Source organism: Ambystoma mexicanum, chromosome 2q (genome assembly GCF_040938575.1).
Source record: "Ambystoma mexicanum isolate Mex_15411 chromosome 2q, UKY_AmexF1_1, whole genome shotgun sequence".
Lineage (NCBI taxonomy): Eukaryota > Metazoa > Chordata > Amphibia > Caudata > Ambystomatidae > Ambystoma > Ambystoma mexicanum.
The window spans coordinates 146,688,141-146,760,229 of NC_090924.1; the positions used below are offsets into that span (position 1 = coordinate 146,688,141).

The 72,089-nt window shown below is 43.6% G+C and overlaps 1 long non-coding RNA gene across 1 annotated transcript; it reads right to left on the reverse strand.

The window, feature by feature from the left end:
- Window positions 1-16,571: 16,571 nt before the first annotated feature.
- Window positions 16,572-44,638, reverse strand: LOC138568924 (uncharacterized). The gene is made up of 2 exons (XR_011303002.1): window positions 44,505-44,638; window positions 16,572-19,540 (listed from the first exon to the last, which is right to left on the reverse strand). It is a non-coding gene; the product is annotated as an uncharacterized lncRNA (long non-coding RNA).
- Window positions 44,639-72,089: the final 27,451 nt, after the last annotated feature.

The window sequence follows — 72,089 nt, forward strand, 5'->3', positions numbered from 1 at the left end:
GCAAAATAAACACTGTTTTCTGCCTAGTTCCACTCATTTGCCTGAAGAGAAAATATTCCAACTTGGTACAGCTGAAGCACAAAAACTGCTTGGCGGATTTGGACCAATAAGAAACAACTTGGGCATGAAGCCTTGACTCAATTTCGGGACAGGTTTGGGGTTGAGGAGTTTTAAAAATATTCGATAGGGAAGGGGTGCCCCTGCTCCCAAAAATAGAGCTATATCTCCCATGGTGCTTTGGAGCATAGAGGCTTTTCAGAAATAAAAAAACCTGCCACTTTTTTTTGTTCGATGCAAGTGATTATCAGGGTAACACCAGGGTAATGCGAAAACAAAAAGCGCTCACAAAGCTATTTGGAGGAGGACAAAGGAGGACATTGCACCTGACTAGAGTTGGGGAAGGAGAAAGAGGATACCATGTGAAATTGGAGAGTTGGGGTTTTCTGGGGAGCGTTTTCGCATTACCGTGGGAATCTCATGAGATTGCCTTCCCTACAGACAAAAGATGTTCTCGGAAAAGAAGATGTGTCACACAAACTAAAGAGTGAAAGGGGGTAATGGGAGAGGGCCAGGGAGGGAAAAAGCATCTCAGGGGATTGGGAAGCCATGGAAAGAGGAGGAGAACACTTGGAGAGTGCCTGTGAAGGCAGCTGAATTTTTGATTTTCGAGATTTATCTCAATATCGGGGGAATAACGCAGGCATGGTAGTTAATTGCTGCTGTGTGTGTAGTTAATTGCCATTAGTGGGGGAATTTCAGGGAATCCCACAGGAAATGGAAGAGAGTGGAACAAAAAAGAAATGTTACACCTATAGGTCCAGAAGGAATCTATTGGTGCAATATGTACAGTCACCAAGGCCAAAGGCCATGGCTAGTGGGTCCCAAAGAAGCCTTTTGGTGCAACATGTGCCAAAGGCCATGGCTAGTGTGTCCCAAAGAAAAATTGGTGCAACATGTACAGTGGCCACGTCATGGCTAGTGGGCCTGAAAGAAACCTATTGCTGCAATATATTCTGCTTACGTGCTTCTTTCATGTAGTGCCTAGCCCTCAGTGCAGATATTTATGACTAGTATTAGGCGTTTTTTCATTTCCGAAATTGTTTGTGATGCCGTGTGTGACACAGCGTCCATCTGTAATTGGATGTAACCATCACACATCCAGGATTGCCAACCCTTCTTTGGTAATCTCTGCTCTTTCATTGTATGATTATGCAATTTTGACGTTTCAATTTTGGTAGTCCTGTGCAGGTTGATTTATTTGCAGCTTGTGTGCTTCTTTTATGTAGTGTTTGACTTTTGCTGCAGGTGTCTATGCCTAGTAGAAGGCATGTTGTCACTTCCATAATTGTTATGACACTGCGTGTGTTCTCGCTCGACTCGAACCTCGATTGACCCAGCTGCATGCACAAGCCGTTTGGCTGAGTGCCTGGTCACATGATTTATGATTTGAGTTTTCTTTCTGTGCAACGCTGGTGGCCGCTTCAGGTACCCATCTGTGTTTCAATTCCACACTGCAATTTCTTTTCCACTTCTCAGGTGTTTTCCCTAATTTGAGATCACTGGCTAGGTGCGGAAAGTAGGCTTGTGCTACTGTTGTGGTGGTTTGATTCCACTTATTGTGCTGTCTAACTACTTTTAATTGTGCTGGGTGTTAGATGATTTTATATTCAATGTCACTGGGTATGGTTGTGGCTATTTTGGTTGGTTCACTTCCCTCTCTCATTCATTTGGGTCAGCGGATGTCCCAGTTTACAGTATGCTGTTGGTTTATGGCCCCTTTTATAGTTCAGGTCCCCTAAATCATGTTTGGTTTGTTGACCATTTCCAGGCCTCCTTGAACTCTACAGCTCGAATTTAATTGTAAGTACAGTTTTAATTAGTTTTGTAGTACTGTGATGCATATCTGTCTGTAATTTGTGGATTTATGCATTCCCAATATGTTCATTCAGGATTATCTTTTCCTCCAGTGATGAAGACGTTGTGACTAAACTTTTCATGTCGAAACTGGTCAGTGTTTTGGAAGTAGCCGAAAGACACTTACAGCAATGTGTTCAATTTGGTCTGCCCCTGGCTACATGCATTTATAATTTTGTGTTAGTTGATTTAGTTAGGGAATTGTGGTTGTGACTTTCCACACATTGCCCTGCTTGTTTCAGTTAGTCTATATTTAAGGGGATTTATTGTGTTAGGTTCTCACCTTAGCGTCCCCGCAATTAACCTTTTTTTCCATGAATTTCAAAGGTTTTGTTAAAATGTATTGCTCACCTTAACGTCCCTGCAACTAACATTTTTTCTTTGAATTTCAAGGGTTTTGTTATTCCATAGATGTTTTCCACACATGGCCAGTGGCCACAGTCAATGGCCATGCACACTGTATATTTTAGAACACTACTAGACCACTAGGTATGGCCTTCGGCCATGCCCACTGTCCATTTCAAAATACTAACAGTCCACTAACCATGGCCTTTGGCCCTGGTGGTGGGCACGGCCTTTGGCTGTGCTCAGTGTCCATTTTAGAAAATTGCCAGACCACTAGTTAAGACCTATGGCTCACCTTTTAAACCAAGCACTCTGTCGGAAAGTATTCCCTGGAAAACAAAATCCCAATACAAAACAAGTGCTTGTTGTCTGCTGGGTAAGCATCTGCACTGGGAACATGACAACCTGAGTAAAATCCTGGTAGCCAAATACTTCATCAAGCTTGCCAACCTTAAAGAACTCCAAGGGGTTGCTTCCACCCTCGGAAAAAAAACTCTCTTGCAAATCATGGGCAAATACTCATGACTTACTTGCCCTCTCATCATTTCCCCTCTTCACCCCCATGTCTGGCTTTCAACAATACTCTGCTTTATAAAGACAACTTGAAAAGTACACTTAACCATAGTGTCACTTAAATATATAAATTCTTATAGAACTGTTAGGCAAAAAAGTTCACAATTCTGGGATTATTCCCCTCATCCTAACTGGGAGACTACACATTTCTGAATGCAATTCAGCAAAAGGCAAATAAATGGTCTTTGAGTGGAAATATTTCCACGACTGACAGTAGCATGGTTTTAAAAAAATTATGCAGATGTTGTGTGTTTTCTTAGTGTGTTATGAGATATTTAAAACTCAGAAAACACACAGCATCTTGGACTGTGGGCTGTCGCCCATCCATGCAGTAACCACGACCAACTGTGCTTACCTTCAAAACGAGAAATGGGTCAGCCCCCTCAGGCCATGTTGCTCTAAGTGGTCTTGTAATTTGGACTCATTTGTTAGGCAACATGGCCTGAAGAGTCTGGCCTCTTCCTCACTTTGAAACTAATCAGGGTTGGTCGCAGTTACTGCATGGATGTGAGATCTGGATGGATACCTGGATGGTTATTGTGTCACTGGCCATTGTCAGTGATTTTTCACCCCCCGATGTTACTATAGATGTAAGAAATATCTATTTAAAAAAAAAAATCTATAGTCGTGGGTACAAAACTACAGATACCCACATCTATCTGTAGTCATATTATTGCTGCATATATTTCAGGAAAATGGCAGAAAAACAAAAAATGCTTTCCTGTCCCCCGAGCCCTCAGCAAGTGCCCCTCTCCCCTGTGCCTGCTCCACACACACCCAAGATGGCTTCCCAACCTCCCATGCCTCTTCCATTCCCCCCACAACACACCTTGTTTCTGTGACGCAGTGTCAGGACTAGCAGACTGTCCTACTGGATTGACCGCGGGGTCTGTAATGTCCTTCCCTTCACTTGAATAACAGAGCTCCCCAAGATACCTTCCTCCTCCTCACCTGATGAAGTGGAGTAGTTCAGCTTCTTCCTTCGGGGGTGTCACGCTTGAGACTTCTTTTTTGTGAGCAGGTAGAGTCTGCCTCGAAAGGAAGCCACCGTGACTCTTATGTAGAGAAATTCACGATGACTCCTCTCCGCGACAGCCAGATAAGTTTCAGGGGAAAAAGCCACAAGGGCACAAAAAAAACCTCGATGTATAGATGAGGACTGTCGATTGGCTGGTCCGCAATGGTGAAAACTTGCAGATATGGAATGTAGATTCACCGGAGGAGAACTTCAAAAGTCAGACGAGTATAGCGGGAAACAACCGCAAAGTAAATAATCGTTGCTGGAGGAGGAGTGATAAGGAAACAGGAAGCAAAAACTAACCGGGAGGAAGGACCAGAATAGGAAAAAAAAAACAAGGAACACGGGAATAACCAGGGAAGAAAAAAGCAAGGGAGGAAGGGTTACGGGAAGGAAATGGGGCGGCAACATGACCGCAGAACGGAACACAGTAACGAGCGCTAGCAACACGGAGAAACACAGTTGCAACGCGATGAGCCGCCGCGATTGGAATGATGAAATACTCGACTAGCGGCCATGTTGGAAGAAATACTAGACCGCGAAATGCGTTTCCAAAGAAACGTGGCGGAACAGTCTAATGGCGTCTGAGTTTCCACCTCCGCCAGACTCGCCAGTTGCCTGTGGCCGTGACACGCAGTTCTTTCACATGTCGGCTATTCACGGCTATTCCGCCTATAGCCGAGGCTACAGAAAACCTACCTTTGTGTTGCAAACTCAGTCCCTAGACTCCCTCCACTTGGTGTCCGCTCACCTACCCCCACCTCTAGACTGATGCCATTTTCATTTTTTTTTCACTCCTGCAAATGGCGTTTTTCCTGCATTTCATTTTCCGATAGCCTCGGCAATATCCATGCCTATCTCTTGCATCAAGCAAAAACAAAGATGGCAGCTGTTTCTTTTCTAAATAAAAACACTTTGAACAATTTACCCGAGCTATAGCAATGTATTTTTGAAAAGGGGGCTCCCCCTTCTACGGCAAATATTCAAAAAACAACTGCAAGGAATAACCCCAAACCACAAAAAGGCATCCAGTAAGCGCTTCGTGCCCAAGTTGTTTCGGATCTGGTCCAAATCCGTCCAGTGGTTTGGGATGTTCAGTCTAGCAAAAAATGACCTTTTTTGTCCATGGGAAAATTAATAGGAAGAAGATCGCAATTTTTTATTGTTTTATTTTTTTTATTTCTTAATAACTTTGTTGTCTAGGGGTTGGGGGTGCTCACCCCTAATTGACTTCAAAACCTTAGCCAAATCCGTCACACGAGTCAAACATTATTAGCAATTTGTTTTTTGAGGTTCCTATTGGAGTTGAACTCACCTTAAATATAGGGCGGCAACCTAAATCTTACTCTTTGTAATAGATTATTGGGCTACAAATAAGATCACTGATTTGCAGAGCACCAATTTCTTGAAAGATGGCAATGGCTGAAGTAGTTCTGCAGAAATGTAGGTACGGTTTTATGAAATGCTCTGTGAACCATGCAGAGTGATTTGAACACACCTCTACTAGAAGGCAGGGGACCTTTGCCAGACGCAGGGATATGTTGTATCCTTTTGGGATCTTCAGAATTATTCGATATATTGTATTTTGAATACTTTGCAACTTTACAATGTGTTTCTCGGGTAGTATCAGGTAGAATGAAATTCAATAGTGTTACCTGGCTAAGACAAATGTGTTAATGACACGCACCTGAGGATTGAAGAAAAAAAGGGTAGGATATTGTGAAGTCTTTGATTTTGAGCAAAGAACGACGGATAGCCTTTTGTGTCTGAGGTGGCATAGACTCAGTTGTAGATCCAGATGCCTAGGTTATGGTCTATGAAGACAAGTTTAGGTAGAGACATGAGTGCTCATGGAGTACAAAAGTTGTCCCAGATGGGAATGGGATGGACTCAGTTCATTGCTTTGCTTTTTGAATGCACTCAATTTCAATTGGATTATGTAAATCTAGTCATTAACTAATGTCAAGTGGAGAGCAAATCTGGCAGCGTTCTCATGGCTGGCCTTGTCTAATCTCTGTTAACACATCATGAGCAGAATCAATTATGTAAAAAATAAAATATTTAAACCTATCGCTTCAGTCCCTACAGTTAATTACAAGTCCCTATAAAGAGAATCTCTCTGTCTCTTGGAGTGCTTGTCCCTAGTAGGGCGCTGGTGCATCGCCTGTCTAGGTGAGGGGACAGTCTAATCTAATCTCTGCAAGGTCTGTGTGTCATCATCATACATATAAAAGTGCATGTCCTAGGAGTTCAAATGTTTGGCTTCAGGCTAAAGATGACCATGAGAAAACAGCTGAGAAAGGTCTATGTCCTAGGGGACCCTCCAATCTGGCAGATATCTTTTAGGATTCTTAGGTTTCTAAGGCCACAAGATGCAAAGGAGAGGATAAAAACAAGGGCAAGCAATCCAGGAGAGCATGTGTGAAACATAGCCATGAAGATGGCCCAGGAAGAGAGCATGGCTGACAGAGTTGAAAGGACTGGAGGGATCCCTGAAACCAGGTCACCAACCCTGTAGTCATCTATCACCATCCTGATTTGATCAAGCATTGAAGTAACCACTGATTCCCTGTCCATACTTGGGAGGAGAGTGGCCACACAGGCATCCAGGATATAATCAGTCTCCACATGTTCTTGGAATGGTCTGACAACAATTGTCTCCAGTATCTTGCACAGGATGGGGAGCCAAGAAATAGGCTGCAAGTTTGCTGGTTCTGGATAATCCTAAATAGTTGGTTTTAGTACTGTGTGTTTAAAATCATTGGGGGTGGTGCCTAATAAAAAGGGAGCTATTTAAAAGGTAGAACACCATATCTAGTAGAGGCCTACGGGTGAGTAATTATTTTGTAATGCTAGTTGGGCATATCTCCCAACGCCAACCAGACTATTTACATTTAGTTATGTGGTTTTCTGAAGAGGAAAACCTAAAAATGGAGAATTAGGAACGCATATCTGTTTGTCCCATGATTTAGTCATGTGGCCATGCTACGCTTAGGTGACTATTTGGACATACGAGGACATTTTCTGGCAGAACTGAGAAGGTGGTATCTCACAGTTCACTGCTGAAGGAATATTTACGGTAGTCATCACCGTAAACAGTTCCTTGAAACTTTTTATACAAATAAGGGTTTTATATGTAAACGATTTGTTTTTTATCTGAATATGATATTTTCATAGCCTTGCGTGGTTGCCAGCAGGTTTTGTTTATGTGAATGGGAGTTAGAGCACATCCTTTTTTTTGCTATAATTACGGAATCACAGGTTTGGTTATCTAATAAGTCTTTTAATACCAAGACGTTTAGTTATATTTTTCTTAGAATGTCTATTAGATAATATAGAAGATGTTACTAGATCTCATTTACGTCTATTTATTTTGTTTCAGGTTAACAGATGGTTAACAGATGGAAGATGATTCTTACGGGCACACTGAAATGATCACTTCAACTCAACTGTTTGGGGATTACAGTTGAAATGTTATTATTAAATGAAAACACCCCATCTACTACATGACCATAGGAATCTTTGGTTGAGATTCTGAGAAATAATTGAATCCAATGTTCTTCAGCCTTCAGCTCATTTAGGAATGCAAGATAAACATTCAAATATCCAGCTTTGGGCACCTGCTAGTTGCCTAAGATGATGGGGTACAATTTTGACTGCGCATTGAAACGAGTTTGATCAAAGATAATTGCCAATCAGGTTTTCAATTCCTTCTGGGAACAGAATTGCCCATTGTTAATGCCTTTGCTTGGGAGGTTGTGCTTAAAATAGCTTGTGATGGCTCACTCGCCATGACCATTGGCCTTGACCTCTCCACCAGTTTTCACATGCTAGAGCTCAGCACCCTGACCAATCTTTATATTCAGTGGTTATTTTCGCAGACCATGATCTGGAAAGGGTTCCCTCTGTCCTTACCAAATGCCTACAATCTGTCAGACTTGACAACTTTATACGGCTTCCTGGAGCCAAACGCTCTATTGTTCTTCTGGGCTCCCCCTCTTTCTCTGTTGAGGTTCAACATCTACATGAAATCCATGATGGGCTTTCAATGGTCATACAACCTCTGTTTTCATTAACAGCTGGAAGAACAGCTCAGGGGCAACTCACCTTGGGAAAAAGACAATGGGCCTCATTCCGAGTACGGCGCTAACCAATGGCGCTATTAACGCCTTGGTTGACGCCGCACCCGGACCGGCAGCTTCTTGGTGGATGGCGGAATTACCGCCCCATTCCAAGGTTGGCGGGGCGGTAATTCCCCAATCCCCATTTACCCTTCCCCATTCCCATTCTTGCCCCATAGGGCATAATGGGAGTGGGGAAGGCGTCAATTACGCCACCGTAAATTACGGTGGCGTAATTAACATCAAGGTCCCTTAGCGCCATGGTTTTTAACACCTGCTAAAAGCAGGTGTTAAAACCACCATGGCGCAAAGGGAACTCGGAGTATGGCGGTAAGGGATTACCGCCACCGCTCTCGTTAGCGGTGGCCGCTATCCCTTACCGCCATGCTCGGAATGAGGCCCAATGTCGTGTAACAATGGCTTAATTCATGGTCCTGTGCTTAGAAGCTGGAGAAGTCCGGCATTAACCACATTGTAAATCACCAATAAAAACAAAATCATATGCATATGAGCAGAAAATCTATCTTTGTATCACTGTGGCTGTTCATGGCAGTATCTAAAGAACTGAAAGCAATTGCAATCTGTATGTGCAATAATGTTTCCAAAATGAATATGTCTAGTGTGGAAATACTAGTTCTGGTCCTTAAACACCTTTAAAAAACCTGCCACTCTCGACCCTTTTATAACATTCTTCGGGGCCATTATCCAAATAAAACAGACACGCAAATTTAGGTCACATGAATTCAATGCCATCATTGTCCCACACTCAACTGGGAAAGCAGAGGCAACAAAACGTTTTCAGTTCTCACCCCAAGCCATTGGAATTTTCTCTCTAACTCTCTTAGAGCTAACATGAAAGCTCACGTGTGCTACTGCCAATCCTTCAACACCTCCCTAGTTCCCCACTTATTCCCACCCTGTCGCACATCATTCAGCAACGAGAGGAAACTTAGTTTGTGGTGTCCACTATACAAATCAATAAACATGATTACATATCTGGAAGGCTATCAGTAAAATCGTGATTGATTTCTGTGTATTACTACAAAATATTGCAGACCATCACTGCAAATCCATAGATGTTTAATTATTAAAGCCCCATTACGACCAATATATATGTGAGCGGATGGGATAAGTTGATAATAAATGTGCGGGAGTATGGGTGGGCTGTGGGGGGAATCCCCCTGCGTATATATGCGGTGAAGTGGGGTAAAAGAAAGGAATTTCGGATTCAAGTTTGCAGTGTTGTTTTCACATACATCCGTTTTTGTCTGGAGAGTAGACAATAATAATGTCTATCATATCTGTAGGTAACGCTATTGATTCGATATCAAATACACCCACATCCTTGTAGGACTGCAGAGATCATTTGCTTACTTTATAGTCATTTTGGGGGAAACACACCATGCCTCCTCAAGATCACATGGGTCTATGTTTCAACATTGCTTTCAAGATGACTGTAAGACAGTCCTTTAAGGTGCCATTGCTTTGGTATATAAGCCATGTCTGAAGTGACACACATACAATGATGTTTATTGGTTGCAAAGAAATCCTGCACCTCAAATCTGTGTTTAGGCTCTTCACCTTTGGAACTTTGAGTGATAACTAAAAGAAGGAGACCTGGACATCTTTGGTATACCATGAGTGGGAAGTACAAGAAACAGAAACATAATTAAAATAAAATAAACAGACTCAAGGCAAATACTGCGCGTGAACCCTAAAGTGTATGAAATCTAAGAAGAAGGAAACAAAATGTCATTATACTACAAAGCTAAAAGTAAGCATTAAGATAAATCACTAATTCTCATTAAAACCCAAGCAGCCTATAACACCCTATAACACCTTACTCTCTCAACTGACCTTGACTGCGGTCCCCAAGGGCGTTCAACCTACCAGCGATTTGAGGTCATACCAATGATTTATAGAGCGCTATACAAATGCCAAATAACATAACATAACATAAAACCGATAAAGGTGCAGAGCACGAGTTTGCTAGACCCCAGCAGAGGCAGTGTATGGCAGCCCTCATTATGAAAAGATGGGAGTAACTACCATACAGACTGAGGTCGGTCACCTGCTGCGGGTGGGCAGGGACTTTAGGTTCTGCTGGTTTGAATATTATTGGCTATCTTGGAGTGATGACTAGTAACTAAAAGAACAAGGAGACATAGCAAAAGCAAACTCTAGTGTCCGGTATGCCAGCACTACTAGACATAGAATAAGAAGTCAATTAAAAGAAATGAAGGTCCCTGGTATCTAAATGCAAGTATCAGGAGGCAAGGAAAAAGGAAACCAGATTTGGTTAGACTAGTTTGTGGATGTTTTGGTTTAGGTGCTAGTGGTGTTAGTAATACCAAGAATGTGTGGGCTCTACCAGGTGGTAGTGGCCCCTGGTGACCGGAATTACTATATTCCACTCCTTGAAATGTTGTTCCGCTCCATTTCACTTTGCTTAGTGTCAGACAGAATAGTAGTGTGGTGTGGATTGAAATGGATGAGAGAAGCCCACAACTGAGGTGAGTGAAATATTTCAGACTGCGCATGCACAGAAAGTTGCAAATGCACAATGATGACACACCATGCCTCTCCAAAAGTGAACAGGCGCAGTGAAGTGTGTGCTCCTCGTGTATTGTGCATGTGCTTTTCACCATGCTTTACATTGCCCAATCACCTCAGGCAAAACGATATGCATGCCACCAGAGCCGGCCCTAAGATTTGCGGGGCCATGGGTGGCATAAGATGTGTGGGTCCCTCTTATTTGCATAACTGGTGACCAGTGATCTTACAGAAAATGATTTCACCACATGAGTTTTTAATTCACAAAATATCATGGGAAGTTACATTAGAAACCCGTTGAGTTAGGCAGGAGACAAATACAATGTGACGTCTTGTACATAATTTGTCACTGTTAACATTTACCTATGTGGCAATATCAGGAGTGAGGCTTTATTTTGAAGTAGCAAACAAATTGAGAAGGGAGCCTCATACACGTACCCCCTGAGCCTTCATCGGAGGGGGTGAGCAGGCCAATACTGCTTGGTGGGGTGCAGGAATTCAAAGGGGAAGAAGGGAATCCCATAACAGAATGTTTCAAAGGCAACTGAGCAGGTTAGGTGACTGTTGCTGAGATGTTATGTTTATATCTTTCTCTAAATCATATGGCTTTTTCCCAATTCTGTTGCAAAATGTGCTGCAAAATGTGGTGTTTCGACTATGGGATAGGTATAGCTCCTATGCATCACTAGGTGTGGGAACGTCTGGCCCTATAGCAAAAATCAAAAGCTGACACCTATAAATATACGCACAGTATGTGTACATATTTCAAAGTGAAATATACAAGTTTGATTCAGTTGACCTTTCACCTTAGAAGAAAGTGCACCAGACAAAATAGCATTGGCATTTAAAAACATTAATCAGCAATGGAAAAATTACCTGAGTGGGGAGATTTTCCAATAAATATGCTGGCAAAATGTAAAAGGTTCCCACCTTTTAATCCCAATAATCTATAGTGAAATATTCCCAGGAAAACTAAACCCCAGTAAGAGACATGTGTTTTGATTACATTTTTATGTGGTCTTCTGGGTAAGTATCTTCCCTTGGAATATGCCAAACTCTGTGAAATCCTTGGAGCGAAATACTTGAGCAAGTTTGACAGCCTCAAAAACACCCAAGCGGGGTAGTGTCCACCCTCTGAAAAAAAGGCGTGCCCACCCACACATATTCTCTACTTATGCCCCAAAAAAATCACATGGCCACAAAGAGGGAAAATAACCTCTCCAGGACTGCAACCTCTTACTACATCCTGGGCACATATAAATGACTTGCTTGCCCGCTCATCAGTTACCTTCACCCCCATGTTTTTCCTAGAACGATACTCTGTTTTTATAAATATGACTTAAAAAGCACACAGACCATTGTAAGGTATTCACACAAATTTATAAATCCTTATAGAAACAGCTTAGGCAAAAATTGTTCAGTTATGATACGATGTGGCATTTAAACTCCCCTGCACACAAGTGTTTCTAGGTGCAAGACAGGGACGGGGAAACAAAGAGAGGACAAAATAACGATCTTACTATGCCTTGTGTCATTCAGATTGTGCTAGTGTTATAAAGAGGGTAGGGAAGAAGTGCCAGGGGCTGAGGGGAAGGGGGAAGTCCAATTAACTCACAAGTGCAGCCAGCGTGTGACTCATACATGCAGAGAGTACGGACTGTAGGGTTGCGGATACAGACCCTTAAGTGCTGGGAGCACAGGGGCAGTGCAAGGGCAACTTGACATGCAGGAGCCTTGGCCTGAGTTCAGAGGGTGAACAGTGCACGGAGCAGTCAGGTGCATCAGCAGGGGAGAGGCGAAGAGATACCGGAATCGAAAAGGAAGGTCTTGAGTTGCTTCCAAAACCAGAGCTGGTTCTGCTCAAGTTTGAGAGAGGCAGGGAGGCTGTTCCAGAGGGAGACCCCAGCCAAGGAGATAGATCTGCCCCCAACTCTCTGCTTGGAGAAGCGTCTGACCCTCAGAGAGTTGGAGGTGGATGAGCATAGAGCACAAGAAGCAAGATGTTTTTGAAGAGAACGTTGGAGGTAGAGCGGTCACAGGCCACAGAAAGCCTTGTGGATGATGCAGAGGGTCTTGAGCTTGATCCTTGCAGCCATGGGGAGCCAGTGAAGAGATTTCAGAGCTGGAGAGATACGAGCCCCAAGGAGTACAGACAAAATCCTGGGGCTCTAATTGTCAAAGATTGGCTTTGGTCAGAGACCATGTTCACCATTTCAACAGTCTTGGAATCCCACCCGCCATATTCTGAACCAGACATAGAGTAAGCCACCATCATTGAGGAGTAGGAGATGGCAGACTAGGTCAGATTTGCCACCCCTCATTGCACTTTGCAGACCTCAAATTTCCATCATCAGTCAAGATGGAAGATGAAGAATACTCCCCACCAGCATGGAAGTGCAGGTGGAATGCAGCACCAGGAGCCACTGGACCAGGAGTCACAACCACCAGATTAGGATATGCCAGAATTAAACTGGGGGCCACTACTACCAGACCAGCAGCTAGACCAACAACTCCACCAACTGATGGACCAGCAGCCATTATTGTTGAACCAGCGGCAGCTGCCCTCACTGGAAAAGCAGTCCCCACCTACCAGCAAGCAAACCAGCAGCCAGCACTGTTGGACCAGAAACCAAATCAGCAGCAAGACCAGCAGCCACCACTGCCGGACCAGCAGCCAGTCTAAAATCCACCACTGCCACATCATCATTTGCCACTGCTGGACTAGCAGCCACCACAGCCCACAGAACCGCAGCCACATCTACCACTGAGCCAGGATCTGCAGCCACCATAAGCCCAGCAGCCTCAGCCACCATCATAACAGTAGCCTCAGCTACCACTGCCAAGCTAGCAGTTACCAATATATTATCATGGACGTACAACCACTTCACACCCTTCCACTGACAGCAGCCAAAAAGGCTGCTCACAACGTCATCTGCAACCAGGATTTCACTGAGGACATTGTGCCTAGACCTGCGCCTGCAACATTACAACAACTGTCCAAATATGAACAGATAAAGGAAAGACAATTACAGCGCTTTTTGAAGAAGGATTATGTGGAGTGTTTGGGAGTATATGGTCGGAGTGAGGTAAACCTTGAGAAGTGCAAACTGTTTCTGTACTAAGAGAGAGCTTGATTGATGTATGAATAGAGCATAAGGGGGAAAAGGGGAAATGTACCTAAGTGGTCCGCAGGCAGCGCAAGGGTGTTACCTGGTGGAAATCTATTTGAATGTCAGCGTGAGGAGATGGAAAGTTAGCAAAAAGAAGCACATGACAAGGGAAGATCTTACATCCCATAGAAGGGCATGGAATAAGGTAAAGAATAGTGTACAGATGGGTGGAGGTAAAGACAGAGGGCTGCAATCCAAGAGAAAGGAGAGTAGAAAGGGGCTAAAGGAAAAGTAAGGAGAGAGTTTGTGGGTTTCAGAAGAGCAGTGGCTGGAAACTCAGAGGCCAGCTCTTAGAGATTGCACTTTGGTAACAATCTGGAAACAGATAATAAAGTGATCTGGTCTGAGGCCTATACTGGGGAGAGCGGGTTTGAAAAAAGCCTGATCTGACAACGAGAAAGTAGTATAGGAAAATCTAGTCCTGGAGAAGAAGGATCCAGTGATGAATAATTGAGGTCTGGAAAAATCTGTCCCTGACGAGTCCACAGACAGAGAGCACAGGGAGCAAACAGAACCCTTTTGAAAGGCAATTTATAGCATAGCAATATAAATAGCCTTGCTTAGCTGATTTTCACAGCGTCAAATCTGACATGAAACAGTTTCATGGACCTTTGGGAAAAGAGGGCCGATGAATAGTCTGTTCCAAATTTAATTGAAATGTTTGCTTCTGGTGCAGAGGTTTTAAATGTACAACCATCCAATAAAAGGGGGAATTGGCAGCAAAGTGAATGAAAGTGCAGAGCTTTGAAAGTAAAATGTCATATGTTGACTAACTTGACACATTAATTTAAGAGTAAAGAGACATGGATAAATTGTTCACTTTGGGATTTCAATGCTGGATTAAATGTTTATAAAATGAGTACAGAGGGGTTCTAACGTCTGTTGTGCGCCACTGGTGATCAGTATATGCAATGGCGACTCGTCCATAATGGGTCAGGGTGCGTTGACCCACTGGCCCCATCGCCCATTATGGAGGAGCCAGCCCAGTGAAACACTGAGCACTCCATCAACTGCTTTTTACAGCTGAGGGAGCTATCCTGGGCTGGTGAACTTTCAAAGGGAAAACCATGTTTCCCTTGACCCATGCAAGTCCAGGTGCATTTTGCTGCCCCAGCCTTGCACAGCTAATTGGAAATGCGGGCTGGGGAACTGCATGTCTGTAAGTGCAAGGGGATGCTACTACGTGGATAACAAATAGAACCTGGTGTATTACAAATAGAACTAAGAGGCGGAAAGCAATGTGAGGTGTCAATAAGCAACCAAATACCTGACCTAGCAACACATGCTAGACTGATCAAGCATAGGTACTTAGTTCGTACATGCACAGAGAATTACAAGATGACACACCTAAGTCATGGCTCATTTGTAGGAAGACAGCAACAATGCTGTGTTTTTTTTTATAATAGTACACATGGAAACCTTGATACATTTTGGAGCAGTAACTTTGTTCAATGTAGATGGTGACTTATGGGAAGAACGAGTGGAAACAATAGAGTTATACAAAATTAATAATTTCCTGTGGATCGTAATATTTAATACCTACTGACTATAAGAAAGAACACACATCAAACCGAATTTACAGAAGGATAATATCACTGTGAGTGATCAGAGTTTTGCAGACAGAGAATAGGTGCATGGGTGGAATTGCAGTGGACAGAGAAGGGGTTGATAATCATAGGTGTGTGCCTAGTCATTGTCGTGACATGGTTAGTAGTACTTACAGTGAGAGCACATGATAACATAGAGTAAGTCATGGAGAAAAATACATTGTATGGAAGGGGCTGGAATAAGGAAAAGGATAATGTACAGATGGGTCGAGTTGGAGGTGGAGATAGAGGGCTGAAATACAAGAGAAAAGGAGAGAAGAAAAGGCTGGTAAGGAAAGGGGAAGAGAGAGTTTATTAGTCACCCAAGGGCAGTTGCTTGAAACTCAGAGACCGGCTCTTGGGAGTTGGATTTTGGTGATCGTCTTGTCTGGAAATAGATAATAAAAGGATGCTCTCGGGCCTACGATGGGGAGAGCAGTGTTTGAAAAAGCATGATCTGCCAGAAAGTGAGTCAGAGAAAAAAATCCACTACCGGGGAAGAAGAATCAAGTGATGAATAACCGAGATCTGAAAAAATCTATTTCAAATTCAATCGGAAGGTTTTCTTCTAATTCAGAGGTTTTAAACATAACTGCCCATCTGATAAAAGGTGGAATTGGCAATGAATAAAATAAAAGCACAGAGCTTTGAAAGCAGAATTAATTTTTTCATATGTTGACTAACTTGGTACATTAACTCGCGAGTGAAGCACCATAGATATGTTGTTTCTCTTGGGATTTCAATGCTGCACTAAAAGTTTACATGTGTATGAAAAATAATAATTTCATTTATATATTGGATTCTGTGAGTGATGTACTGTATAACCGAGATTTTAACCGATAACAAATTATTCTTGGTGAGATGTTAAAATTATAATATAAAGATGTTTAATAGCGAGAATATTTGAGCATTTTATCTGCATCATTCGGTGAGTGAAATAGTATGGTGCAAAATTCCTAAATACAGTTCGAAGTCTGTTAATGCCTCAACTTAGATCCAACAAAAGAAAAAAAGGACATAAAGTGGGAGAAACAGGCAAATAATCCTCCAAAGTGTTTTTCCGGATTGTTAAATTATCTCTGATAGAATTTCAAGTGGGGTTGCCAAGTCAAATTATTGATGATGTGACAATGTTAAATGAAATATATAAATATGGTTGCCATGTATCAGTGTCACACATAAAATCATATTTATTGGTTGCTAATATAAAGGGGGACCCTCTACACTTCATCAGCTTTTGGCATCTCTGGGCTCTGGCACTGGAACAAGAACAAAGGAACAGACGCCCGGGAACAGGTTCACAGTCATCTTTAATACAGGTTCAAAAAGACATACTGGAAGGCCCACAGAGCTGCTGCAATCAGCTCGCATTTATAGGTCTTTTTCAATGATGCAATACTTTCATTCAAATTCAGGATACATTTGTGAAAGGTCCCATCAGTCAGAGGAAAGCGCCCCCTATCCTTTGATTGGGTGGCTTGTCTGTCACTCACAAAGCCCACATTATATCATTTTGGCAAGCACTGGCTGACTGACATATGGACTGATAAGCTTATTTTAGACTCAGCTAAACATAATTACATATCCCTCAACTCCTGCCAAGAACCAATCCTTATCTGCTTCTCGAGGTAGTGCCAAATTTAATTGGCAGCTCATACTGTGAAATACTTCATGAGCTCATTTTAATTGTTGCCAAGAAAGCAGCTGTCCTGTCTAATTGGTAGCTTTCCCATGCATTTATCTGGTTTACTATAAATCATGTCTGTTTTCCTTGTCACCATTTCTAAATATACCATCCCAGACGTGCTTATCTACAGTGAAATGCTGCCAAAGAATATTTGCTATCTGCATGAGTAAGGGTTTTGCACACCTGGTCTTGTGACGCCATTTTGTATTTGGCATCCATTTTAGAATCTATCTCAGCCTGTTCAGCCTCGCTACCAGACAGTAAGTCAATTTACTTTTGAGCATAACTCATTTTCTATCCAGTTTCTGGAATATATTTTTACATATTCATGATGTGCGTGTAATACCTGAGGTACCCTTCACTTCCTTGGTAATTTTGACCCCAGAAAATATATGTCGCCCCACATGCACCCTTTTATCTTAAAAACACACTACTATTTTGATTTGTGCAATACTGGAAGCATTGATCAACCTATCATGTTATCTGTGCTCAGTTTGAGGGTGTAATGGGGTTGGATACCCTCATACACTCCCCCTCTGGTCAGTATTTAGACAACCGTTCAACACACGACCACTACACCCAGTGTCCACCCTCCCCCATATACAGTGTACCTATACATCCCCGTCTCAGTCACCCCCTCAGTGTGATGATTTCTCCCGACATGGGTGGTATCATAAAAACATTTCTACGGAATCAACAGTGTCTTAAATAAGTTGGTACTTTCCTAATCTAAAACATATATGTATCTCCTTTTGTCAAAAGATTATTGCAACGTTTTGCCCTTTTTGAACTTTTATGTGTGTATCCTCAAAGAACAACTTTATTTGCTTATATATGAATCCCACCCCCGTTACCCAATTAAATGTAGACATAACATGCTAAACCGGTGATTTCCTTGTGACCACCACAAGAATTGAGAGAAATCATTCCTTGAGGGAATCCACCTGCCCATTTCTTTTCTGTTGCGTTCACATGCTAAATTATGTGTTTACATCCACTTTCTCCCACCCCACAACATTCCTTGTTTCTCCTTGTGTCGCCATACATATTTTCTTCCATCAGTACATCTTCCACCAGATTCATCTTATTTTAGCTTATTCTACATCCACAGACCTTCGTTATTTTTAGTCCATTTGTTTACTTGTCCAGCAAGTTCATAGGTCCTTTAACTGCACAGACCAGTTCCTTTGATTTTCATTGGGCCTCATTAGAAGTTTGGCAGTAGCCTTGCCAGTTAAACCGGCAGGCTGCCGGCAAAATTTCCGGCTCCCGCGAATGGGCAATTACCAGGTCATTACTGCCCTGCCGGACCCGGTAATTGCCCATTTGCGGGCGCTGGAAAAAAGATGCTCCCCATTCCCATTCGGCCCCATAGGGCTGAATAGGAATGGGGAGGTAGGATGCATTGGCACAGTTTATAACGGTGCCGTGCATTTGACATGCTGTGCTCGCAGGTGCCTTTCTGCCCGCCAGGTGTGACCTGCAAAAAGGCACCCGCAAGCACAAATCATAGTTTACTGGTCCAGTTTGGCATGCTTACTGGTACTGTAGTTGCCGGACCGGCAAACTTATAATGAGGCCCATTACATTACAGGTTAAAGGTGAAACCGGCAGACTACCGCCAAACTTGCAATTTTTTCCAGCGACCAGGAATGGGTGATTCCCGGGTCATAACAACCTAGGTGGACCCGGTAATTGCCCTTTCCTGGGCAATAATATTGGCGGTCCGGATGCAATGGCACTGGTAAGCTTACCAATGCCATTGTATCCAGACCGTCATACTCGTAATGAGGCCCATTGTCTTTTACATCAAAGAGTAATTGAATTCTCAATCCTTCTGATTCGAAAAGGCAGGAAAAGGGAGGGCATTTGATTGTTTCTGGGGAACACAAGGATGGGGGAGTCTAATAGGGACAAACTTTCAAAAGCAGTTGCAACTGGGCATCTGGCTGCCTCCCTCAACCTTTTCTCCCTGATCACAGGAACAGTTTCCGTCAATCATCTGGTGTGTAGGTATCTCTCGTCCATCTGTAATATAAAACTGAATGAGTTTCTTTTGAAAAATAAGTGTATTTTCTCATCAGAACTGCCTCCGCAAACGCAAACCTTAAAAATACTTATGTGTTTCTTTTGAACATTCCTGCCTCCTAAATAATCTCTACTGCATTTTCTCTTTTTCTAATAAACTAGGATGGCTACTCCTTTCTCTGTTTTCAGCATCTCTTGGTGCTACTTTATACTTAATACGTACTGGCTGATACCTGATTGTAGCTATGACATGAAGAATATGCATCTTTGGTTTTTCCTGCCATAGCCCTATTTTTTCATGGGCTTCTTTTTCAACAACTGCATAGTGCACTAAAGGAAACATTTCCTCTGTGGTTGACATTCTCAAACCAAAGAGTCATGCAGTCTCCTTATTTATGATAAAATAATAAACAACAAAACAGACAACATAACAAATTCAAAAACATTTTGTTGAAAAAAGGATGTGTATTCTTCATGGACTCCCCTTCTTTCTTCTTGGTGCATCTGTAGCTGAAGAAGAAGACGCTTGTAAGGGTTCCTGCTTCCTGTAGAAAACCAAAATAGAGGCATTTTATCAGGTTGGCAAATCAATCAGTTATTGCCTCAAGGTGGACTTTTGCTCTTTTCTTTTGATCAAAAATGTTTACTGAGGTCATCTCTTGAAACTCTTAGCCCACTGAAATGAAGACCTACTTTTCTGTCGCCAAAGCTATGTTGGTACACATTTAAATTCCTTTGACCTTGCCATATGTGTTTGGTGTTTTCATTTTTCCTGCTATGCTGAACATTTTCTCTTCATTTTCTTTTGAAGTCCTCCTGCTGATGGCAAAGGACTGCAGTCTCTACGTTCTTTGCTGTGTTTATTCTGTAGAGATATAATTGATATTTTTCGTCGTCCTACCTACACTAACCTTGCCTACCCATGTTATTGGGAACCCAGCATTGGTTCTACTAAGTGCATGCAAGTGTAACAGATAGGCATATATCATTTTGCCTATCCTCAAAACTTGATGCATTTGCTAAATGCACCTATTCGGCATTTCCCTGTTACCAGAATTACAAACAAGGTTACTCCACCTTCTATCCAAAGTCTTCTCCATTCTCGTTGTTAGATATGGCCATGCTTGTATATCTTATGCTATTGTATGCTCACCCTTGTTTGCACCTTTTGGGAAAATGCTATCTATTTGAAAGACTGTATCTCTTACTGTCTTTCTTATGTACTCACCTGAGTTTTCTTACTCCTAATAATGATCAATAGTTTGTTCACACACTTGTTGTGTCAACTTGATACTTACCTAGTCATTTATTTTCTACTTGTCCACTAATACCTACCTTTGTCATAGAATAATGTCTCTTCCCATTATATTGCTATACTCTGCTAAGGCCATGTAGACATTCCTCCTGTGCTCAAAAACGACAATACTTTTCATCTGTAAAATATAAATCAACATCATCATGAACATATAAACAATGGTTTTGTTACTTACTTTTATATGTTCTTTTGTACAGTTCTACTAAAGGTTTCCTCATATTTGTTAAACTTCACTATTCGATTGTAACCAGCACCATCCATTGTGCTTATTGTGTGAAAATCTGGATATATTATCCAGACCTTCTTCCATCATCCTTGTCTCTTAATGTTATTCTTTGTTCCTTTATTGGCACCTTCTGTTCCCTAGTGTCTTTTTCTGCTTTAATTTCCATTCATTCAGTAAATCGTTCATCAATCATTTTTTATGTATTTACTTATTTATTTCACCCCCTGAATTGTCGTCAATCTTTTAGTTTTGAACTTCTTACTTATGTGCTTTTATCCTTATCTATTTATGATTATCTTACATTAATTAGTCTAATAACAACACAAACCTCTCATTTTTTACATATTTCTAATCCCTTACATGTGTGTACTTTTATTTGAATACATGCCTTCTTCCCTACTTTTATTGTGTCCCCCTACTCATTTCAATAGACCCATGTCATAAGGGCTGTGGTTCACAGACATTTGGCACTCTCTCCAAGTCTTCCTGAAAATATACTGAGCGCTGCTGCATCATTGCCACATGGAATAAGATGTCCCTTTTCTCTTTCAGTGTGTGATGCTCCTAAAGAAAAACCACTTCATCCTCTCTTAAATCCTTTCTAAATATGTCATCATCAGTGATGTCAATCAATCTAGACCCTTCCTTGAGAACTATAACTGTCCTCTATGGTCCACTCTCATTGTCCATTCCTTTGACCATTTCAATTTTCTTTGTACTATGGCTGCTTTAAACTCTAGAGGGATTATCTGCCCCCCTCTTTGTCCATAGATATCTATTGTCTGAGTAAAAACTCTTCAGGTATCCCCACAGTCCTCCCCACTAAGGCAGGTAGTCATGTTAATAGAATGCTCACCCTATGATAAGAAAAATCTCTGGCTCCACTGAAACAACTCACAGAGCCATTTGCCCTGTGAATGCCAGTATACATTTGCCATGTTTAAATAGTGTTTTCCAAGAGCGGAAGCACACTATTCCTTGGTCAATAAATAAAATCATCATGTTAAGTTTTGTCATTAAATCCCTTCCCAAGATATTAAATGGGGTCTATCGCAAATAAAACAAAGTATCAGTCATGTCACACTCTCCTACAGAGACTGGTAATTCATCAACAAAAGGAACTCAACCCATAGCTCCAAAAAAAACCTGATCACCCATGTCAATTCCCACCATTGGACACCTTTGCTTCTTTGTTCATGGACGTGCAGTCCCAGTGTCTACTAATAAAGCAAAGATTTTGCCTCGTACTGTCACATCAACCCTTGACTCCTCTTGGGGGTCTAATATCACTGAAAATGTTGAACAAATCAAGTCGTCCTGTGAGCTGTCCTATTGTGGGTGCATGCATACTCCTGTTCCTGCAAAAGCATTTCCTCTTACCATAGTGGCACCTCCTATTCTGGGTGTCAATACCTATTCTGTAGTTACATATCGCTAAATCTGCATGGGGGCTCGTTAAAACTGCCCCTGCAGTGAATTAATTTGCACTTGCTCTAGCTGCTGTACCTGTTGCACTCTCAGCGCTTGTGTCTGATAAAATGCCTGATCCTGGGCAAACCCTTCCCTAGTCTCTGAGCTATATGCTGGAGGATAAGCTGTCCCCCGTCTTGAGAATTGTCAATTTTGTACATATGCTTGGCTCCTGCATGTGCACGCAATGTGCCCTGTCATCCCACATATCCAATACACAGGAGGACCCAGTCTAACTAGTGCCCCCTGGTTAAACCCTCCTTGCATATTCTGACTCTCATTCTATATATTCTGAAAACTGCTTTGATTATTCTGAAAAAACACATTTTCCTTTATTTCCCAATCCTCTATCTTGTAGCACAAATCAATTCCCTCCTTGGCCCAACTGGCGATTATTATTTGCCTGTGATGTACCTACTGCTTGCTGCATTCCCAGTCCTTCTCCACTTGTCAATACCGCCCCTTCTATGGCATATTTTGACATTTTTTTCTGAACTAACTTGGCTTCCTCAATTTTCTTAGCATTGTTTTTCTTTTTATCCTCCTCCTGTAACAGGCAACCGTAATGTACTATAGTGCACTGTATCTCAGGTTACGGTTTCGCTTCCATTCCTACTTGCATCTTAAGTTCTTAAATTCTTAAGTTTGAGTTCTTTGCTCTTGAATATAAGCAAACAGATCCTCATCCTCCATGAAAAAACAAAATCTAACTTCTTTTACATCATATTTTTTAGAAAAACATAATATCCCTAACTGGTGTTTATAATATAAAGCAAAAACACCCTGTATGTATGTATGTGTGTTCTTATTGCAGTAATGAATTCCTTCTTCTGACTACATATGTGTGTTTTTATGTGCATTGATTGCCTGTACTTCCACAAAATCATGTGCATGTATGTGTGTGTGCATGTGTGCGTGTATGTGTGTATGCATGTGTGTATTCGTGTATGCATGTATGTGTGTGTATGTGTGTGTACATGTGTGTATGCATGTGTGTATGCATGTGTGTGTGTGCATGTGTGTGTGTGCATGTGTGTATGCATGCGTGTGTGTGTGTGTGTGTGCAAGCATCAGTCCGATGTCTGCCAGTGTACCCAGTTTTCTTAATTTAAGAGTAAAGTAGTGCTTTGTCAAATTCTTTAAGTCTCTCTGGTTATTTGGTCTGAGGTCTTTATTGATAATTCCATCTAGCACAACAGATGCTTCAAGGTGCTAGAGCACAAATGTTCCACAGGTCTCATCTCTTTTTTTTTTTTTTAAACGTATCTTTCAATTTTGCATACACTGTCATTTCTTGCTTGCTCCTACCTTTCCCAATGCGCCCACCCACTTTTTCTTTCATACTATCCCGAATGTGAATACCAATCACAGTTCCATGTTTTGTTCACTCGCAATACTAGGGTTGTGTAATTGCAGCCCCTACCTCCCATTGTGTCACCCCGCTCTTTATTTTCTAGACTACATCATGGCCTCTAGTTCATCCAAGTCAGTTTTCACTCACACCATCGGATTGAATGCCTTCTTTATGTAATCTACGTATGGATCATTTACCGGTCGATATCTCACCGATAAGCATTTTCATACATGGTTTCAGAAAGCCAGTCAATGGCCGGAAGAGGGGTCATTTCATTTAGACAAACTGGTTGTCTTGCTTGCCACCTTGGAGCAATTAAAAGCTAGAGTAACACAAGATCAATGGGTTGCTTACTTTGAGGAAGCTAGTAAATGCATCAGAGATTCCCAAACAAGATCCCTCGAGAACACACAGGTCAAAACAAGAGACAGAATTAGAACAATACAAACATTTACCAAAATGTTTACCAACATTTACCAAAAGCCGGCCAAAATAAAACAACAGTGGATCCCAGCACACCCACCAAACAAGATGTACCTGGTGCTCCGCCTGAACATTTTCCAGGCAATCTCCCACCATACTCACCTCCACAGGTGATTATCACTCCTGCTATCCCAGCACCACCCTCCCCGGCACCACGACCCTGCCACCAGTTTATCTGCCACCCCCACCACAGCCTCTCCCTCACAATATTCCCCACATTGGACATGCTCTGTTGCCAGACTTCCACCTCAGTCAACCTCTGGCCCCCTCCCAGCAGTCCGTGCAGATGACATGCCTACGATGCACTCACTCCATCGCAAGTCTGACTCCATCATGCAAAAATATCTCACTGAACTGTCAGAGTTGCTGGCAGTCTCTCCCAGGGCCAGTACTGATAGGCATGCACTTACCAAGCAAGACATTCAACTGTCACATACCACCATTTTTGAACCCCCATCTCTCACAGTCGTTGAACACCCTGCTCCCCAAATGGGCAACACTGCCCTTATGCCCATTCGCACATCCGGCGAACCTCAGCACGGCTGGTGAATGTACACACACCTTGGAACTCCACAGAATCTCTATCATATTGCACAACAATTCCCGTCCCTGCCTGACAACCCGAGTGCATTCATAGAACATTTCAATACAGTGATCACTTGTTATGACCCTACTATTGCTGACCAGAAGCAACTACTCACACCGTCCTAAAAGACAGGCTGTGCAAGCAAATTATTGATACATTGCAATGGCCAGACAACTTGGGAGACAATGTAAATTTCAGAGACACTGTACAGCTCTTTGAGGACCTCATTACAGTGAAATATCACGTTAAATCAGACTACTCCAAAACAGCAGCCTCCAAACAAATGCAAACTGAATATCCTTCTGACTTTTAAAGCCACACTGACTAATTCAATAGATATTATGGTATTTTAAATGCAGGGCAACAGGCTAAACTGTCTCTGGTATCTAATTTTGTGACACACCTGCTCCCCGAACTTTCAAATAACATTCAAAATGTTCAGATAGGATGGCAAGCAGAATCCACTGAATACGCACTTCAAGCTGGCCAGCATTTTTATGACAAAACGAAAGTCTAGAACAAGGTGGTGTTGCTTGCCTCATGGTGCTACAAATACAGCATGCGCAACAGAAAACTTCCTCAGTGGCTCGGGGACGCCCGGGACTCCTTTGCCAACCTTGTGTTCAGCCACTGGCTACTTTTCCCCAGCGTCAACAACAACAGTTTGCACAACCGTCCCCCACCCCAAAAAAGCACAAGCTGGTCAATCATTTTGCAGGTATTGCAAGCAGACTGGACACCTCGTTTAACAATGCCCAACTAGGTCACCCCAACCATGACAGTATGGTCCCCCACCTTCACAAAATCACTTAATCACCCTGCAAATTCTGGTTTCCAACCACCTCCCCCTCTCCCACCTCTCCTGCCTTCCTCACCCAACCGTGGTTACCAGGATATGCACATCTCCTATGGCCCTCAGTAGGATTGCCAGAGGACCTCTGCTGTGATATCTGCTACTTTGCTCCCGATGGACAAGTCTGGTCCATTATTAAAGTGTAACATTCAAGGAAAAAGTATACATTGTTTAGTTGATACAGGGGTCAGTCGCTCCATGCTTCGTGCTGCTGAATTTCATAATTTTCAGTTTCTGATGAAATTATCAATGCTGTGGTTATCTCTAGAACCATCATTCCACATCCTGTGTCAAATGAGTTATCTGTCTCCATAGGTCCCATTACAGACCAACATGCTTTTCTACTAAGGCCTTGTTCACCTGCAAATCTATTGGGTATTGGTCTTTTATGCAAAATGTACTGTACCATTTATTGTGCTCCTGATGGCATTTACTTAGAGGTACCACAAAATAGGCAGGATGACTGTCTCTTTCTTTGGCCCCAATCTAGTCCTACGCAGTCTCCCTCCCTCCTCACACCCACGTAGTCCACACAGGTAAAATAGCACTTTGACTCACAACCAACGCCCATGTGGGCTTCTCATGATAATGATGTGGGTCACATTCTTACTGTTAAACCTGTGCGCATCACTCTTAATACTGATGTTCCTTTGCCAAGAATACCTCTGTATAGGATCTCCCCACAAGCTGAGGAAGGAGTCAAACCTGTCGCTACCTCACTCATTGACCAATGCATTCTCTACTACACCAGAAGTCAATGTAATAATCTAATACTTCCTATCTCTAAAAAGGGTACAGACAAATGTTTTGCTTATGACTTAAGGGCCCTTAATGAGGCCCTCATCCCCTCCCATCAAGTTTTCCCTCAACATCCTTTCATGCATTCCTCCCACTGCCCCATTTTTCACATGCATTGATCTGGCTTTGGCCTTGTACTCGGTGCCAATTCACCTCGATTCACAATACCTCTTTGCATTCACTTACAAAGGAAGACAACTTACCTACAGATCCCTCAATATGGGCTTCGTTGATTCCCCTTCCTCTTTTCCCAGTCACTCCAGGAAGACCTCAAGGATATCACTTTCGCCAGAGGGTCCACCATGATTCAATATGGGGACAACCTCCTTGTAGCATCACCCTCCTTTGAGGCCTCTCTTTCAGACTCACAGGTTCTCCTCCCCACCCTTGCAGCCAAAGGCCACAGGGTCAACAAGAGCAAGCTCCAACTGTGTCTTCCCACAGTTTGCTATCTAGGGCATGACATTTCCCAAGGTGTCAGCTAGGTGTCTCGCCCCCTCCCGTGTTCCATACATCCCTGTCACTAAGAGACACTGCCGCTCCTTTAGAGATGAGCAATTTCTGCCACAACTGGATCCTTCAATATGCCTCATCAGTAGCCCAATGCAGAAGATGCTCTTAGATTGCCGCCCGACAAACGTATTTGGTCGACTGAGGCTACAACTGTCTTTTCTAAAATTAAGACTGCACTCTACAATGCCCCAGAACTCAGCCTGCCGGGTTACTCCAAATCATTTACCCTGTTCTGTGATGAGAAAGAAGGATACGCTTCAGGGGTACTCAAACAGAAGCACAGAGACATACAACGCTCAGTGGCATATTTCAGCTCAAAGTTAGACACTGTAACCTCTGCTTTCCCCCGATGCTTACGGCAGTGGCAGTGGTAGCTCTCCTTCTGGCCAAAGCAGACAACATCACAATTGCACACCACATCAACGTTGCAGTGCCTCATTCCATATTGCCCTGCTCCTTAGGGATCACACCCTCCACCTATCTCTACTAAACCAACACCACCACCAACCTGACGCAACATATTTTCATCTTCATCAAGGGGAGATTTGGCAGAGTATTCATCACTGTCCGGGCACTTGTTTCCTCTGTGGTCGATTTGCCTACCAATGACTTCCCAGAGCAATTCCAGGGGGCCTGTACCGTTGAGTTTATTCAGCCAGTGCTCTGCCACACCCCACAATTTCCAGACTCCCATATTAGAGGCCATTTAGGTAAACGCTCAGTTGCAGAATGGTTTCAAGGGTTGCTATGGTTCCGGGTCCCTTCCATCGGTTCCTCCTTAATAGGGCAGACAAACATTCTCTCTCTCTCCTCCTTGAAAAAGTTGCAAATAACACTGCCTGGGCTCTGAAAGTAAAGAATGCCAAGCAAGTGGCTCTCTGCACCATGGTTCTGCAGGATAAAATAAAACTTGATTACATACTGGCAGCACAAGGCTGTATTATGGGACAAGAATGTTCCACATGGATTCCAGATAACTCCTCCCAGATCAGGGACATCATCACACACCTCCAGGATGTTGGGAGCACACTCCATGAAATTAATGAGGGATATTCTGGATCCCTCTTTGTTTGGATCCAAACTTGTTGGTGACTCTGGGTTCCTCCATTTTACACCAGATTCTAATCATTCTGGTGATAATTATTGCACTCACCATGTTAGGATGCCTCATCCATTGCCTGTTTGCTGCTGTGCCAAACCGGCATCCCTCCTACCCGTGGAGGCAAAACTATTAGATCCAGCAAAAGAAAAAGAATTATGTGTGGTTCTGGGCCTGCTCTCCGAAGAAGAAATGAATACAATTCTAGGCGTTAGAGCTCTTGGCTTGTCTGGATCCAAACTTGTTGGTGTCTCTGGGTTCCTCCATTTTACACAGGATTCTAATCATTCTGGTGATAATTATTGCGCTCACCATGTTAGGATGCCTCATTCATTGCCTGTTTGCTGCTATGCCAAACCGGCATCCCTCCTACCCGCTGATGCAAAAGTATTAGATCCAGCAAAAGAAAAAGACATATGTGTGGTTCTGGGCCTGCTCTACGAAGAAGAAATTAATACAATTCTAGGCGTTAGAGCTCTTGGCTTGTATGATGATGCCCGCATACAGGAGTTCTCAATAAGCTAAGGGGTATGTTATACTGACTGCTTGTGCTAATCCTATGCTCTAGAGTCTTAACCCTGTCTCAGGGATAACCATACGAGTGGTTGATGTGGCAGGACTTCTATACTATACTATGTTATACCATGTTGAGCTATCTATCATGCTTTAGGCACAGGCTATTCTATCTTTGCTCAGCCTGAGGCCACGCACATCTAGGACCTGCTTGGTAGAACTTTCAGGCTCCCAGCAACAGCTACTAGGACACGTTGCATCCTCCACCTATGCCCAGTCGGTTTCCTCCACAAGCCGCGCTATCACCATATATGGAATATAACAGTTGCTTTCACATATGCCGCTTCGCTGTAATGCAACAGAATGTACCCAGATAACCACCTATCTGTAAACCAGCTTTCAGTTATTGAAATATTTCAGTACCGTTTTGGAAAGTACCACCTGGATGTATGCCAATGTCATAAGATATCAGTGATATGCCTTTATAAGCTGCACTGCAGGGACAGAACCTCAGAACTCCTTCTGACAACAGCTGTGACTTGTCATAATGCACTGACCCAAATCTCAGCTGACAATTCAGTGTATTGTGTCTATTTTCTGCCCAATAAGAAACTTGTTTTATTCATCAGTTTGGCTTCATATCTATTATTGCATCCTCAATAGTTTACACACATATTCCAAATATCACTGTGACAAAATGAAATCTGCTGTGCAGGAGGATGAGGAGGAGTATTGGCTAAACTGCCTACTAAGCCCCCAATGTCCACAAAGTACCAATGACTCCAATCATAAATGTAAAACATGCCCAGCTAAAAAATATTGCTTCTTCACCTTGTCAGAACGTCGGATGAGGGAAGAGTATACTTTGAGAAGGAATGTGAATGTCATATATTAGTTACCCAAAAAGCAAAGTACAACAGTCCGAATAAGAGGAATGTCCAGTCAAGGTTCCTTAAATATATATATACTTCAATTAAACAAACCCATGTACAAATAGCTATAGAATCACCATAAAACCCACCTCTGTAATGGGAAGTCAGAAAAATGCAGAGTGCAATGGTGTCTCACTCCAGCTGTTCAGTTGGTAGGAAAAACAGGAAAGTAATCAATAAGGAATTTAATATGGATATGTCTCTCAGTGGAAAAGGGTGCAAAAGGAACATAGCCATTCTCTAGGTCCCCAAAAGGGGGACCAGGGACGGTTCATAGTTCCTTCACCCAATGTTCGGCGGTTGGCAGCGCCAAGCCAAGCTTCTAGTGTTTGTGGGTTGAATCTGTGTTGAAGGTGTGGAGTCGCGTTGATCCAGATGGAAAATCGGGATATCGAGTTGTTTTAAGATGGTGGAGGCTGTGTCAGACAATTAGGTCAAATGGTTCAACAAAAACCGTTTGACAATCAAACGTGTTTCGAGACGATCGGTTGCACCGGTTGGGGTTGAGGAATGGTGCTGTGATCCAGTGGTTCGAATTGAAGTGCGATGCAAAGTCCTTGTAGTTTGATGCTTGCTTCAATGCAACAATTCCAAGTCAAGGGAACATTACGCTGTTGCCTTAGCTGGATAGGTGATGAGGCTCTGCTGGAGCAATACAGCATTGAGCAGGTTTTATGATGCAAGCATGTTGGTTTGAAGTTGAGTAAGGTCCAAAGGCATCACCGGCTTTTCCCATTTGCTCAACATTGATGAAAGTGTTGCAAAGGTAAGCGGTTTTACAGTGAAAACAGGTATCCTGGCTGTTCTGGCACTGTGAGAGCCACTGCAGAGACTCTAGGACAGGGGTAGTCATTTCATGTTCTGCTCTCCCATCCTATGGGTGTTTTCAAGCAGAATTGCAAATCCTGGTACTAGCAATTGTCACCCCCAATGTGCCCTGGGAGTGAGTATGGAGCAGAGCTTGCCTCTGAATTCGAGCATTCCTTCTTCACCCCAGTTGCTGAGTGCTTTAGAAAGTAATTTGTCCCAAAAGAGGTCAAAATTATTTCTTTCTTGAATCCTGGATGGTTCCAATGTGAATCAAAGAAAGAGTTGAAGACCCCCTCATTTGCAGGCAAAGGTTCACAAGTGAAATGGACAAAAGCAAGCCTACTTTAGGAATCCCTGGTCTTTTGAAGTTGTGCTGTGCCTGCCTGCATCAGACCAAAAGTGCAATGTGCTTAGGAAAATGGCAGAGAAAGGAAGGCAAAAGAGGTACAGAGAGTAACACGATGGTGGAAACCTTCCCACTTGTGTTGTGCTCCCTTTGGCTATACTAACACCTCCCTCTTCTCAGTCCCATAAAATCAAAGGCCTTTCAGTATGCAACACCCTAGTGTGAGGCTATTCCTTTTGTGGAGGGAGTGCCCTTTAATTCCCGTTTCCCATGTCTTGCTGGAGATAGGTATTACCAGATCTCACAAACCATCTAAGAGGGGCAGCTTCCATGGCTACAGTCCTGCTTGATGCTGCACAGACAGTCAGTCTGGGGCATGGGGATTGCCACACAGCCTGTCCACAGCTTGCCTGATCTCACAGTGTGGACACTTTGTTGATACACATAGCCTTGCCCCCCTCCCTCTCCCTTCTCTCTCTCTCTGCACTTTCACGTTCTGAATGCTCATAAGGCCTGGTAGGTCCGCCTCTATCTTTCATTGTCATAATTAATTTTCATTCCCATGTTCCCTCCCTGTTGCCCTGTGGGTGCTTTGAAACACAATTTACTTGTTGTATAATAAACTAACAAATGCACAATACATACATTAAATAAATAAATAATGATCCTGGTGCAGAATTGCTAATTATATTAATTACCAGCCACCATAACTCAGGTGTGGCTTATGTTTAAAGATTATTACTTCCAACAGAACAGTGATTTCTATGTAGTTTGGTAACAGGGGTGCATATTTTAAATGTAGGCCCTGAGCTGAAGTGACTTGACTGTATTTACAGCTATCAAGAGAGGACCTCTGACCTCTGAACTTGCTTTGTTCCACTGGAGAGCATGCACTGTAGCTCAGGATACTCATGCTTTTGGCATGGAGTTTACTGAAAGGGGGGTCTGGTTAGCAGACCTTCCTTTCTGTGACAAAATTACCTGCATAATGTTTTTAATATTACAATTCAGAAAGCCATAGTTTCTACACTCTTGCCAGATTGCAATCCTTCACAATCACAACTTTACTAATGAACGCAGATGTGCAAATCCTCAAAACCAAGCAGTATTATTTTTCACTTCGCAAACAGGTAGAACTTAATAATTGGGAGGCACATGCTGTGATAATTTAATCAAAACTAATCATATTTTACATTCCCAATTTGGTGTAAAAACGGTGGCATGCCACTTCATTATATGCATCAAAGATTATGCTATCTATAGTTTTAAATTAACCTGTGGGAAGTTACATATTAGACAATGAGGGAACTCATGGGCAGACTCATATAACTGATATTGAATGAAGAAATTCAAAGTCTAGCGTTGCCAGCTATTCTATCAGTAAATTGAATTGATATGCTAAGGACTGGCACACATACTGTTACAGCAAAGAAGATGATACAGATATATTTTTAGAGGTGAAGCAAAATTATTTGAGGAAAAGAGAAAAATTTTGAAATTGCAGAATGAGAACCTGTCAATGTTTGGGCATTCATAAACACAATGAGGCTCATTATAGATTGCCAGTCTGGAAAGAAAAGTGCCAGTAATAACGTTTATCAGTACTTTTCTAGATCCCGAAAACTACAAGTTTGCCAGTGGGGATTAGCTGACTTACCTCCAACCAAGAGCTGGAGGTAAATCAGGCCCCCCACTGGCAAAAAATATCCAGTAATTCCACCCCAGGTATTACCAGTGCCAGCACTACTGGCAATTAACCCCATACAGCCCTATGGAAGTCCATGGAATAGGGATTTACCAGTATTCCTGCCGCCTCTAATATACTGGTAGTACCGGGATATCAGTCGGCAGAAACGGTAATACCGCTTGCCAGTTTTCTACTGTATTTACCGGTGGGAACTGGAAAACGTATTCCCGATTTAAACTTGTGTTTAACATAAGTCTATTTTAGCAATTTTTTTAAAAATATGTTTCGAGTTTTTCTTTCGAGTCTCTTAAATATGTCCTACGAATATTTGTTTCTGATACATTGGATTTTCTTCAATAGGAATTATGTTTTCTTTTCCTTTTTTCTTCCTTTAATTTCTCCCCAAAATGTTTTTTGGCCTTAGTAGTTTTCTATTTTAGATTTTGCTCCAACAATATTGCTTCTGTTACTCTGTTACTCTGTTATATTTTTATTTAGATTAAACAGGGTGCACTGTCTGAGGAGGAATAGATTTGCTAGCAATGAATGACAGCTTTTGCCTTAAACTATTCATAATACCCATCTAGCAGGATTTTTAATGACAGAACAGACGCAATAGGGCATGAAGGCTCAATTTAAAGAAATTGACATATTAGTTTTCCATGAGGAACATTTTTAATGATCTGAGATATACATTGTGTATATTGTTTTTATTTTTGATCAAAATCAACAACTTTACTATTCGTTGAGTCCACAACATTCTGTAAGGCTTAACAGATAGATTTGTAGCAGTTAGCAGATAATACTCATTGTTGGTGGCCAGGCCAATAGACTGAGCTACATGTTCTAGCCTAGCAGCAAAGTGGGTTGATTCCTTTCTTGGGCCCCGTAATGCAAGACTTGCCATCGAGGAGGCCAGCTCCTCTCCAGCTGCCATCACCTGTGGGGTACTTCTTCCACTTTAAAAGTCAATTCTTTGCCCAAATCAAAAGAACCGCATTGGGAGCCTCGTTTGACCCAATTGGCTAATCTATACATGTCCAAATTCGAAGAACTATTCATACTCACGCCCAATGATCCATATCGGGTGGCGTTGTGTCTATACAAGAGAAACATAGATGACATTCTTATAGCATGGGATACTAGAGAAGCAAACATTGAAACCTCAACCCCAATTTTAGGTTCACCATATGTAAAGACAACAAATACATTAAATTTGTAGACCTTGTCATCAAAGAGATTGATGGTTTCCTGGGAAACAGTCTACAGAAAGCCCACTGATCGAAACACCATTCTACACCACCAAAGCTACCTCCCTTAGGCACTCAGGGACACTATTTCCTTTGGACAGTTCCTTTGAGTGAGAAGAAATTGTACCCTTATACAGGATTTCAAAAAATAAGCTGATATTGTATTTAATAGGTTCCTGGACAGGGGCTATCCCAGACATGCATGCAAAAAATGTAGAAAGAGACTGAGATTCTCAGACAGAATTAACCTCCTGGACAAAACATTGAACAAAAATAAAATATCCACTAGGGTATCTGTGGCAACCTTTAATCCTCAGAGCAATGCTCTAAAAAAATGGATCCTTAAAAATTGGCATATCCTTCAAATTAAGTCTCCAGATTGGGAACCTCCCTTATTTGCCTTTAAAAAAGGAAAACTTCAAAAGCAGCATCTAGTATCTGGGGAGGGGATATAGTTATGGGGTAGTAATAAATAAACCTCCCTCACAGCCTCCTGTCTCCTCTCCAGCTCTGCTGTAGCCCGGCTTTGCAATCCCCTTTTCTCAAGTCTGTTATTGTCATTCTCTTCTCATTCTGTACCAGCACAGCGTTTCACTTAAACAGTCCCGGCATTTAGCCGCTGGATCGTTGCCTTGGAATCCTTGCGGTTTCATTGCTGCCATGGCAACATTCCAATTTCTGTTTGCACCCTGTCTCGGCATGGAGTCACTGGGCCATTGTCATGGAATCTACGCAGCTTCACTGCCGCCATGGAAATTTTCCAACCACAGTCTGTTGTGCTCCTTGGTCCAACTAATGTCATAGCCCTGCCCAGGAATGCACGACATAACGTGATGTCGGGTGTCATGCGTTTGTCTTCACTGCAGCACACGCAGCATTTGTGGACTCTAACCAGAAGTGATCTTGAAACCGTAGGCCCTTCAAGACGAAGTAACATTATCTGAGGTGGGTTGGGATGCAGATCTTACTCATACATCAATAATCAGATCGACTCAGGAAGTTGGCAAAGACATAACTGTTTTATTTGCAATTGTCTAAAACAGGGAGTACAACGGGCATCAACAAATGCTGCAAAAGTATTCTCTCTCTCAAGGGTCTGAAAGCATCACATGCAAAAACACAACTTTATACAAAAAAATTCATCATCACTGATGTTATACTATGGCAAAATAAGAAAACCTATGGGGGTTTATGATAAGCTTACATGGAACATCTAAGTATACTTTCTATGGGGTATGGGATCGTGATCTGATCTCTAAGGTCAGGTGGACAGCTATGCCCCCCCCAGTGCAAGTCATCTTCTGTGTCATACTAATACACAACATTTTATTGGCTTCTCGAACTATAGGGCTCTTTGCTACGTGGCACTCTACAATTGGTTGGCACGCTTGTACCCTTTGGGAATATTCCACTTGCTAGCAGCACACAAGCTGGTACCCCAGGTGCTGAAGATTTGGCTTGGTGATGCCTCCCGACTCAATTAGCCCAACATCCATCATCACTCCTGCGGTCTGCCATTCATTTAGTTCTTTGAACTTGGCCTTGCAAAGGATCACTGTGCCTGAGAATAAAAGGGAGTGCAAGCATGGGTTTATCTTCTGGTTTCGCTGCAGCTCGCCCCAAAGTCTATTTTCATCTGACCATGTGACAGGACATCCCGTTTTGAGCTCCTTCATTGCATGTAATACTATTATATGAGTAAAACCTGGCCCATCTAGTGTTTTGCCATTACACCTCAAACAGGAGCTTGGCTTGTTTCTCTTGTTCATTCTATCTCCTCGAGTAGATAACCAGGCTCTTGGCCACCCCAACTCGTGTCACTGGGCCAGACAAGCCTTCTCAAATCTTCCTATGCCATCAGCTGTTTTATTCAACTGCGCCACACTTTCAGCCCTTCCATTCATGGGGTCCAAGTTTGCTAAAATGCGTTGTGGAACATCCAGATTCTATACACACACATGTATATATTGGCGGCACTGCCTGGAGTATAGCCAGCCTTATGATTACTTGGTCTACTTGCGTTACTGCTTTTGTACAATTAAAAAACAGCTTTGCATTTTCTTCAGTGCTTCTCTGCACGTGCAATCTTCATTTTGCTCCCAAAGATGTTGCTTGATTGTTTGCTTCGCCATCAGATTCTATGAGGTGTATTCACCTTCTTCATTGGCATCTCTTCTGGGTGCATCATTTCTGCTTCATGTGAAGTCACCAGTTTTCTCTTTCACTCATCTTCACACTTCTTCAAGGACCTCCTTTAAGAGACTGGCATTTCTTCGCGGATACATCATATAGGGTTTTCTCAATGGATACCTTGTTTCAAGGGCTCTTCGCGGTATAGGTACCATCACTGGTGTTGCGCATGTCACAATTTCTGACTGCCAACATATAGGCAGAATGGGGGCGGGACTTCCTGCAGAGGCACTTGGCTCTTCCTCTATAATCTCCTTCTAACGGCCAGATTGTACAGTGTAGCGCCGTTGTTACTTTTCCAGTGCATTGTGTGGCTTTTCCCTGTGTTTTGCAGTCTAAGCTACCGCAACCCTAATAGGCTTTGGTCCTTGTGGCCTGAATCATGGCTATATTGATATCTCTATCAAACATCGAGCATCTAACACATCACGCCTTTGTTTGTTTCTTATGGGTCTTTTTCTGGCATATTTCCTTTCAGGGCTCTGCGGGTGATCTTCTGACACCAACAGAACACAGTGCACTTTGTTGATTTAATTAGAATTGTTTATTGTCTCACCTAGCAGACTGCAAATTATGTGATTTCTGTTTGATGTTCTCCTGTTTGTTTTCAAGGAGATTTGTCAATGTGATATCATGGTTTACTACAACATAAATCTGGTCTTTTTGGTTGATGATTAATTTGTTTCACCACACAATATTGCGATTCAAGAGGGGTATATGTTACAGAACCCAATTGAACAGTATAAGAAGCTTATGTTATAATGTCACTGTACATCTTTCTCCTTTTTGCCCTCTGTTCTTACACATTTTCACATTCTTTTGCACACGCTTTCTTAGCTTGTGTTTTTTGTGTGTTTTGATCTTTTATTATTCACTGGATATGTGCGCTGCATCTGTCTTTTTAAGATGTCTGTGTCAAAGACAGCATTTGGCAGCTGCATGGAATCATTAAATGACAGATATTGATAATTATTGTGTTTTGGATTTGACCCTCTCTTTCCCCTTGTTGTTGTAATCACCTGTGGGGTACCCCAGGGCTCCTGCATCTCTCCGACTCTTTTTAATATTTACATCATGCCACTCCTGATGCTCCTCGTCGACATGGGTGTCCGATATACTAACTATGCTGATGATACCCAGGTCGTTCCGGAGCTCTCAGGTTCCCACACACAGGACTCCCTGGCTATCAATACATTTGCAATGCCATCCAGGCTTGGATGGCAGCCAATTCTCTTGTGCTAAACACAGACAAGACCAAACTCTTGATTGTTGCTTCAGGACATAAGCTAAAAAATCTGGCCACTGACTACCAAAGCTTTACCATTGCTGATAGCAAAATCACTGTGGGCAAGAGTGTGAAGACGCTAGGCGTTGTGCTCGACGCTCAGTTCAAAATGAAACACCAGGTTGCACACACTCGGGCTTGTTGAGGAATATTTAACAAATTACTCAATCGCATTCACCCATTTATCTCTCTCAGCAATAGCTCCTTGTTGGCCCTGGCCTTGATAAATTCTCACTTGGACTTCTGTAACAGCTTGCTGCATGGCAGCTCCAAGGCCAACATCACGTCCTTCCTGGTTATACAAAATTGTGCAGTGCATGTGTTTCATCGCCTTAGCCATCGCGATCACATCTCCGTTGCTAGGAGGAACCTCCACTGGCTTCCGGTCAAACATTGCATCACCCACAAGCTGCTAACTGTTACTCATAAATGCAGATACCTTGAGGGACCCTCATACCTCTCTGACCGCCTTAGGGAGTATTAGGCCTCTCTAACCCTTCAGTCACAGGATCAATCCCTGTTCCTACAGCCCCAGTTCAAGTTGGCAAAATTCGGAGGCACAAGCTTTGATGTTATGGCCCCCTCAGCCTGAAATGCCCTCCGACCTGACATGAGAACGATTAAGGCTCTCAATGTGTTAAAAAATAAAACAAGACACAACTCTTTAATATAGCACCAGGCTGCACTTTCTAGCAAGTCTTTTAGTGCATATGCAGCTGCCATAATCTCCTGATGCATTACCATGATGTTGAATAAATGTGCCTTGAGCTTCCCAGTCTCCAGGCACATCACCATCTCCTTACACCACCATTGACACAAGGAGTCCCTGCTCCGGCATGGCCCTCTTCAACAGACCTGCATCCCCTAACTCTTCTTCATCTCTTCCTCCTCCTAAAAGGAGAGCTCTCCCATCTCTGGCAACACCTGCTGAGGGTGGCTGGTACTATAACCCACAACATCCTTACCATTCTTCTCTAAAAGATAGCAACGTCTCTCATCCTCTGAGTAGTGAATATCCTCTTTCTGCTCCAACTCTCTCTCCAAGTGGGATGCCTTGTCTGCTTCATGATTTTAATTCCTTCCTATACACACTCAAAAGGAACATAATAAACAGAGACACTGGACTAGGGAAAACTAATCGGTTCACATGAGACTCACAACGAAAATTGTGAAGCATTCTCAGACAAGCAAAGTAAGGTGTCTTAAACACAGGAAGGAGTCTCTGGTTCACTGCAAACGGGATGTTTTTGTAGGTTTCACAAACAAGTGGTCATATTTAAGAGAACAGTTTTTAATAAAAAAGGTGTAAAAAAGAAAATATATGGGGAAGAAATGGAAGAAGCCATTCAAGGCTTAGCAGTGCATACACTGAACTGAATTTAGAATAACGGTTTTTGAATACTAAATTAAAGATATTTAGCAAAATGTTTGCGATTTTGGTTTTTTGGGTGGTACACAGTGGAAAGGGAAGAGGGTTCACTTTTAATGAAGGAAGGAGCGTCTGGGTAAAAAAGGAAAGAGAACAAACTTGGCCTAATAAAGACATAAGCAGACTAATGGGAGCGAATAAAGATCAATAGGCAGGACAGTTTCCTAACCTCGCAAGAAAAGACCACGAAGGCCAACCAAAACATCTCTGAACAACACATTGTGGGTCTGCCACGCATCCTACTCTTGCAGTCAAACAAAACTCACCACAGGAAAGGGAGTTGGTTCTTCACTAGGGCCACTGAACCTCCCCAGAAACTGTAGAACTGTGATTGGTCAGCTGAATCGAAGTCAAACCCACCCTGCATTGGGCTTCGAGTCACAAGATCAGCAAGACTTAAGTTTGCCCATCCTTAACAACTGATGCAGCCTGCTGACCCATTGATCACCACCAAAATAGGTTGCTATTTTGAGGACTTTCACAGCAAGCAGATACTAATTGAACATACAATGAAAGTATTATTTTCATTTAACTTACAGGAAGGTTTCTCTGCTTCAAGCTTTAAAAAACCTGCACCACAGAGTTTTTTTCTTGTAAGGATTATAATAGAAATATTCATTATTGTCAGAAAATGATCAGTGAGTTCATTTGATTCTCTACTGTTGCTTTTGTATATATTTGCTACTACATTAATGTATACGCTGTATATGTTGTCTTTAACTATGCCAATGTAAATCTTTAACCTTCGGGTTTGCTGTGCAATATAGATCAATAAAACAAAACAAAACAAACAAACACATGATATGCATATATACTTACAATATTTAAGAACCGGTAAGCACTAGTAGGTTATTTGAAACTATTTAGTACTTATATAAGTACTTTTCGCCCAGTACATTCAATGTACAGTGATACTAGTTACTTCCAATCATCCACAATATAATAAATCACATGAATTATATGACAATTATATAAAATGCATGGCTTTTGCTAAAAAACGAATCTTTCATCTGTAGTGTGAAAAGCAGGTCTTGGCTGGTGTAGAGCGCATTCGATCATTTGTGGGCGCCATATCATGGTCCTAGTTATATTTCGAAATATTCTCAAATGTGAAAGATAACAGCGGATATGAAGATTGATCAGTGGCTGTTTATCCAATTTGTAATCCCATCTCCAACCACCAGTGCAACTATTGTACAGGCCCATGTCCCACCATTCCAAATGCCAAAGCCTTGCTTTGTGCTTTTTACATCATTTAGCATTTAGCTCTGGAATGAGCAGCCTGCTGCTGCACCTGATCACCTCCTGGTCTCTTCTGACCCTATTAGTTTATCTAGATGAATATCTGTGCGGGTTTGAACTGTTTCCCTTCCCATCATTCTGCTCTTTCCAAGGCCTCTCAAATTATCTGCTGCAGCACAGCTTCTTATATCACCAGACCCTGCCAAGAAATGCAAATAGCGAAAGGACTCATGCTGTGTCAGTGATGAGAAAGCTGCTTTGTTGAACCTTTGGCCTCTTCAGTTTTTTGGTTATCTTTTTCCTCGTCCCTGTGTGTAATGTGGCCTTGTTCCGTTTGCTGTATATCTGAGCCTAATGAAAATGACAGATTCAACAGAGCTACCTCTCCCTTTCATTTTCAGGCATTAAATTGGCTGTCAGGGGGCCCAGTGGACTCCAGAGTGGACGCAATTTATAGGGCATTGTGAAAAAGGTGTTCCCTCAGATTTATTTGTATAGGTGGTATTCCAAAATTGGGCAGAATGCCAAAATACAAAAGAAAAAAAGACTTGCTTCAACAGATTGCACGAATAGCTCTTCCGAGAGACAGCCAGTTTGAACACCATCAGCAATGCAGCACATTTTTCTGATAGACAGCACCCCTTTGCCTTCTCTCCACATCACCTTTAAGGGATCTCTTCTGTGTTCTGCCCATAAAATGTATGTTTGCCTACATAAAATGTAAGAGTTGACTGTGATGTCACGTGCCAATCAAGCACCATCTCCCTTTTGCCAACCCACTAGAAGGTTCCAGAGAGCACGTGTTCAGCCGGCACCTTTGACAATGATTCAAGGCAGCAGAAAACGGATGCACAAAGAAAATGAACAATGGAGCACTTTGAGCAACAACGTTTTTCACATTGCTCTGATCTCATCTTCTTTTCAAAACAGCTTTAATTATACACGTGCATTTTCTTCTGCATTTTCCAAACAAATTGCACAGTCTGTGCTTGCCCCTCATTTAGTGTGCCAATATGTGCCAATGATCTGCACCAATGTTCTGAACCAAAGAGCTATGGACCAAGTTGCCTTGAACATTAGTAAGGGGATAGGTTAGTAGGTTAGTGGTGTTAGTAATTAAGTATATTGTTAGTCTTATATTTCATTGTAATTTAGTCCATATTACCATGGTGTGGTGTCCAAATGATAACATCAGCCTTTATGTACAGCCTTTATGTAATGCCAAATTCAAACCCCCCTTTTGCCTTGTATGTTTTCTACGCACTCCCAATGCTGACGCACACCAGGCCCAGCAGAGAATCTCACACCTCATGCTGTCAGGGTTTCAGTTCTTGCTAAAATGGTGTCCTAGCTGAAATTGTAGGTCTCATGTTCCCTACAGGCCTCTCTCTCTCTTGTCACTCACAGTCTTTGCTAATTAAAGACAATGGGCCTCATTACGACCTTGGCGGAGGACCATGGCGCTATTGGCACCATGGTCCATGGCGCTAAGTTCCCAACTCCGCCATGGTGGATGGCGGACTTACCGCCCCATTCCGACCTTGGCGGGGCGGTAAGTCCCCAATCCCCATTTACCCTTCCCCATTCCCATTTTTGCCCCATAGGGCATAATGGGAGTGGGGAAGGCGTTAATTACGCCACCGTAAATTACGGTGGCGTAATTAACATCAAGGTCCCTTAGCGCCATGGATTTTAACACCTGCTAAAAGCAGGTGTTAAATCCGCCATGGCGCTAAGGGATCTCGTACTCAGGCGGTAAGGGTCGGCGCTGTTTACGCTGCCGTAAACCCCTTACCGCCTGGGTCGTAATGAGGCCCAATGGGAGTTATTTTCCAAGTGAGGTGGATCAGTAAAAGAGGTGGAAGACACTGTCTTCACCAGTTTTACTGAGCTGCCTAATTTTTGTGCATTTGAAAGGCAGAGATGGAGAGCCGGCAGACATAATGAGTCTGCATATAATTGCCACTCCAGCTTACAAATGTGGGTGCATTAACACCAACAAAGTTTTTTTAGTTTTCATATGCTGGCTATAATGCAATGGATTCCTTGGAAATTTGCAGGAATTTTCCACCTGGATGCCGCCAGCAATTCCAATTTTCCATTAGCGTGGTGGTGATTTTGCCTATGTTTAACTCCAACTTTCCATGGCATAGTGACAATGAGGAAATGTGCACTTAGGGGACGTTTGCACAAAAATGCACATGGTGGCAGTCCCCTTCATTCAATTAATGTGGGGTCATCAAACATGACCCCCAATGATAGGTAGTCGACCAGCTTGAGCAGGAGTGGGAGCAAATAAAGTACCGAAAGGTAATCCTCTCAGGATAATCATACATTAAAAAAAGAAACATAATGTAATTTGAAGAAAAATTATCTAATTGCCAATGATGAATGGCTATATGGATATTGTGCTACCCTATGAATAACTAAAAACAATTTAGACCAAAAATTCAAATAAGATTTAAATGCTATAGAAAATCCATATATTCATTCAGCCCCTGCCCATAACCCCACCTTTTTAGCTGCAAAACCTACAGCACAAGGGTGCGTGCAAATGGCAAAAGACACGAGGTAGAACAAAAAACCCATTAACAAAACAACAATTGCAACTGATGCTAGTAGCAGTAATTCCCATGTTGTGGACGGTACTGACCAGTCACTGTACCGCAGGTCTTTGTTTAAGGCCTTAGTGAAGTTTGGTATAGTCTTCTGACGTGGGAGTCATCACCTAATTTTGGCTTTGAAATGCTGATAAGCAATGGCGAACAATGGGTTAGTAGTGGGCTCCAAGCACTCTTATAGGGACAGATGATGCTCCTCCCTCTACAATCTGCATGAATGTCAGTGTCTTTCTTCATCATGTTTACACCTTGAGAATGCTCAGTCAGAGGTTCCAAATGTCTTTAGTCTGTTGATGCTGGATTGCTCTAACACTTTTTGACACATTTACCTGAGCCTTCAATAAAACATGACTTCATTGCCATATTATAAATATATATATATTTTTTTTACTAGCTTCGCATGCTAATTCCTACAAAAAAAAATGATTACAAAACAGTATATTTATATTTTATACTTTTTACATTGTCTACGCCATGGAACCTACACACATTCCACATTTCAGGTTTGTAGCATGTTGGGAAGTATGCTGAAAATTTCAAACAGGCACACACACATATGCAAGCATTGCAGACCACTTAAAATAAAAAGCTAAACAAACATTTTAAAAATACATATTTTAGACTTTTTACATTGTCTACACAATGGAACCTACCCACATGCCAAATGTCAGGTTTTTTAGCATGTTGGGAGGTATGCTGAACATTTTGAACAGACACACGCACATATCCACAAGTTTCCACCAAAAAGAAATAGACAAAGGTATATTTATATGTTATACTTGTTTTCATTGTCTACACCATGGAACCTACCCAACTGCCAAATTTCAGGTTTGTAGCATGTTGGGAAGTATGCTAAACATTTCTACAGACACACACACATATCCATGCATTGCAGACAGCTTAAAAAAATATTTTTTAAACATTTGAAAATGTACATTTCATACTTTTTACATTGTCTACACCATGGAGCCTACACACATGCCAAATTTCAAGTTTGTAGCACGTTGGGAAGTATGCTGAATATTTCAAACGGACACAGACACATATCCACAAATTTCCCTTTTATATGTAGAGAGGTTCTACTGCTTATAGTGTGAACCTAGGTCAAGAGCAGTGGAGCTCTTTACAAACGAGATTGTGACAAAATTGTGCTTGGCATTTTGTCCAGTAATGCAGTACTATTAGTGGAGAGAGAGAAGGATTACTATTCCTCTGTCAGGTATTATTGAAAGAGACACATGTTTAGTGTTTTTCAGAACTGGAGGATGGTAGGGATTTTTTGAGCCTCTACCCGGATTAAGTTACAGATCTTTGCAATATCATAGTCATGTTACATCCAGCCAGTGTTGTAACAGGTGTTATCATCACCTAATCTTTTCATGATCCCTCAACATCACCACAAGTCAATAGCTTAGGTGTAGGCCAACAACACTTGTTACAGCCCTCCCTCTTTTGACTTTAATGCCACTTTATCACCCAGAGTGAGTTGAACAATGTGACAAAGTGATTGATGCTCTGCAGGAGTACGGGGATAGGTAGTGGTTAAACTGGCTTCTGGGGGCAACCTGCTTCACTTCCACAGCCCACAGTTCTGTTTTCTTCAGGCTTTTTCCCCATTGCCATGGGGACACCATCATCATTAACAGTTGCAACTGCAGCCCCTCGATTGACATTGGGATTTCCCCCACTCTTAACTGTGCCACATTGAAACAGGGGATTGTTGACATTATTTTGGGTTGTTTTTTGGTGAGTTTGTTGAGGTATTTCGTGGTACAGTGGTGAGCCCTAAATACACAAGGCCGCCTGATATTATTCTTATACCGGGACCATAAACAGTTAATCAAAACCAGGCCGGGTAGGCTCTAACTCATAATTTCATTTTCTTCTGTATTTTATTTACAATACCACGTTATGCCCTTTTAGCGGTATCTTAGAACACACTTACCAGGCAATCTGAATACTGACATTCATATAAACAGCCACTGAGAAAAACCCAATTCACACTAACCAACTTTGTAATTTTCTTTACCTCAAGAGACGAGACCACATAATAAGCACTCTGAAATTAATTCAACTTTCTCTTTGATCTTTATAGAAAATTAGGGTAATACAAAATATCAACAGCACATGCAATGCTCAGTGTTTTCACATACCATTTTCTGTGACTCAACAATTTAAATTAAACATTTGCGAATACAATTCATCTGCAGTAGCTTTCCCTGTGATAAATGAGCTCTTCCCAAAATGGGCATTACGCACCTTTTCTGTGTTGCATTTCAGATATGTGGTCATCTACAGACCTTGAAAGATAGCATTCACTTTGCACAGTTTACATGGAATGAGCAACACCAGAAATATCTGTCTACGTTTAAAGTTGTGACCATAACTTTCTTGGCTGTAACTGTTTAAAAATATACTCTTCGGAGCCCTCGCATAAAACCCACATTTGTTAAATTTATTGACAACATTCGACAAACAACATGCTCCTCAAATAAACTGGAACTCACCCAAGATTGCACTTAGTACTGTTTGCCCCGGACTGCAAAACTCCTTATCTGTTTTTCTTCTCACTCGTCAAAGCAGGAGCTTCCCCAAGGATGGTGAGTGCTCGAAATCAGAGGCAAGAGAGACAGTACACCAGCTAGCCTGAGAGAGAGAGAGACAGCCTACTCAGACAGCTCATCTTTAAAACTTCTGACGGTCACCTCCCCTAAATGTATGTCTGCTTGCATGCTGTGATACATGTCATTTATAATATGCCTATATACAAGTGTTTCAAGGCGCAACGAGGCAAGGGGGGGGACAGAGGGAAGACAGAGACAATGATCTTACTAGGCCAGGTGACATTGAGATCGCATAAGTGCAAGAAAGGGGGCAAGGGGCAAGTGCAGGGGAAAGGAGAGGAGGGTGCAGTGCAGTACATAGGATAACAGTAAACTAAATAAAGACCATAAATAAAAATAAAAAGTGCAGCCAGCTGGTGGCATGTGCATGGGTAAGGGCAGACATCAAGGTGTCAAGTGCTGGTAGGGGCTCTATGGATTCAGAAACAGTCCCCAAGTGCAGAGGTTGCCAGGGGGGCAGTGCTGGTGTGCAACTGGCTGGGAGGAGACCGTGGCCCAAGATCAGAGGGTAGCCAGGTAACCAGTGCAGTTTCAGTTTCAGCCAGGAATTCAGCAGGGGAGATGAGGAGAGAAAGCAAAAGCAAAGAGGAAGGTCTTGAGGTGCTTCCGGAACTTGAGATGGTTCTCCTCAAGTTGCAGAGTGGCAGGGAGGCTGTACCAGAGGGAGGCCCCAGCAGAAGAAATTGATCTACCACCAACTCGCTGCTTGAAGAAGCGACTGACCCTGAGGTAGTGGGAGGCGGATGAGCGAAGAGCTCAAGAAGGAAGATATTTAGGAAGAGAGAGTTGAAGGTATTGAGGCCCCAGGCCCCAGAAGACCTTGTGGACAATGCAGAGGCTTTTGAACTTAATCCTTGCCGTCACTGGGAGCCAGTGCAGAGATTTCAGTCCTGGAGGGATACCATCCCTGGGCTTGAGGCCAAGGACAAGTCTTAGAGTCCTGTTTTGGATGAGTTGCAGACATGGACGTTATTTCACCAAATGCCAGGGGTAGCGGAAGTGACATCACATGACCCTTGACCCCCTGGTGACATCACAGGAAGTGATGTCATTAGACCCCACCCCAAAGGGATATCGTGGGATGCGATGAAACACGACCTTTCACCCGTTGACAAAACAGGAAGTGCTATCACATAGCATTGTACACTACAAAAAATATGGTAACGATATCGCCATAATGTGATATACATTTCATACAAGACTGGATCTCCATATGTATTGTTAAGATCAGTGTATATAGGCCCATATCACCAAATAACTGTGAATGCAAGCAGACGTCCATGACCAAATGATAATGATGTGTTATTATAAGCGCTTTATATTAAGTGCTTTATATAGAAAAAATATACACCCAATATCACCCAAACTGTGTTGGTACTCATTTATCGACCTCAGAAGGATGAAAGGCTGAGTTGAGTCTTTTAAGAACAGACTAAATCAGTGACTCACCCCCTGAAGTGTGCCTGAAATAAACCTTTAATGAGTCTAGCAATTATTGTATAGAATTCCCAGGCCCCAGAAGACCTTGTGGACAATGCAGAGGGTTTTGAACTTAATCCTTGCCGTCACTGGGAGCCAGTGCAGAGATTTCAGTCCTGGAGGGATACCATCCCTGGGCTTGAGGCCAAGGACAAGTCTAAGAGTCCTGTTTTGGATGAGTTGCAGACATTGGCGTCATTTCACCAAATGCCAGGGGTAGCGGAAGTGACATCACACGACCCTTGACCCCCTGGTGACATCACACGAAGTGATGTCATTTGACCCCACCCCAAAGTGATATTGTGGGATGCGATGGAACGCGACCTTTCACCCGTTGACAAAACAGGAAGTGCTATCACATAGCATTTTACACTACAAAAAATATGGTTACGATATCGCCATAATGTGATGTACATTTCATACAATACTGGATCTCCATATGTATCGTGGGATGCGATGGAACGCGACCTTTCACCCATTGACAAAACAGAAAGTGCTATCACATAGCATTGTACACTACAAAAAATATGGTTACGATATCACCATAATGTGATGTACATTTCATACAAGACTGGATCTCCATATGTATTGTTAAGATCAGTGTATATAGGCCCATATCACCAAATTACTGTGAATTCAAGCAGACATCCATGACCAAATGATAATGATGTGTTATTATAAGCGCTTTATATTAAGTGCTTTATATAGAAAAAATATACACCCAATATCACCCCAACTGTGTTGGTACTCATTTATAGACCTCAGAAGGATGAAAGGCTGAGTTGAGTCGTTTAAGAACAGACTAAATCAGTGACTCACCCCCTGAAGTGTGCCTGAAATAAACCTTTAATGAGTCTAGCAATTATTGTATAGAATTCCAGAAAGACACATTATTTGGTATTCCTAATCTTTCTTATTTAGAGTCAGTGCTGAAAGTGTTAGACTTGTGTCACTGCTTTTCTTCTTTTTCTTCTTTTTTAAGGGGCTTTAACGAGAAAGCCAGCCACTCCAGAACTAAAGAGCCACATGGTGCTGGCCACGGCCCATGAGCTTACATTACAAAAAAACAACAAAAAAAACGTTTGTTTTTCTTTTTTTTCTAGAGGTCGCAAGGGTGACCACAGAGGTCGCAAGGGAGACCTCAGAGGTCACACTTGCGACCTCTGGCGACCCCTAAATGACGTCCCTGGTTGCAGAGGGCAGAGAGTAGAGGCAGGCAGATTTAGAAAGAGGCTTTTGCAGTAGTCCAGCCTAGAGAGAACCAGAGCTCTAGAGACAGTAAGCTTCTGGGGGGAGGTGGGGAAAGGAAGAATACCTCTGAGGAGGTGCAGCTGGTAGTGTAACTTCTTAGAGACGTCAGAGATGTGGGGTGAGAAGGAGAGTGTGGAGTTGAAGATGACCCAGAGGTTTATAGCCTCACAGGTGGGAGCAGGAAGAGGGCCAAGAGAGGCCAGTCAGAGAGTGACAGGAAAGGAGGGAGCAGGTGTGCAGATGATCAGAATCTCAGTCTTACTGGCATTAGGGCAGAGAACATTGGCAGCACATCAATCCTGGATAGCAGATAGACAGTCAGAGATGAGAGAAGGAGAAGAGGTGGCAGAAGGGAGCCTGAAAATGAGTTGAGTGTCACCGGCATAGCACCGAAAGTTGGGGCAGAGAGCAGCAATGCTGTGGGCAAGAAGTGCAAGGTATTGGTTAAACAGCCAGGGAGAGAGTTTAGACCCCTGGGGAACACCACAGGTAGAGATAGAGATTGAGGAGAGGAAGGACCCAAGTTAGAATTGGCAGGGTCAATCAGAGCAGAAAGAAATCAGCCAAGCCAGGGCCAGATCATTGATAGCCAGGTTGTCACAGAGACGGTTGAGCAGGATGGCATGGTTGACTGTGTCAAAGGAAAATGAGGGATCAAGTAAGATGAGGACACATGGGGTGTTGGAGTCAAGGTTGGAGAGCAGGTCTTCACGGATTTACAAGAGAGCAGTTTCTGTGCTCCTGGCAGCTCTGAAGCCAGACTGATGGACATGGAGATAACCAACAGATTCAGTGTGAAGATTAAGCTGGGAGATGGTCAGCTTTTCCAGGATTTTGCCCATGAAAGGAGTGATGGAGATTGGGCAATAGTTAGCCGGGCAGGAAGGGTCAGCAGAGGGTTTCTTAAGAAGAGGATGTACAAGGGAATGCTTCAGGGGGGGGAGGGAAGACTCCAGTGGTGAATGAGTGGTTGCAGAAGTCAGCCAGAGCAGGGGCCAGGGTGTCAATGTGGTCCTTGATGGTTTTAGAGGAACAGGGGTGAACCTGTTTTGATGAGACTTTCATAGATCAGACTTGTGTAGCAACCTCGTCTGTGGAGAACAGGGGAAAGGCAGAGAAGGAGGAGGAGAGGTGGCCTGAAGAAGGGCCAGAGGAAGAGCAGGGAGTAGAGGAAGGAGGTGGAGAGGAAGAGAGAGAGGACAGGATGTTCTGAGTTTTAGAGATGAAATGAGAAGCCAGGGCAGTGCAGAGGGCCTGGGAGGGGACAGGAGAGGTAGAGACTGCAGCAGGATTGACCAGCTCCTTGCAGATTTTAAAGAGTTCAGCTGAGTTGTTAAATGCTGCAGAGACGTGGGCTTGGATGTGGGCTCTCTTCTTGGTGCGGACAGAGAGCCAGTATTGCCTTTGGAGCAAGTGGCAGGCCAGTTTGTCAGAGGATGTACAGGAAGCACGCCATTTCCTCTCGGCCACCCTGCACTTGCATTTAAGGGTGACAAGGTCAGAGTCGTACCAAGAGTTGCACTTGACTTTGTGCTTCAAGTGGATCCTCATGACAAGGGCAAGAACATCAAGAGTATCAGATATAGCAGAATGGAGCATGGAAAGTGCTGTGTCAGGGTGTGAGTCAGCCAAGGGGGAAGGGGTGGTTAGAAAGTGGTGGCAAAAGCCTCAACTGACACATGCTTCATGGGTCGGATAACCGAGAAAGTAGGTGGCAGTGCTGGAGTTGGCTTGGTCTGAGGTGAGCAGGGAGGAAAGGAGAAAGTGGTCACTCGAGGACAGAGGAGTGGTGAGATGGATCGAAAGGGAAAGGTCTGAAGAGATCAGAACATCCAGAGTGTGCACTGCAGAGTGAGTCGGGCCAGAGGGGAGAATAAAGAGTGAGAGAGAGTCACAGAGGTCCTGAAAGTGTCAAGGGGAAGGACAGGAAGCCTCCAGGTGGATATTGAAGTCTCCAAGAAGGAGGAGTTGAGCGGTCAAAACTAGGAGGAAAGAGGAGAGGTCTGGCCACTCAGAGAGGAAGCAAGAGATCTGACCACGTGGCCGATAGATGGTGGCCAAAGTAAGGGAATGGCCAGGAGGGAGGGAGAGCCTACAGACGAAGCATTCAAAAGAGGAGTAGGCCTACGTAGGAATGACAGAGGCAGGATTCCACTCAGGGAAGATCAGGGCTACACCCTCTCCGGAACGGTTGGGCATGGGCACAGAGAGGATCTTGTAGCCATCAGGGAGATTAGTGTCAAAGCATGTGACAGAGCTGGCCGTGAACCATGTCTCGGTGAGATTGAGGACACAGATGTCAGAGGAGTGTTTGACATCTGAGCGAGAGTTTAGAGTACAATATGGAGAAGGTTGCCATCCTTGAAAGACGTCCGAGGTGGGTACAAATCAGAGGTACGCCCTGCGGAGGTGTAGAAGAAGCCCAAGGGTGGGCAGAAGAGGAAGGAGGAAAGGGCAAGTTAGCCAAGGAGGAGACAGCAGGGAGAGGCAGGGAAACCAAAGAAGAGAGAGAAGGGACAGAACGAGAAGAAAGGAAATTTATGAGGAGGTGCGCGAAGTGTCTATCAAAAAGGAGAAGGTTGGCCTGAGGGCCTTGGACCAAGATGGCGCCATTCATGTAAACATTAATGATTACTTTAGAGGAGTGGAAGGAGGTCAGGAGGCCCTCCCACCGGGTGCCACCAGTAATGGGAGAAGAAAAGAAAGGAGAGAGCACAGAGACCATTTGTAGAGTCCATAGGTCTGGCGAGGGAACGACAATGAGGATGTCAGTGAGGTTTTGCCTGGAGGAAGCACTGGTATAGGTATCAGTGATAGGGAGGCCTGGGTTGGAGACTGGGATGTCTTTTTTAAACTTCTTCCTACCAGATTTAGTGAGGAGAGCAGGATAGTCAATATAGAAGCAGTTTGAAAAGATAGGAGAAACAGCAAGCAACATAGAGTAGGTTGGGAGAGGAAAGAAGAGGAAGGGTGTGAGAGGGGGAGTGGGCAGGGAGAACACTAGGGAAGAACACGGGGAGGGGCGAAGAAGACGAGACAATAGTACACAATTGGACAGGACGACAGGAGCTTATATAATGGTAGAAGGTTCACTAGATGAATGCTTTGCTAGGAGGCAATACCAAAGAAGGGCACTACTTCATAATGCAATTTAAAGAACGGAGGAAAAACACACCTAAGTCTGAGAGTCCTGTATAGTGGGGAAAAGGCCTAGGTTCCACAGTGCAAATTTAAATACTTTCACAGTGCAATTTAAATAACGGAGGAAAACCACACCTAAGTCTGAGAGTCCTGTATAGTGGGGAAAAGGCCTAGGTTCCACAGTGCAAATTTAAATACTTTCACAATGCAATTTAAAGAACGGAGGAAAAACACACCTAAGTCTGAGAGTCTGCTATGTGGCCAGGTTTTCAGGGTAGAGTGAAGGCTCTATTCCTAAGCCGAGCAACTCCTACCTTACTTAGTCACTGCTGGTTGACGGCTGGACGCTGGCTTTCCCTGCTGACACCTGCAGACAGTAGCTGGAGCCACCACAGTGGGATCCACCCTTTGCATAGGGGCCCTGAGCCGCAGGGGCAGGGGGGCTGCCCGGGGTGGTCAGGTTAGAGCAGTGATCCGGCCAATGATGGGTTGAAGGTGGGCTGGGAGGGAGACGAATGGAAGGAGAAGGAAGGAACAGAAACAACAACGCTGCACACACGGTGCCTGGAGGGGCTAAAAGTATGATATTAGGGCATACAAAGTATGTTATTAGATAAATATAATAAAATACGCCCTCCCTTTGTCAATCAGCCAACCCTCTAAAAAGTTCCACGGAAACACATGCTCATCCTACCACGGTTAGAATACAGCAAGAGAGGAAAAGTGTTATATTTCTCCTGCACTGCATTCCTATTCTGAATGATCAATGGGCCTACTTTGAGCCACATGAAGACAGCAAAATGTATCTAATATTCATGTTTGTCCTTGCACTTCCAGTTAATCGTGCACAGCCAAAATGCTTTCACATTCAGTTTAACAATCTGCACCTAAGTTTGTCCACAAAGATCAGGCACGGATATGCCCCAACGGTTAATAGGGGATATGTTAGAGGTTAAAGGATATGAGTATAACTTAGTACATGTTAGCCTTATGTTTTTCATTGCACTCAGTCCATAACTTTCTTGGTGCAAAATGACAACATCACGTTGTGCGGTATCAAATTCAGATTCAACTTTCACATTCATAATACTGACATATACTAGATTCAGCACAGTGTCTCACATCTGAGTCTCACACTCTTGTTGACAAGTGGGGTCAGTTTTCATCTATGTTGAAATTCAGAGCCTTATTTAAAATTCAAAACCTTGGCTGAAATTCTGAGTCCTAGTTAAAATTCAGAGCTCTCTCTTCCTACAGGACAGGCTGCACACTCTCCCAGGCAGCCAGTACATGGGTGGCCAGGCAAAGTTCGTATGTTCATCCGGGCCTCGAAGGTGGCCCGCAACTTTCCTTCACGACCCCATCCAATGTGATGGGACAGACTTCAACCACCATCTCCCTCTTAACATCCAGGGCATGCAGGGCCCAGGAGCATTTATCTTCTGGGCCCATCTTGGCTGGCCTTGGGGCAGGCGGACAGGGTGCACACCTGCATCACCCAGTTTGAGCCACTCTACACACATGACCAGGGCTGGAAACTGTTCTTTCTGCCCCAGGCCGCACTACACATCTGGCCCTGGATGCTGATAGTCCTCACTGCCCATTGGTGTCCAGGCTGCTCCGGGCACGCAGACTGGGCCCAGGGTAAATTCCGGGCCACCCTGCACTCTTGGCCCTTTTTTTAAAGGTTGTCAGGCACTCTTCCTCTCAATGTTTTTTCTCTGTCTCATCCACCACTATCCTTAGATTCTTCACTCCCGTACTCAGCCTACTCCTGGGCAGGGGTGCTTTGTTCATAGTTCTTTTTTTTCCTCTCTACATTCCATCAAGCCCCAAAGTGGGCTAAAAGGTTCAGTCCAGGTAAAAACTTCCAAGTAAATATAACTACATCAGACAAATAAATAAACTACTGCCACACCTCGGTGTCCGTATCTTTATTTCTATTTTACCTTTGGGGGCAAGTATGTAACACCGCTGTGGGTGCTTGGGCTGCTCTGGGCATGCAGCCCATGCCTGCGCTATATGCCATACCCAGGAATTTATTTTAAGGTTGTAAGACCCTGAAGGAAGCACTAAAGGTCACGCCCCCAAGAGAACTGCTGTGTTTTCGCCTTCTTTTAAACCATTTTCCATAAACCATTTTCCACATGGTGGTGAGGGTGGTTCAGTCCAGGTAAGTTCTTCCAAGTAAATACAACCAACACTACATCAAATAAAGACATAAACTATGTCAACACCTTGGTGTCTTTGCCTTTATTTCAGTTTTTTCCTCGGGACAAGTATGCAGCCCTGCCTAGCTAGGCCCTATTTTGCCCACGAGCTACATCCATTTCAAGGAGACCTCCTGGTAGAATTATCTATGTCCTGCAGGAAGGTGTGTTCGTACATGCTGAAGAAGCAAAGGGGCTGAATCGTGTGTTTTTTTCCACATGGCCGCTTTGACTAGTATATATCAGTCCTGTCATAGTTGAGCCCTGCTCACAGAGCTGACACTTGCATGATATCAAACTTCTTTGACTGTATAATTGTGTGTCCTTAGCAGTCACCATGCCACAACCAGTTTTGGCTTATATTTAAAGATTCACCGGCTACCCAACTGTTAAAGGCATACAATTATCTATTATTTAAAGCAGGGGTGTAGGCAGTTAAACTGCCACATCTGCCTGCAGGGACTTGGTTTCCCAGAAGCTTTCATGGATGCACAGGTGACCTTTGAACCTACTCTGTGCTACTGCAGAGCTGGGCAGTAGATGTCAGTAGACTGATTACAGCAAGGCACCTGTGTGTACAATCATTTTGGCACAGAGCATTTATGGAAGAGTGGCCTTATTGACAAGCCTCCCTATCAGAAACAGAATTACCTGCATCATTTTATTGCAATAAGAATTGCAATAATAATTTAAAAAGCCATAGTTTCCACACCCTCACAGATGTCAATCAATCACAAGCAACCAATTTACAAAGTATGTGTGCCTATTTTAATGCTGCAACACGCTAACGTGATGACGTCATGTTATCAACATCCCGGGCCTCCGTTACTCTGCCTCGCACTTTTCCGCAACAATTACTCACTTTGTGACAGTGACAATAGTTCCACTATTGTCATGTCTTCCCCAGATAATACTTATGGCATATCTTCTAATTATACTCCAATTTGAGCATGCCGCGTCACACGCACCCGCGTGATGACGTCACGCCTTAGAACACAATATAAACACGCACAGTGTTGCAAATGGTGTCGGCTTTCCTTCTGGGCTCCTGTCTCCAGTTGGCAGCGCTATTGTTATACAGGTAAGATCTTCCCTACCAAAGGTATTCTTGATATGCACAGGAGCCCTCTCTGTGCAGTACCTCCTTCCCACTAAGTCCTGCACCTCTTTAGTTACACTCTCCCCAATTTGTTTTTCCCGCGAAGATTTTTTCCACTCTTCCCATTGTTATTTCTTTTAGTGACAGTGGATACCTGCTGAACATTTGAAAAAGATATTGGCTACAATCTGGGTTTTTCAAGCCACCTCCTTGGACCACTAGGAACCTTGGGAACTATTCAATAGCTATACGTATTATTCAGTGTCCAGATAGATCGCCATCAGTTGTAAGTTAATTATTATTTTTTTAGCCTTAGTTTTCTCTTCCTGCACCCTCTTACTAGCTTCTGATACTCACTCCTCTTTTACATATATGAGTCCGTTGACAATACTCATCTTGTACTGTCTCATCGATTACCTGGGATACTCTCCCCGGACCTACTATCTCTTTGCTTGAAGATATTTCACTAAATTCACAAGGTTAGAGCTACTTCTATCTGCTGTTACTCTTTAGTCTACACTGGTTATATCTATTCCATGATCATATAGTCACCCTTGTGCACAGCACAGTCTATAAAGTAATCCCATGACACCGATCTACTGCTTTTATTCTAATAGAAATGTTATGATAGCTGTCCAGTTAAAACATGTTAATTTGTTGTGTCAATGTACCCAGAACTTTGGATATCTACTGTTTATTATGCTCATTCAATTAGCCTGTATACCAGTTGAAGTTTGTAGAAACAACTTGTTTTGCAAAATTGTTGTTAATGGAAAATATCACTCTAATGTAAATTTTGTACATATCTTTCCTGAGAATTTTTGATTTGGCCCTGATGAAGAGTGTGTACCACTCGAAACGCGTTGGGCCATCCACAGTTTCAACATCAAGTATAAATATTAATTTTGGTTCTTGTGACCTACTTTGCCTGAATGTTGATTTCTTTAATAAATCACCTTCTTAAGTTTGGTTTAATGCAATGGTTTCAAAAGATATTATTAGAAACACAGTTTAGTATACAAACTAATTGTTGGTCTGGTTTTCCAGACATTGGAAAGTGTGCAGGGGACGTGAGTTCCTTAATTGGGAATTTATCTTGTTTCTTATAACTTTGTGCAACCTAGGTGTCAAGGTTGCCTATCTCTCCTCTGCACCTCATATCTATTTTCTACTTTCCTTAAATTTCCTGCTTAGACAATAATCCAATACACTATTACCCACATTAATAGGGTGTGCCATATCCGTCCAATTTTCTCTTTTCAATGCTGCAACACTACCATGTTCTATTTAAGCTATTGGTGGCTAGGCTCACTTCACACTGCTCTCTTGCTTTACCACGCAACTTCCATATTTTCCTACTTCAGGACCCTTCTCTACCCATTAAAAAACAACAGAAAATGTGGTAAAATGCCCACATACCAAAAATAGTGAAATACCCTCAGAATTCATCTAAATGCAACACATTCGCTACCATAACAATTATCCCAATTGCAATACATTGACTATCCTCAAATTCTTCTAGGTGCAACATATTAGCTACCTTCACAGTTCTTCTAAGTGCAATATATTGGTTATCCTAAAGTTCTTCTAAGTTCAACACATTGCTATCCGCAAAATTCTTCTAAGTGCGGTACATTGGAGTTCCCTTATAAATTCATCTAAATGCAACATATTAGCTACCTTCACAATTATTCTGCATGGAATACATTGGCTATCCTCAAATTCCTCTAGATGCAACACATTGGCTACCTTCAAAATCCTTCTAAGAGCAATATATTGGCTATCTTAAAATGATTCTAAGTGTAGTACATGGATTTCCCGAATGAATTCATCTAAATGTAGCACATTGGCTAACTTTAAAATTCATCTAAATGCGACACATAGGGTGATTTTGGATCTCAACAAAAATAGTGTATATGCTCTAAATAAGCACTGAATTCAATCAGGGGCTATGGACTAGATGTGTGATTAAGTTCGAAACAGTGGCAATCCCAGATATGTACCTAACTTCAATGCAATGGGTATGCTTTAAACATACACCGAACTTCGAAGCACCTAACTCCAGCTATGTCATTAGCATTACATAAAGGAATCAAAGTCATCACCTCTTACCTGAAGATTGCTACAGGCAGTTTTGGGGCTTGGCTGGAGCGCCATGGGCGAACAGGGCAAACAGGGGATGTGAGCCGTCCTTTGCCTATGGCCTGCACCGGCTGCCTGGGCAAGGTTGCCCCGGAAGGGCCTGTGAAGAGGGGAACTTCTGGGGGAGCAGGGAGAGGTGGTCCTGAGCCAATGAGTGCACAGTGCACCCAGAGAAACCACTTTAAAAAATGTGAATTCATGCCAAAAACCAAGAGAAACTACCTTACCCAGGAGGGATCGTTCACCTCTGCAATCACAGGAGAAATTGGTGATGGACACCTGTTGCACACACAAAAAGCCAGACCACTTCTGGTCATGTGCTACAAGCACGGACCAATCAGGCACCATAAGGGCAGGCAGTGGGAGGAGAGAGAGCAAGCCTGAGCCAACAAGTACGTAGAGCACCCAGAAAAAACACTTTTAAAAATGGGCATCCATGCCGAAAACCAAGAGAAAAAACCTTAACCAGGAGGGATCCTTCACCTCTGCAATCACGGGAGAGAATATGTGTGCTCTAATACTACCACTGCCTGATCCAAATAGGTACTTTAAGGTAAAAATTGCATCTTTTAATTTGCATGAATTACTTGTGCAACTAAATACAGATCACAAAACGGGAGCTGTTTTAGAGGTTCAATATATTTTTATTACCAACTCTAAAAAGTAGGGATTAAAAATCTGCAGCCCTTATGACACCACTAAAACTTAGGTGTCGATTTATTTAAGCACTGCAAAGCGGCTTCTTGCCCTCTATAGATGTATTCTAACGTAATATGTGTGCTGCAAAGCTGTGGAAGACTGGCTTTATGCAAAGTTCGCTCTAATCAAAATTTATTTGGCAAGGATTACAAAACGTAAAATGCATGATCCGTTACAAGGTGCTGTTTTTCTGACGTCAAGTTTTGGGAACAAAATCCATGTGAACCTCCACTGGGGAACTAAATGTTGCACGCAAATGTGTTTTCTGAACTGCCAAATGTAGAAAAAAAATAAACTTCCAACTATTGCATGGCAGAAATACAATTCTGCACACCCATAGTGTCCCCGTTGAACAGTGAGATTATATGATGAGGATGGTATGCAGTGATTTTAGCGAATGAAAAATAATGAATAGAATTTTTAACGAACCCAAAACACCTAAAAAGAATTATGAACTTCTTAAAACTATAGGAATCTCTCTACCAGCATGAACACAGCCTAATGACCTGTTCTTGGGTGAATAACCCCTGGGAGAGACTCTACCAAGTCTTTAGCTCACTGTCCCTTTCACAGAGAAGAAATTTCCCTGCATATCAGTCTTTGTCCTGCCCGGGGCAGTCCAGCGCCGAAATGCTAGGCAATTCTTCTCTGAAAAAGAATTACAAACTTCTTAAAACTATATATATATATATATATATATATATATATATATATATATATATATATATATATATATATATATGTGGTTGGGAATGGGAACAGTAGTTTTAGGGGTGGGGGAAAAGTATTAATTAAAAAACTGGAGGGTTTGGAGGGTGGGCCCAAAAACAACAGGGAAAAAAGTATTTTTTTTTAGGTATTTTGGGTTTGTTAAAAATTAATTTGTTGTTTTGTGATTTATTAAAATCACATGTAACTAATGAGGATGTCCTGATTTTATCAGTGGAGACAAGACATGTTATAATATAGATAAAGCCATATCTGTTAACCTTCCAATCTCATTGATTGTAACAGATGGGTTACACGGGATTCCATTAGTAAATGCTGCTTGCAAAGCGTATTTCCAGGTGGCGTTTCTTTTTCCACGACACAGATTCTTCAAAGAGTAATTTGTTGGTGGAGTTTACTTTTTCACAAGACGGAGAGAAAAACTGAGGAGTAAATGTGATTTCACATGATTTTACTCCTTAGTTTTACACTACACCTTGTAAATGTTTAAAACTGCATGCCAGTGACCCAACAGCATGGAAGTGCTAACGTAGCCGGTCACCTGTATGCAAGCTGCACCTTTGATAAAAATGACCTCAACAATATTGTATTACCTACTTTGATTTGGGTTTTAGTAGAGCATGGAGAGAACCCCTGTGGACATTGGAGCACTTTCCATAATATAAGGGACAATGCATAGAGAGAAGCAAAATATATGTGCATGGCAAATGTAATATTGGCAATCAGTTTTGGGAAGAAGCAGAGAGAGTATTCACAGACCAATAGAAGGATCAGTCTGAAGAGGCAGGTTTTCACATCTCTTCTCAGGGCTTGTATGGAGGTGTTGAAGCAAGGACGCTTGTTCCAGAGTCTTCGACTCTAAGTGGAAAATGCCTGTCTCTTGGTTTTCTCTTTCTGAACTTTTGGGATTTTTAGGCAATCTCATGTGGAGGTTTTGGTGGTGTACAGATGGCTTGACAAGAACTATGACGGCAAGCTTTTCAGATTTCTGTGAGGTTATGGTTTGGTATATAATTATGAGATTTTAAAACTGGTTGCAAACATGAAGAGGCAACAAATGCAGGTTTAGAGGTACGGTTGGACTGTAACATAAAATTGGCCCATGCTCCAATGAAAAAGTAACAATTACACATTACATTGTGTTACTTTTCAGAGCAGACTGTTTGAGTACTACCCAGGGGGGTGTTTTGGTCAACTATGTTGCAAATAATCCATTTGAAACTATATTTGCTTAGTAACATTGGTTAAAACTAGTGTAGTAATTTATGAAACTGGTCCACTCTGGACAAAAAAGTGGCCCATTCTGGCCAGAAATACTAACCCATACTAGAATTATGGGCTGGTAATTCGGGCATTGCACCATTGCCCTATAGGCCAGTCCGATCCTAGAGGACTGTGTAATATGAGCAAATCCTATGTAGCAGGTGATCGAGTGTGCATACGTTCGTAATGCAGGTTGCTGTGTTAAAAGAGTGCAAACCGGAACTCTACAAAATACGATATTTCCAGCACTGCTGTAAGACAGAGCCAATGTTTTACCTTTGGTACAGAAGTTTGAGAGTGGCTGGTATTGCTTGTTTTTTAGTAAGCTTAATTCAAACTAGCTTATTTGAAATGTCTTGTTCACATAGCCTTTGAATTCGGAAATTGTACCAATATGAAGACCCGAGTATTTAGCCCATTGGTAAAAGTGGGAGTGAAGTCTTAAAGGGACATATTGTTTATCCTGGAATAGATCTGGGTTTGCGTGAAGTTCTTGATGGGGACGACTGACCTCTAAGTTGGATTTAACTTTAGATATATGACAGAAATAAATGGCTAGAGCATGCTAGGGCAAAATTGTAGGTTGTAAATGTTTTCATCGATGAGACTGAGGAATTTTTTAGTGTCATCAGCGTTCTCAATTTCCTAGATTGCTCTGCGAGCTTTCAGCACAAGGATTTCATTAGGAGGGAATGAGTGATATTACCTGCATAATAGGGGACCTAGAGTTGTATTGTGATGTGTTGTAGTTAGCATTTATATAGCGCCTATCCTATTCCCATTATTATAGTGTCAATGCGCTAGTGGTGGGAACTCCTCAGGGACCAGAGTCCAAAATGTTGGAGATCAGGAGTTGGATTAGAATGCGATGGGCCTCATTCCAAGTATGGTGAGTGGGAACAAATTGAAAGTAAAGGAATTACTGCCAATGTTCCCACTCCGCCATACTATGAGTGTGGCCCTGGAGTGGTGGATTCACCACCAGCATCGTCCTGGGGGTGAATCCTCCAACACTCTGATGAAAAATTGGCTAAATCGGTAGAATTACTAGCACAGGAATTCTGCCAAAAATGTCCCATAGAGACCTATGGACACATACAAAATGGGCATTTACAACACAAACACCTCTTGTAATCTGGCAGTAATTCCACAAGACCAGGTTGCGGTCCAGTAACAGTAATTCAGTTGGGTGGTATGCTGGTGTATTTACCACTGGAATACCGTCCAACTCGTAATGAGGCCCAATGTTAGTGAACTCAACTAGGATTACAGGTTTGAAGAAATGTCAGGTAGAGTTGGCCTGTCCAGGAGATTGTCTTTGTCTACAGTGGTAGTTCAACTTAATTCAACTTTATTTCGGCTGCACACCATAAAAGCAAACAAATAAAAAAAAGGATAATTACAAATCTCAAAAACAAACCATTTGCACAGTTTCAGCAACATTACCCCCAATCTTGACTTAGTGCACAAGGTTTAACTGTCAAATTATACAATTTAAAAGACATCGCAGTGAAGAGGATTCTGGGAAGAGTAATAAGTACATAATCCAAGGAATGTCTGGACGCCAACAGACGAATACAAAGTGCTCAACCCATGAGGTCTCCTTAACTGAGGATACTGTGGAGAGACTTGACAGCCTCATAGTTAGATTTATAAGGGACCAGAATGTGCCTCTGTTACTATTACATAGATGTTTCAACATTAGTTGGTTGTCTTTCGAATACCATTTCATTTTAAGGGATTATTGTGGAGTTGACAAATCTCAATTGGGGAAAGCTGTTGCTTATTTAACAGTTTAATACTGTTATTTTTCAATCTTTTTGATGCCTCAAACTTATAGGAAGCGTTTTTATATTCGGGGTACCATGATGGGAAGTGATAGATTTCTGGCAAGCCATAATGATAACGTTTATTTGGCCCACATGCTCGTCCGAAGGCCGCTTGATGTTACACAATAAATTGGATTTATGCACTGCAACCTTCAGAGAGTGGGTACATCTATAAGCCATTCTATTGTTCCATTTGAAAGTTAAACCCGCCCTATCCAGAGACAAACAAGCGAGGGCTCGATCCAACTCATGAGAAGCGAGGGGTAGGTGAAATGCACAATATAGGCTGAATCTGTCCCCTAGACATGGATCATAACTAGATAAATGGCTGATATTAGCCTTCAGATGTGAAGATATAAAAATATAATCAATCCTTGAGGATGAAGTTCCCCTATGCCAGGTGCAAGCTAGAGAATCTGTCAATACCATCTCCTCAAGTTGGATCAGTTCCCAAGCTGCAAAGAAATTGACCCAATCCAAGCCTCTGCAGACGGTAGTCTGAGAAGAATGGGGAGTAAAATTAAGTGCATTGAGCCTTGAACCCTCTGCACAATCGGAGTTGAAATCACGCCCCACTATTATCAAATACTCATGTCCCTTGGCGAACCGTTCCTCAAATAGTTCAGATAAACATATTTGTAGAGATTCCATGGGGGCTCTAGCTGGATTCCAGTATAAATGTACTAACAATACTTCCAGTCTCGAAACATTTGAGGAAATACTGACAGCCATCAACCCCTGTTAAGTAAAAATTTGTTTGTATGTAAAATTTAAATTGGTATCGATCGCAATGGCCAACCCCCCACTCGGTCGCCTCGAGTGGCAGGATTAGTAAACCATTCAAATCAAAATGTGTGTTTGGGATAGTCTGCTGAAACATGAAAACATTAAATCCACTCACAAAATCTGCACTCTGTAAAAATATATTCAACTTAGTAAAGACACAAACATTCCACAACAATACATTGATCGACATGTGGTTAGAGTTAAGTAAGCCTTGTCTGATGACAGCAAATTATTTTAGAGCCGCAGATGATTATAGAGCCCCCTCAACCCATGCCCTTCTTGAAATGTGGTGGACAAAGGAGCAGTCGGTGCAGCTTTGGAAGTAAGATTAGAATCTTCCTCCCTCCCATTGACCCCTTGTAGAGGTATGGCCAAAAAGGTCTTAGCCCCCTCTGAGGATTTAATGAGGTGTAGCTCATAGCCCAAGGTTTGAAAATGTGCCCTCTGTCCCAAAACATGTTGAAAATTATTTCCGGATGGAAGTAACAAACCATCCAATTGTTATTCAGAAATGAAAGGGAAATCAGATCTATACCCTGTGAGTGCAAAGATATTAAAGAAGGAATCTGTTGGAAAATATCCAACAGCTTTGTCCTGTTGATGCCTATCAGACCATTTGTTTGGCTTTCGTTTCCCATCCTACAATCTTTGAGGCGTGCCTCTCTAACGGGACCTGAGGTCATGCATTGAAGCAATTCTTAAACCTGTCCCTCGAAACCAAGGCATCATTAATTGACTGATCAAGAACCACAACAGCACCATTATCAATGGTAGGAGGTAAAGCGGAAGAATTCAATGAACCTAGACATCCATTAACCACATTGTGTGGGCCTTTATTTGACCTTGACATTGGTGAATTTATATTTTTTGTGGGTTGGAGAAAAGAAGTGATCTCGGTTTGTTGAATTTGTTGAAGACCCCTGTGTTTAGAATTAAGCATTAAAGTAGGATTTGATTGGACCAATGGCAAGTTAGCAATCACTGAAATCCTAGGGCTCCAGTGTTAGTAACAGTTGCAGGAATATTATCTAGACTCCTCGTGGGACATTGAGAGTTAACATAAGCTCCCTCTGATGTTGCCACCATGGAGGCTTGTTCATGCATATGCCTAGCAGGCAAAGTTTCCTGAATTGACCCCCCAATGGTGGTACCTTGAGTATTTAGGTCTATAATATAATCTACTATAGGTAATTGGCGTAAAAATGTCAGTGAGGAATTTCGCCCATTTTCTTTAGTTGACGGCATATTTTTAGTTTTTTTACCCTTTGTGCCTTATTCTTGTTGTAAGCTTGTTTTCTGCTATTGAAAACCACATAGGCAGGGTAGGAAACCTACATCACAATAGATATAGACAATGGTGGAGAATGGAAAAGCTCTGGTGAACCACTTAATCAGGATACACATGCTATCAAAGGAAAAGGACAATTAGGAGTTTGGCTCGTAATAATCGTGGGCCGTAAAAGAAAAGACTCCCTGCCCAGACTGCACACTGATATTTTCTAATGTTAAGCTAACACTATGGGGATCATTACGAGGATGGAGGTAAGTAACAGTCCTTACCGGCATGGAGCAAATACCGTGTCCGTGCAGTAAAGAGCCCACTAATAATCCAGAAAAATGGACCCAGGCGGCATCATGGAAAGCGCAGACAGCACTACCGGCTTCAATGGAAACGGCAATAGCGGTGACCGCTAGTAGCGGTCACCGTAAACAAGCGGAACCAGAAGTAGCGTCATCACACAGGAACGGGAAAGAGCATGGCGGCCATCTTGGAAAACTCAATCCATTGCTTGCCATCCTCAGCACTCAGATATGATATGATATGATATGGCATTTGTAACGCGCCTATACAAGTGTTTCAAGGCGTGACGAGGCAGGGGGGGTAACAAGGGGAGACAGACAACGATCCTACTAGGCCAGGTGTCATTCAGATCGCGCAAGTGCAAGGGCCTGCAGCACATTGCTGACCACACATATCTACCTCCCACGAGACAAACATGCCCAAGGCAGTAAAAAAAGGTGCCTCCCGCCAGCGCAAAGAGCGCTTTAATGAAGACGAATTTACAGTGCTAGCTGAGACACTGGCTGACAATGCCGAGGTTGTATTTGCAACCAGCCTCAAGAGAGAGGCAGTGTTGAAGAAAAAATAAATCTGGGAACTCGTTGCACAAAGAGTCAGTGTGGTAGGCAACACACCCCGCGCAACAAAGGATGTCTGGAAGAGATGGGATGACCTGCGCCTGCGAGACAGGAAAATCCTGTCCGCAAACAGGAGCCAGGCCATGGTTACCGGTGGAGGACCAAGTTCACCAATAAAACTAAGCCGGTGGGAGGAGATCTGCGCCAGCACGATTGGCATAGAGGCCATCGAAGGTGTTGGCGAGATGGAGCGTGGCGCCACCTCATCGGCAGAAGGAGGTGAGTGTCCTAAGAAAACACTGTAATGCAAAGTATGATGATAGTCCACCAATTTGTCTGTCTAAAGAGGCAATGCATGGACCAATACATACACATTCCCTGCCTAGATGTCGTCCGCAGCACAGACACATGCACATGCCTGCAGCATGGCAATGCCATACCTGACACACATCACACATATATGAAAATGGCATAAGTCACACTGCACGCAGGCCACAACAGAAATGCATATCACATAGCATATGGCCGCCCCAACATGAGTGACCCCGACGGATGCCTGCATGCTCCACCCATATAGCAAGCAATGCCATCATCAAAACTCCACTGCCTAATTCCCTCTAATGTGTACAAGAGCAATGATACAAATGTATGCATGATGCTTGTCAAACCATCACTCATGCCGTCCCTCTCTTGGTCCCCCACAGGCTCAGATCCTGACAGTGAGGCCCAGCACTCACCCCCACAGGCGACTACACCCTGGAAGAGGCCCAGGGATGAAGGCAACAGGCCTTCCACTTCCAAAGTGCCAGACAAGCCAAGACAGGCAATAAAGACCAATACTGCCCAGGATGCCACGGCACTGGTACCGGTGAGGCCCATCAGGACAGTCCCCACAACACCTGTGACAGCTGCACAGGAGAAAGTCAATGGGCCTCATTACGACCCAGGCGGTAAGGGGTTAACGGCAGCGTTAACAGCGCCGACCCTTACCGCCTGAGTACGAGGTCCCTTAGCGCCATGGCGCTTTTAACACCTGCTTTTAGCAGGTGTTAAAATCCATGGCGCTAAGGGACCATGGAGTTAATTACGCCACCGTAATTTACGGTGGCGTAATTAACGCCTTCCCCACTCCCATTATACCCTATGGGGCAAAAATGGGAATGGGGAAGGGTAAATGGGGATTGGGGACTTACCGCCCCGCCAAGGTCGGAATGGGGCGGTAAGTCCGCCAACCACCATGGCGTAAACGTAGTTTACGCCATGGTGGTAAAGTCACGGCCCAGGCGGTAACTTACCGCCTGGGTCGTAATGAGGCCCAATGGGGCCGAATCAGCAGAAAACAGCTCTGTTGGGGAGGCAGCAGCTATGGCACCCCTGGCAGATGATGACGTGCAGGGCCAGGTGTGTGTGCATGTCGAGGACGACTCCTGGGACCTACCTGCTACACCAAGTCCCGCCCCATCCCCCCAATTCACACCTGTTGACTCCGACCACAACAGCACCCTGGAGCAGTCTGGGTGGGAGTCCGTACAAGGGACCATGAGTCCCATGGAGCACCCAACTGGATTTGCCCATGTCACACATGCACCCTCCACCTCCACTGGTGTACAGGTGGGGGGTGCAGCAGGCAGAACACGCAGCATGGTGCCAGGAGGAACTCAGTGCCCTAGTGAGACAGTTTGTGGCAGACAGTGCCCAAGCAAGGCAGGAGGGACAAGAGAACACTGCATCCATGAGGCAGGTCATTGTGGAAAGCCCCACAGGTTATGCGAAGAGGTGTCTGCCCTGAAGCAGGTGCTCACCCGCATTGCAGATTCCATGGAGGCAGAGTGTCCAGCTCCCAGAATGGAGCAAGCGGCCACCCCTTCTTCATCAAGCTCCACCCAAACCAGCCCCCTATGTCGGTCAGCGCGCACCCTGCGCCACTTGGATATGCCACCACCAAGTGGAAGGATGTAGAGGGGGCAGCCTGGTGAAGGCAACTGACACATGAAGCATTTGCTTGGACACCATGTGTGGGGAAGTTGTGGGGGGAGAAAGAAGGGGGTGAGGGTGTGTGGGGGAGTTGTGGAGGGAAGGAGAGGGGAGTGAGGGTGTGTGGGTGAGTTGTGGGGGGAGGCAGAGGGGGTGAGGGTGCATGGGGTGGAGGGTTTCAGCACTTTAATATTTTTTGGACAGTTAAATACACCTGTTGTGTGTAAAGAAATTCTTGAGTGGACATTCCTTATTGCATATGTGTCATTTATTGATATACTGTGCATATTGTACATGTACTCCCACACCCATGCCCCCTGTCTGACTTTCATGTCAGCCTCTGCACCCACGTTTGTCAGAAATATTGTGCAATCACTGATTGACGCACAGCAAGTCCCTCCTGTGCATCGGCACCGCGATGATGTGCACCCACATCTTCTTCATCCCCTTAATCATCACCAGGTGGTTGCAGTTCAAAGTCAGGGGGCAGGGGCATGTTCCGTCGGATGCACATGTTGTGCAGCATGACACATGCCATGATGATCTTGGCCACCTTCTCATGCCTGTAGTGGAGTGTGTTAGGGAGAATTCTCTGTTTAGGCTGAATTTCCTAACCTAGTGAGTCCCCCAGCAGCTTCCCTGGATTTCTGGAGTTTGTTTTTTTCCGTCCTGCCAAGAGTGAGACTCTTTTTTTCCCACTCTTGGACATGAATGTGGTTAATTCCTTTGAGTGTCCATGTGTTCTATGGGCTATGGGGTCTTTTACTCCATAGGGTCTCATATGTTTTGCTATGTGTGTTACACCGCACCCCCCGTGCCGTAACACTGGGGTGTCCTAGAGGATCCCCACCATAGACTCCATACCCTGGGACTGACTACTGTCTCCCAGGGCATGTAAAGTCACCATTGGCTTTACTAGACCTACATTTACTAACAGAACTAGTACAAACCATCCTATTGGGGACGTACTGGTAGGGATAATTCGATTACCCCTGGGTCTATTGTTCGAGGGGGCACTGTCCCGTCCCCCCTCGTCGAGTTTTGGCTGGTGGCAGTGGAAACTACTTGTTATATTCGACCCCGAATATAATTCAATGGGATTCTTCCCATTGTTGGAGGCTACTACTTTTTCCCGTTAGTCTCTAACATACCGCCGGTTTATTTGTCTTAAATAAATCTACCGCTTGGTATTTTCTGCCAAAACTCGGTTTTTAAAATGGCGTCTGTGTTCGCCTCTGTAACTCCGAACCAAAGGTTGAGCCCTTTGTTTCACTTTTGGCGGGCTTCTGCATAGAAGCCCTCCAAAGTGGTGCCATTCTGTCTGGGTACCACAGGGGTTGTGGGAGGGGGTTTAGGCACCCTGGACTGAGTTGCCTTGCCAACTCAAGTCGTACTCTGATGTGATTGGCCCAAGTGGTGAGCCACCCCGCTCACCACCTAGCATGTGTTGATTGACAGCTAGGCTGAATGAATGGGGGTTTTCTGCATAAAAGCAGGGCTTTTGGGACTGGATCTTCAGAAGTCGCCACAGGACCTAAGAATCCGAAGAGGGTAAAGTTGAGCCGATCTGCAATGACGACACCTCCGGTGGAGCCCTGCTGAACCGACTCACCACTTCCCAACGACAGAGGAGATCTCCCTGCTGGAGAGGCTTCTTCCCCTGACTGGTGGGAACAACCAGTCCCTTTGCTTTTTCTTCGCTTCCACAGCGTAGTGGTCGAATTGCCCATGCTGAGCACCCCGGCAACCGGATAGCCACTAACCCGTACCGCGACCAAAAGGTGGTGCCTTGTGACGGAGCACTCTGCGGCTGGTCTCTTCCCTGGTGGTGCAACGATCTTCAACTTTCCTTCGACGGCGAGAGCATCTCATCTCTTGGCAAAGCCCCGACTTGCATCCACCACCAGGAACAACTGCCCCCGCTGGAGCTGTCTCTGCACTTACAAGGTACCGTGTCCGTCTGGCTTCCCTTGTGACGGTTAGCGTGAGGTGTCTTAATCCTTACCTCAGCCGTGGGTCGCCTCCAGACTTTCTTAACTTTCTGTTCTAATCTGGTCCAAACTTTCTGGGACAATTTGCTACAAAGACTCGAAGTGCATTTCCACTGTGATACTTTTTTGGGACATATCGCCTTGCCTCTCTCCGAGTGGGCCTGGCTTCTGAACTTTGTGATCTACAGTAGACCCTGCCTTACTTGCCTTGCATTTGTTTCGTAAAAGTGTTGGTACCCAGTTGGTTTCATACCCTGCCTTTTCTCTCCTGATCTAACGAATATTAGAGTGCCATCTCGGTCAAAGCATTCACCTCTGTCTGCAAATAAGTGGTGCCGTTGAACCTAGACTTGTCGAACTATTGTTAGGGGATTGATTTACTTATAGTAATTGTAATTGAAGTTGTTTGCCGTATTAGTGCCAGTGTGTTTTTCATAGATATGTTTTTATAAATAAATAACTATATATCTTTACACCCAAGCTCTGTTCTGTGTCTGCTTGTTCTACTGTGTAAATTGCCCTATTTTGTATACTCCACATCCTGCCTAACTTTTCTTGAGAGAAGTCTGACTGCTCAGCCACAGCTACCAGGTGAATCTGTGTGGTACAGACGGCTACCAAGTGGGTTTACTGCCAAACACCTGTAGGCCTAAATCTTTTGCAGTGGTCCCAGAGGGAACTGCACGGTTTCCGCTTAACAGAGTGCCCCACCCGACCGGCTAAGGCAGTGAAACCGTGCCTTCAACAGGCCAAAGGTTTGCTCGATGACCACACGTGTACGGGTATGGGAACGATTATAGTCCTCCTCGTGCCTGTTCTGTGGGTTTCAGACAGGGGTGAGGAGCCACGGCTTCAAGGGATAGCCACTATCATCTGCATGAGATGCAATAAAAGGTATATGTCAGTTGAATCATGATGGACAGCTGTACTAGTCACACATGCCTGCAGATTATCGTTGGTCACATGCACATGTCCCTGGTTGTATGCACACAATTTTAATGTCCTCAATGTGTTCTATGCTATGGACTTATGGTGTGGGTTGCATCTCCAAGATGATACACGGTGTGCACTGCCTTGATGTTGCTCATGCATTGTGGCTGCATACCGCTGTGTTTGCGTGAAATTAGTGATGTATTGTGTTCTGTATGATTTTCTAACTGGCAGCGTTGGCAGTAGGCTCTGCAATATTAGGCATTCAGCGCAAATTATTACGATGGTGACATGCTGCACTTCTGTGGTGGTGGTGGCCCTGTGACAAGCTGTGGATTCCTTTGGTGATTTTGTTCAGTGCACTCCCATGGATGCATGTCCTGTGTAGTGATTTGCTGGAGACATTTACATAGTGATTATTCGCAGCATGTTGCTGGATTGTGTTACAGAGGGTGAGGTAAGATGATGGGTGGTGGACGTGTTGTGGGATGTGGGGTGTTTTTAAGTTTGCCATGTTGTAATAGGTGTCCAGCTAACTTCATTGCTATGGGATTTGGTTGTCATGTTCAGTTAGGGATGTTTTGGGGCACAGTGTTTTGTGATGTGCACATCGTGCTGTCACATCAACAATGACACCATGATGGTGTGTGCATCTATCCCCCATTTCACTGCCATGTGCCTGTCATGCAACTTACCAAGCAGCCGGGCACGTCGTCCTGCATGTCGCTCCATGTAGCATGGTAGCGTGGAGTTCCGCAGGACCATTGAGTCATGAGTTGATCCAGGATATCGGGCACAACAATGTGTGATGATCTTGCTGGCGTCACATACCATCTGAACATTGATGGAGTGGTATTGCTTGTGGTTGCGGTACACAGCCTCCATGGCATGCGGGACCACCGACTCCACGTGGATGCAGTCGAGGGCACCTATACAATTCGGCATACCTGCCAGTGCCTGGAAGCCAACATTTGTATCAAAAATCTCCTGGGGAGTCCGTGGTAGGGATATGTAGTCCCTTGTGTGCTTCAGGAGGGCATCTAGTACTTGGTTCAGCATGCGAGAAAATAAGGGTTGTGATATGCCATGTATGTGCCCCACTGTGTGCTGGTAGGTGCCTGTGGCAAGGAAGTGGAGCACCGACACTCCCTTGAGTAGAGGGGGGATGGCGGTGTGTATTTCAATGAGGCTCACAATGTCGTTGTGTTTCATGTCCACAATAGTGGTGATAGAGTCCCGGTCCAGACGGTACAGGTTGTGGATCTGCTCGGGGGTTAGGTTGAACGGACTGGCTCTGATGCAAGGGATTGGGGGCTGCCTGTGTGGTACCACTGGCTGCACTGATGGGGCATGCTGGACCTGTCTCACCCTCCTTCTCCTCTTGTGTCTCCTCTGTGGTGCTTGCTGTTGTTTCTGCTAGTGTAGCAATGCAATCATGTCCTCCAGCCCCAGTATTGCTACTACTAGTGGAATCATTTTGGTGTGGGAAGGGGTGTGGTGTGTGGGTGTGCTCCTTTTGTGCTGGCGCAGACTCCACTGCCTCCACCTGTGCTGATTGTGTGCACCTGTCGCAGTTGGGAACACTGCACATAGCATTTTACAGGTGGTTTGCGATGCCAGTATTACCGGCATGCCGTTATCCCCTATTAGCGCCTTCATGATGCCGGTATTTGCATATCCGCCTGACTTTCGATGTCCTCCCATTAGCAGCATCCCGGTATTGCCGGCCTGAAGGACTGCGGACCCGCACCCTTGCCACTATTAGAGGCACCGTTATTAGCTGTGCCTCTAATACCGGGGTCTTAGGTCAGAATAGGCCGGAGCGGTATGCGATGCCGGTAATCCTTTACCGGCATCGTTTTTCCATTACCTCCAACCTCGTAATGGCCCCCTATGTTTTGATAAGGCTGTTTGAACAGCAGACTCTGTTCAAAACAAGTCATACAGCCTTTGAAAATTCACCTCCATTGAAGAAGGTTTGAGAGCATTCCCAGCTGCTCTATTTTTAATATTATCGTACAGTCTCAATAATGATTGTAGAACTAAATGAAGAGCAGAAATAGATACAGGACCTAAAGTATTGTCACGGTCATCGGGCCAAGAACACAGACGGGGCCCGGATAGACACAGTCCTGGTGCTTTTGGCGCCAGGCTCATAACAGTCAACAAGAACATTTATTCGGGACAAAAATGCTTTTATTGTGAACATAGCACCTCATTTCGGGTGCAAGGTGCAACTTCCATCACTAAAGCAGCCCCAAGTGTACTCTTGGGTGGGGCTGCTATTATTGGGTTGCCTTGCACATGCTGACTCACTAGGAGTGGCAAGGTGTGGCAGGCAAGCCAGGCCTAGTGGGCGTACCCACGATCACAGCTATATAAGCCACTCCAATCCACGAGGCAGATGCTTCACGTTATTCTGCACTTCCATGCAGCGTAATGCTCACTGCCGCCTGGGATTAAACTTAGCTTGGAAATCCTGCTTCCTGCCTTTATACTTACCATCTGGGAAATCTGCTCTCACCTATGCGCGTCTTCTTCAAATCCTCCGGAACGCCGACATCTTCATCTTGGCACCGCAGCTTACCTTCAAACCTTCCGGAATACTGAACTCTCCATCTTGGCAACGCAGCTCATCTTCAAATCTTCAGAGACGTTGGAATCTTCTTCTTGGCACTGCAGCACTACGCGCTTCGTCCGCAACTACAGCACCAGAAAGTAAAAGTGAAAGGCAAGGTTAGAAATTATAATGACAATAAGTCTAAGGTTGCACTCCCACCGCACCGTGCGCTTTTCCTTAAACCATCGCTCACCTGTTGTCGGACATTGCGGTTTCATCTATCTTCCTCCCGGCCGCGTTCCGCACCTCCAAAGCTACTTCTGGGCCGCAATTCCATCTTTTGGGAAGGAACAGAGGGGAAAATGTTATTCAGGAATTAACAAAAATATTGAGAGCAATAATAAAAGACAGAAAGTGAGAAGGGGCAAACAGAAAACATACAAAGGAAAAGACAAGAGACATTGAGAGATACTTGCTACCAACCACTGGACTATTACTTGCCAGGGATCAGTGAAGGAACTAGATCCCATCAACAAGCGTCCCTGCCAGAAGTAGCAGGACGGAGAGCTCACCATCAATAATTAACAGGTGAGCCTTATGGGCCGATACATGCCCACAGAAATGGGAAGGGTTTGAGAGGTACCATAGTCACTGATCAGCATACTCACGTTTTCTCATATCCGTGCAGGAGCAGTGTCACCAATTGTCGCAGTCCACAGCTTATCCGCAGGGGGAGAGATCTGACGGGGGTGATTCGATACCTGGGAGGGCTGAAACCATGTCCCAACGCCAGGTGAGCGTAACAAGTTTCCACTTTAGGTAGAATCTCTGAGTGTCTCCTTAGATGAATATTTTCCAGCGAAAAGAAATCTGAATTAGGATAAATGAGTCGATTAGAAATTTCTTTAGCAATGGCTTGCTCTGAGTAGTGAGCTTTTTTTACAGTAATATCCACTTTAGCAGTCATATTGTTCAGTTCGGAGGTCTCCATTTTCCTACACAATCAAACAAAATTTCATCAAGAATAATTGTAATTTCCAAGTTTAACGGCAAAGTCACAAAATGAGGAGCAGCAGGCTCTGAAGTTCTGACCATGTGGTCAACATCCGCTGCGATGTTAAGACTGAAATCCAATTGTGAAGGCTGCAGAGAATCTTTGCCGCAATTGTCTGACCGTAGAACCTCGGCATATGTCACACCCGTTAAGAAGGGTACAGTGGCTTCAGGAGGCAATGCCCAGTGCTCG